Source organism: Urocampus carinirostris, chromosome 13 (assembly GCF_059441175.1).
Source record: "Urocampus carinirostris isolate Australia breed hairy pipefish chromosome 13, RoL_Ucar_1.0, whole genome shotgun sequence".
Lineage (NCBI taxonomy): Eukaryota > Metazoa > Chordata > Actinopteri > Syngnathiformes > Syngnathidae > Urocampus > Urocampus carinirostris.
In genome coordinates, this window is record NC_142361.1 from 19,093,742 (window position 1) to 19,149,996 (window position 56,255).

General features: G+C 40.6%; 4 protein-coding genes across 5 annotated transcripts; all 4 read left to right on the forward strand.

Annotated features, from left to right (window-relative positions):
• The first annotated feature begins 1,009 nt into the window (after positions 1-1,009).
• On the forward strand, positions 1,010-2,513 carry LOC148353949 (uncharacterized). Its single transcript, XM_088351816.1, has one exon. It carries the CDS (start codon positions 1,139-1,141, stop codon positions 1,931-1,933), a length of 795 nt encoding a protein of 264 aa, XP_088207942.1. The 5' UTR covers positions 1,010-1,138; the 3' UTR covers positions 1,934-2,513.
• A 4,090-nt stretch (positions 2,514-6,603) lies between these two features.
• On the forward strand, positions 6,604-22,850 carry slc22a15 (solute carrier family 22 member 15). Its single transcript, XM_088351449.1, has 13 exons — positions 6,604-6,774; positions 8,890-9,018; positions 9,095-9,227; positions 9,332-9,496; positions 12,696-12,825; positions 12,902-12,962; positions 14,250-14,407; positions 14,471-14,611; positions 16,062-16,147; positions 17,297-17,405; positions 17,480-17,552; positions 20,091-20,246; positions 21,304-22,850. Exons 1-13 carry the CDS (start codon positions 6,691-6,693, stop codon positions 21,328-21,330), a joined length of 1,452 nt encoding a protein of 483 aa, XP_088207575.1. The 5' UTR covers positions 6,604-6,690; the 3' UTR covers positions 21,331-22,850.
• On the forward strand, positions 21,305-31,582 carry LOC148353951 (F-box only protein 5-like). The gene is made up of 6 exons (XM_088351450.1): positions 21,305-21,424; positions 27,409-27,978; positions 28,116-28,286; positions 28,383-28,473; positions 29,393-29,608; positions 31,038-31,582. Exons 1-6 carry the CDS (start codon positions 21,327-21,329, stop codon positions 31,299-31,301), a joined length of 1,410 nt encoding a protein of 469 aa, XP_088207576.1. The 5' UTR covers positions 21,305-21,326; the 3' UTR covers positions 31,302-31,582.
• Positions 31,583-35,513: 3,931 nt separating this feature from the next.
• Positions 35,514-52,568, forward strand: LOC148353952 (TBC1 domain family member 12-like). 2 transcript variants are annotated; one of them, XM_088351440.1, is made up of 12 exons: positions 35,514-36,558; positions 42,862-43,000; positions 45,831-45,925; positions 46,766-46,848; positions 46,929-47,046; positions 49,279-49,472; positions 49,538-49,632; positions 49,702-49,773; positions 50,574-50,702; positions 50,765-50,874; positions 50,950-51,208; positions 52,344-52,568. In XM_088351440.1, the coding sequence occupies exons 1-12, from the start codon at positions 35,840-35,842 to the stop codon at positions 52,413-52,415; spliced, it is 2,085 nt and encodes a 694-aa protein (XP_088207566.1). In that variant the 5' UTR covers positions 35,514-35,839; the 3' UTR covers positions 52,416-52,568. The 2 variants fall into 2 exon arrangements, with proteins under 2 accessions (XP_088207566.1, XP_088207567.1); XM_088351441.1 differs by having other exon boundaries at positions 35,514-36,531.
• The last annotated feature ends 3,687 nt before the right edge of the window (positions 52,569-56,255 follow it).

Consider the following 56,255-nt stretch of genomic DNA (forward strand, 5'->3'; position numbering starts at 1 on the left):
GCTTAAACCAGCACATGTCAGAGCCCGTCTTAAGTTTTCATATGACCATTTTGATGATACAGAACAGTCATGGGAGAAGGTTTTGTGGTCAGATGAGACCGAGATAAAACTTTTTGGTCATAATTCCACTACGCGTGTTTGGAGGAAGAAGAATGAAGAGTACAATCTGTGAAGCATGGGGTTGCTTTAGGGGTGTTTTTCTTCACATGGGACAGGACGAGTCTACTGCATTAAAGAGAGGATGACTGGGGCCGTGTGGTGCGATAAATTGGGGAACAACCTCCTTCCCTCAGTCAGAGCATTGAATATGGGTCGTGGCTGGGTCTTCCAACACGACAACAACCCAAAGCACACAGCCAGGAAAACCAAGCAGTAGCTCCGTAAGAAGCATATCAACCAGGACATATCCTGGTGGCAGAGCAATAGCTGGGAAGTCTCCCTGCCAACCCCAGTGATGCCCTGGGTGTTTGGGTGTTGCTTGAAGGCCCCCAGCTCCTATAATTCCTCGCAGCCTTTTTCTGCCTCTTCTGACAGATCTAGTTGCCAGATCCTGTGCATCGAAACGGTTACACAATTAAAAGTCTTAAAAGATCCTGATTTTGAATTGGGCATTGATAGGGTTGTAGAGGCACCATCTCCTGTGGTGTTTCTTGGACAAGTACAGCCTGGTAGCGCTCATTCCTCTTCAGGCCAACATACGTTTCCACCCTGTTTCTGGCTGGGCACCTTTTGCGTGATAGGCGAATGTGCTAACCACCCCACTAAGGAAACATTGTATGATTGTTTAAGTAAATTGCGTTTTAATTTGCATTCTTTTTAATCGCCTTTTTCCGTTTTGATATAGTTTTATATAATCATCAGTCGAAACAGCACGGGTTGGCGTTGACAAAAACGTTATCTGCATGAAAATCAGTTGTAAATCGTGCAAGTTGTGAATTATTTTAAATATGCTTATATTGCCTTATTGGGGACGTTGACCCGACCAATGTGGCCGCCACGTAGATACGCTCGTTAAACGCTTGCTACAAGCGCGCTGACGTCTCTGGTCTAGTGTTCTGAACAGATCTGTGAACTCGGAAGTAGTTGTTTTTCATTTGTGAGCCCTTGCCTCTTGCCTGTCGTTCGTGAGTCAGCGAAAATGAAGTCACGGGAGTTCACTTTCTTTTGGTTTGTGTTTATGTCGTCGCTGTTTTGTTTGGCCGTTGCCGAAGTCAAGTACACCGCCTTGAGCGGGACGCTACTCTTGCGCCCTCGGCTCGTCGAACCCATCCGGAGCTTGGAGTGGAAGCGGGACCTGGACCTCATCGCCGATTGGGACGGAACAGACATCACTTACTACAACGACCGAGCCAAACTGAACGTGAACGACGGCACATTAACGATCGTGCGCATTGTTGCAACGGACGAAGGCCTGTACAGATTGTGGTTGAACGACGTCAGACTGGACGATAACTTTGCGGTCAAGATCATTCGATTTGTGCCCAAACCCGAAATATACCCCATCCCGTTGGCGTGTACCGAAAAGTTTCACAATTGCACGCTGTACTGCGACGGAAACACCGACGGTGCAGGGCCGGTTCAAATCTTTTGGAAAACCGAATCCGGTGAGGAAACGCTTGGGGAACGCAAAATGAGCATTGACTACACGTACGCCGCGAACAAGCGCTTCTCGTGCATCATGGAGAACCCATTGGGCCGGTATGAAAGCAACCCCTTCAGCAACCCCTTCAGCAACATATATTATAGATCTGGGGCGATCTTGGAACCACGCGGGATTGCAGGCGTAGTCGTTGGCGCTTTGGCCTTCGCCGTTGCCGTAGCAGCGCTGGTCTACTGTAAGAAAAAGCAAGGCAAGGGGGTCACCAACAAATCCAACGGAGTTTCTCCTGGAACCACATTGGAGGAAATGCATCACCTGCACACACCACCTTGACCCGCAAAGAGACTGGCGACACCAAGACTGTGACTTACTCTGGGCGGCAGTTGCCTAGAGACTGATTTTCACAATTTGCTTGGCATCCCTTACAGATTTTTTTTAAAAACTACTTGCGTCCAAACTCAGTTTGGCGTTTTGATGAATGTTTACGGTCAAAATGAAGACTTTGTCAAAACGAAGACTTCTCACCCCAGGAGTTGAGATGGGGCCTAAAAAATCCAACCCGACACAGGCCCGCTGGTATCAAAGCACGACCAATTAGCTTGATTTGCTGGGCTAAGCCCAAAGCAAATCAGAAATTTACCATTTTATTTTTGAGGACGAGAAGTGATTTATGATAACATTTTAAAGATAAATACTTAAAATGCAATAATAGTCATGAAGAGAATTCATTACTACTTAATAAGGAAGGATTTTTAGATGACTTCAATCGTAAAAAGGTTATTATAAACAAAAACTGATACAATGATGACTATATACACTGTGACACATTTCATTATTCCAACAGGTTCTTTCCAAAGATGTTTTGTTCAACGACAAAATAATGAAAAAGTTCCAATAAATCGTCTTTCCACCACCAGGCTTTCCTTTTTTTGTTCTTTTTTTTTTAAACAAAATTTCCCTGCAAAAATATTGTCTATGGATCAATCATGACATTTCATGTAAACTTTTTTTCCCAACATTAGTTAATCAAGAATATTATAATGGTCTCCCAGATATTTAATAAGACTGAATATCTTTACTCCTATAAAGACTTCATTGAAAGATACAATTTTACCGCGTTACCTTGTGGCCATGCAGAATTATTTGGAGCAATCTCCTGGTATTGTCGTGCTATTCAAATATCTGAATGGTGAGGGATCACAGCAAATTTGTAGGCCCTCTGTAGATGCCATTATGCTTGGGAAAATCTGCTTATCTGGCAATAGTTTTCAAAGCAAAGGACATACAGTACCTGTAATCTATAACTGTAAAAGACAAAATGTGATTGTTCCATATGTGATGGCCTTCCTGAAGAAGCACACTGGAGATCAAAATTAGGGAACAACTTATAAAACATAATAGCATCTCCACTGGGAAATGTTGTTGTGTCTACATCCTGCTACTACAACACTTTTACAAAAAATGGATATAACGCCTAAGAGATGAAGATTGGCACCTCTAAGTCCGAGACCACAGTACTCAACCGGAAAAGGGTGGCATTCTCCTTCTGGGTTTCGGGATAATATTCTGCCCCAAGTGGAGGAGTTAAAGTATCTTGGGGTCTTGTACACAAGTGAAAGTAGGATGGAACGGGAGATCGACAGATGGGTTGGTGCAGTGTCTGCCGTCATGCAGACCCAGTACCAGTCCGTCGTGGTGAAGAGGGAGCTGAGATGAAAGGCACAAGATTTACCGGTCGATCTACATTCCTACCCTCGCCTATTGTCATGAACTGTGCCTTATGACTGAAAGAACACGATCCTGGATACGAGTGGCTGAAATGAGTTTCCTCCGCAGGGTGGCTGGGCTCTCCCTTAGAAAGTAAGAAGCTCAGTCATCTGGGAAGGACTCTATGTAGTGCTACTGCTCCTCCGCATTGAGAGGAGATAGTTGAGGTCGCTTGGGCATCTGATAAGGATGCCTCCCGGAGGCCTTCCTCGGGTGGTGTTCCGGGCTTGTCCCATCAGCAGGAGGCCCTGGGGATGACCCAGGACACACTGGAGAGACTTTGTCTCTAGGCTGGCCTGGGAACGCCTCGGGACTCCATCAGATGAGCTGGAAGTAGTGGCTGGGGAAAACTACGGCTCGCAGCGTGTATACGGCTTGCCATGCTTTTTAATCAGGCCTGCCCACCAAAAGAGTAAAAATACAATCATAAAGTATATGATTTTTTTTTAAATTTTGTATTATTCTATTGACCAAGATATTTGTCAAATGTTGTGCAAAAACACATATTTTGAATTTAATTGAAGTTATGTTTTGTGCTCAAAAGAGGGGCACAATATATACCTTTTCTTTATTTTTGAATGCTTTAAAAACGATTTAATGAATCCTAATCCATTTATAAACAGATATAAAATGAAATATAACATCTCATCTCATTAGCTGCACCGCTTATCCTCAGTAGGGTCGCGGGGGTGCTGGAGCCCATCCCAGCAATCATCGGGCAGTGGGCAGGGGACACCCTGAACTGGTTGCCAGCCAATCACAGGAAATATAACATGTTTCAGAATAATTCTTTATATAAATGTATAAGCAAAAAAGGGATAGGCCTACATGAAAATGTTTTTCTCCCGGCCTGCTTCTTGTGATAAGCGGAAGATAATGGGATGAGGGATGAATATAGCATTTCAACCAAAAACCTGTATTTTGTAAAAATAAAAAAGCCCTGATCAATGTTAGAGACCGCTTTCAGGTATCTCACTGAATGGGGCTAATCCAGCACATGGTGCTAATTTTCTTGATTATCTGTTAACCCTATTTAACCTGCATTCTAACTGCCAGTTTCACTGATTTTGCAGGATGGTGGTCCGTTCTAAAGTGAATGAAAGCCTCTGGCAGGAGGTAGTCCGGATGAAAACATAAGGGATGGCCCCTATCAGCTATAGCTGGACAAGTTGATCGTTACAAATTTGTGATTTTGAGAATATTGAATCCATAGTAAACTACAAACTAATTCAAGTAGCCCAAGAAGGCTGGTTGTCCACAAAAGACAAATGCAAGAGAAGTCAAGTCACTGCAGAGGATGTCAATGGGTAATCGTTTCGACACTGCAGCTAGAATATCTACCCAGTTCAGTGCTGAACATGCTAAGCATCTGTCTCACCCTACAGTGTCTCGCTGTTTAGGAGCATTTGGACTGAAGGCCCACACTGCAGTGACCAGACCTCAATGGCAAAAAAAATAATACAAAAGCTAGGCTGAGCTTTGCTGAGGAGCATGTTGTGCGGACAGAGGAGAACTGCCCCAAAGTTCACTGCAGTGATTAGAGCAATGTAAATTATTTCGCTCTGATGAGAAGAGTTGTTTAGCGACAAATAAAAGAAAGACTAAACCCAAAATGTGTAAGAAAGTCCTTAAAAAGTGGAGGAGGAAGTATCATGGTTTGGCATATTTTCTGCAGCAGGAGTTGGGTCTCTTTTACAGTTACATGGCTGGGTAAATGCAAATGCGTATCAAAACCTTCACATGGTTCCTTATTTGCGTTCATCAGCCTGCAGTCTTCATACAGGACAATGCTCCATGTGGCACAGCAAAATGGGTGAAGAATTTCCTTGAAGGTAAACACATTGAATCAATGGCATGGGCTGCCCAGAGTCCTGATCTCAACCCAATAGAGAACTTATGGAAAATCCTTGGTGACAAACTTATGGTCAAGAAACCTACTACAATCACTGAACTGTGGAGGAGGTTGGAAGAAGAATGGACCAAAATCACACACAAGCAGTGTGAGAGACGAGTGCTTTCCCCTGGCCGCAGATGTGCTGAAGTCATTCACAGCAGAAGCTTGTAAACTTCTTACTACTGGTAATCGCTGACTGTTTTGACCATCAGATTTTTTTCTCCCCATGCCAAAGTCATTGTTGTGCTCTAATTTTGATCAGCGTGTTCTCCAATTTTGAATAGTTTGATTAGTTTTCAAAAAAAAAAAATGTGTGAAGTTCCTTTAGTCATTTTGTGAAGAACGTGTTGTAGTACCATTATAGTGTTTCCAAAGTGCAGTGGTTAGCACATTTGCCTGACACGTGAAAGGTCCCCGATTCGCGACCTGGTAGAAATATTTGTTGGCTTGGAGAAGGATGGACTCCACCATTCTGTACTTGCCCAAGATACACCACAGGAAATGGTGCACCTATGACCCTAGTGGTTGAGGGATCGCCCCACCCACCAGTGCCATGATGTGGACACAATAAAATTAAATTTAACTGTCGAGCAGTGAAGAGGGTGTTATTTCAAATGTATTTTTTTTATTTATAAATTGTTCTCCAATTTTGATCTCCATTGTATGTTCAATAGATTAACTGGGGAAAGTCTAGTTGTCACCCAACTGGTATTTGTTAAAGCCCCAGTGTGTAATATTTGACCACTAGATGGCACTGTATTGTCTAACGCAAACAAAAACCAGCGCTACAGAGCACAGCGTAACAGATAAAATCGGCGGCAACTATGGCAAAGAAATACAAATTTTGCGACCTATGACTTTTGTCTGGTAAAAAATAGCATTGGTATAATATATCAGGTATTTTTGCCTAGTACTATATTCACTTTGATGTTTTTTTTAAACCTTTTATTTACGGAATGAGTTTTTTTTATGCACGACTAGGAGGCACTACATATTACACACTATTCCTTTACTGAACAAAGTACGGGAAATTTTGTTTAAAATAATTCGTAGGATTTACTCCTCAAAAGTGCATAATTACAAAAAGTTTTCATAAAGATAGTGATTTTGAATGTACATTTTGTTCTGCTGACCCTGAAAATGTAAGACATTGGTTTTGGCACTGCCAAGAACTATTTTGAAAGGATATTGTGCTTCGAAAACATGACTTCGAGGCGTAGAAATCCAAGCACAAAGAACCCTTTATTGTAGATCTTATCATTATAGCTAAATTTTACAGGGAGAAAAAAAAATCTTTCATCGCCTTTCAATATAAAATAAAACAACGTCTCTACGTCACCTCGGAACCAATCCGGAAGTAATAGCCGTAGTTGCTCTTGTTGATTGGAGAGGTCTTCGTTGCCGTTGTCCATGGGCAACTTTGGTGGAAATGGACGTGGAAGATGCATTTCAGATCGTCGGAGAGTTTGGTGCTTACCAAAAACGAGCAGTCGCCGTTCTGGCTCTTACACAGGTGAGACTTGCCCACCTGAACTCCTTAAATGTAAAATATTTTATGCGTGTTGACACGCACGTGTGACATAAGGCGTCTCGTCTTTTTTAACACGATGCAAATATGTGTTTGCCTTGAGACGAAATTAACATGTAACTTCTATAATGGGAAGTGTTTCTTTTGCAGTGTTGACCAGGTGAATGCCGAAATTCACGTCATGCTAACTGATATACAAACGAGTTAGTGTTTTTTTGTTGAAGAAAACGCATTTCAACATATCTAGTCATTTGTTTATTTCTGTATTTTTCCCCGGAGAGGAATTTAAGCAATTGTTTTTAAATGAGTGCCTAACAAATAAAAGTACAAAACATGGCTCGGTTTGTTGACTTATGCCAATATCTCGGTTTTGCACGGATTCATGACGTAGGTGCTGGGAGGAGTCGCATCCAAATGACGTATGACGTAAACGACAAGGACGTATATTATTGTATTTTAGGGGGTCAGAATTAATCTACAGTTTGTACTACTATATGTGTGGGTGGAAGTGGCTCCATTAATCTCCAGGGTCTTAAGGGCACCGTATCCTGTGGTGTGTCTTGGGCATGTGCAGCCTGGTGGCGCCCATCCTTCTCCAGGTCAACAAATGTTTCCTCCCGGATGAAGTGAACTCTTTTTTTCAAGATTTTAAATACTGTGGCTCACAATACGAATGCAGCTTATCCATTCTCCTTTTAATGTGTGTTTTTAATTTTTTTGCGAGGCGGATGATTTCAAAGGCGTTAGGCCTTAACCGTGGATCTCCCCAGCTGCGGTGCCCGTTGGGGCCTCGCTTTGATGTGGCATGGCGTGTTCTGCGTGGGCCACCTCTGCTCCGTTTTATTACAACAAAGCATTGTGATGATATGTAGCACGAAGGTGACGCATCGTGATTTCTGCCAAGTGCTCTTTACGTCAAAGTGAGGAAATTCAATAAAGCACGGGTAAACGGCAGGAGTGACTATGACTTCCTTCGGTAGCCATAAGCTTCGTCATCTCATTGGCGACGCGGATGAACAAGATTCCCCCTGTTCATACAATCAAAACAGCCTATAAACTTGCTGTGCCATGCGTGTGACCGATAACAGATAATGAATAATGAATAACGAAGATAGATAAATAACCCTTAAAACCCCCCCCCCCTAAAGCTCTCCTATCCCTTGCACACATGAAAAAACAATAAACAGGATACTAAGTATTAGTTATACTCCATTCATTATTCATGCAGAGACTAACTAAAGGGGGGAAACACATTAATTGTTGGCCTGACAGTTATCGAACTGACGCCACAGTTTTCGGCCCGATAGGAAAAATACATCTATTTTTTTTTTACATCTATTTTTTTACATGCTGCCACACTTAAATATTAAATCAGCAGACAGTACTTGTTAAAAATATTCAAAGCATTTAATTATAAGGATACCAGCTCGGTGGATTTGGGGGTAGGGCGCCCGCCCCGAGACTGGGAGGTTGCTGGTTTGAGCCTAGGCTGGGTCATACCTAAGACTTACAACTATGGTACTCATTGCCTCCCTGCTTGGCGCTCAGCATTAGGGGTTGGAATTGGGGGTTTGGTCACTTAATGACTCCCAACGAGACGTTGCAACCCATCAGTTGGGTTGAGCAAGGAGACTGGGAATCCCCTCCTCTGTATTAATCTTAGAAAAAGTCGAAATTTTGAATGTGTTCTTGACTCTGGCCGCTTCCCACTAGGGGGATATGGCTCCGGTATATCTATTTTATTTATTTTATGTACTTCTAAGGATTTATTGTCGCAATCCCGCTTATATGTTAATGCCAATTTAATTAACATTGACTGTTGCGCAAGTCAATTGAGATATACAACTGTATACACAATCCCAATCACGGCAGAATGCATGACTTTTCCCGGCTTATTTTTTAATTGTAAGAAATGGACATGAATGATTTCCTTTTTATGCTGTTTAAACTTGTGGATAAAAATCTGGTGCGACTTGTACAAAAACAAATTTAAGTTTTCTTCCTCAAAGTGCGCTCTGTAGTCCGTGATTTATGGCATGTAAATGATATAGTGCACATTCTTGTGCAGTGTAAGTCAGTGCATGTTGCTCATGTTTTCAGGTGTACATGGCGGGTCAGTCCATGTTAGTGGTCCTGGTGGGCGCATCTCCAGAGTTCCACGTGGAGAAACATGAAGGCGTCCAGTCATCCGTCACCTTTTTTGGGGACGTGGACTCCATTGTGACCGAGGTGAGCCAATACTTGATTTGGGGGGTTGCTGCAAGCGCACGTCTTCTTTCTTCAATTTTCAATCTTGGTTCCTCAGTGGCATCTTGTCAAGCAGCAGGCATACAAGGTCAGCTTAGCTGGCTCCCTTTTCTTCGCCGGCCTCCTGCTGGGCAGCTTCATCTTTGGGCCCCTCTCCGACATCGTGGGCAGGAGACCCGTTTACCTGATGAGTGAGGGAAACACTCGTTGGCATTAAAACATGGATGCGTAACAGATAGATATTATGACGTGGTGTGAGATTTTTGACGTAAAAACTTGACTTGTTGTGGCGCAGCACTCTTCTTGGAGGTGCTCTTGGGCTACGTATCAGCAGCATCTACGAGCTACGAAGTGTTTGCCGCATCCCGTCTCTTGGTGGGTCTAATGAATGGCGCCGTTGGCCTGGTCTGCTTCATCCTTACGCAAGAGTACGTTGGGAAGTCCTACTGGGCCATGACGGGTAAGCCAAATGCATTTTAGTGCTTCTCTTTCATACCTTTGGACTCTGGAGGGAACCTTACTTGGCATCTTCAGCACAATGGCATACCGGATTATAATGCGCATCTCCCCAAAAAGTATTTTGTCATATTGTTTTCATATATAAGGCACATGGGTATATTTCGTCCCTAGCGACCGCCGTAGGCGATGCTTTAAGCACGGTATTTCACCTTCGTTCATGCGCAGTTCGAGAAATGTATACCAAAATTAGTCACTCGTTGCTCGTACTGCACTCATGGAACCGTAGTTACATTAGTAACTTTCGAATTAAAACCATAGTAAGAACTACCGAGTAATTCAAGTATAACCGTTGCACATTTTATACACATCTCTTAAAAACAACAGCGACAAGATGATGAAGATTGCTGTATCAGAGTCAGATCAGGAGGCTCTTTGTGCTACTGGTGATCATGGAAACCAATACTTTGTTTCATGCGGGGTAGCAAAACCCAAAACAACAGCCTAGAGAGGGATGGGCACCGCCAGGCTGCACACACAGGAAGTGGTGCCCCTACAACCCTGGTGGTTAAAGGGAACCATGTACTTGATTAGTGCAATGATTGATCAGTCTCGCAAAACATTGTTTGCAATGGGAACTGGACCAGAATTGCAGTAGTAAGAGTGCCAATACCTAACCTCTTGACCAGGGGTCTGGAACGTTTTTGACTCATAGAGCTGTAAAAAAAATATATAGTTGGCATTTACATATTTCTGTTGGTTTTGGCATTTTCTGTAGATTTTCATCATAAAGTGTGATTATTTAATGAGCTTCCATAATAGTGATGTACAGCCAAAACGAGTTTTTTGTCATGACACCTTGACTGTAGTTACAAATGTGCCCTATATATACTGGAGAGTACCACATACTCTCTTGACGCTAATTGGGCTTCGCGTGCACTGCACCAGGCTTTTTTCACGCTAAATTGGAGTGAGCCATGGATACTTATGAAAAGAGCCATATATGGACATATATGTCATAGGTTAGGGGGGGGGGTTAGGGGTTTTAAGGGTTATTTAGCTTGTTCATAAATCATTATCCGTTATCGGTCAGTTCATAGGGGGGGGGGGGTTTAGGGGCTTTAAGGGTTATTTAGCTTGTTCATAAATCATTATCCATTATCCGTTATCGGTCAGTTCATAATACGCTACAAAGCCTAGGAGCCGGGACACTTACTCTCAGCCAAAAGGCCAAGCTAAGGTCCTAGCCCTAAAGCCTTGCCGAAAAGGCGAAAGATTTATTCGAAATGAAGAGAAAGTGCCCGACACCTGGTCTAGACCAATAGTGAGACAAATGACTCATGAAAAGGCATAGAATATTATCTCATCATCACACAATTTTTACCTACGGTACCGAAACAAATGTTATAAAAATATATATTAATAGAAAGATATAGATCAACACAAAAAAACCCTAGCTAGAAACAGCACTTTGGTGTATCATATGATAAATCAGACTTTTAAGTTAATATCTTTTGAGATGAAATGTTTGTTTTCTGCATTCTTTAGCATTTTTTGGATCTTATTTTGTTTAGCAGTTATTTTAAAGATATTTGAAAGCAGTGGAATTTATTATCAGTGGCTTCCTAGTGGAAAACCCAATTTCGGTCCAACCTAGCTCCAGTGGCCCCCAAGTTAACTGAGTTTGAGAGTTTAAAACCTGAGATTGTAGTAGGAAGAAGAAAAGAACACATTCTGAGTCGGAAACTTTTTGATAGCCCCTTCCATCGGAGGTACGTGCTTCCGGGATTGGCTTAAGGAAGAACACCCTCCTTTTTCAAGAGGCTCATTTATTGTAAAATACAAGAAGGAAACTTCACATCTTATTGGTTTATATGAACACAGGAAATGAATCAGATTGGTTTAGACAGGAATCACATAGCCCAGAGAATCGTCGGCTGCTCTCTGCCCAGTCTGGAGGACATTGCCTGCTCTCGCTACCTCAGCAGAGCAGAAAACATCATCAAGGACTTTTCTCACCCCGGCCACCATCTCTTCGACCTGCTGCCTTCCGGCAAGCGCTACAGGTCACACAAAGCAAAAACGAACAGACTCAGAGACAATTTATTCCCCACAGCCATTACCACCCTAAACAGACACCGCACAAAAAACTGAAAACTGTTGCAAAAAAAACTACCTCACACGTATGTAAAATGGTACTCACGTACATGCTGTCTGCACTATGTTTGTTCACTGCTCATACAGACACCGCACAAAAAAACTGAAAACTCGTGCCAACACTACCTCATACGAATATAATGTTACTCATGTCTTGTTCTTGCACATGTCGACTGCACTACGTTTAATGCTCAAATTGCACAATGTCTGACCATTTCCTGTTTCATGCTGACTATTTTTGCACTATGATGACTTTGCACCAAATGCAATATTGCACAACCGTTACGATACCAACGTTATCATGACAACCCTGTATGTAACATCCCACATGCCGACATTTCTTGTGTAAATACCATGTAAATTATAACTATAGCCTTATCACCCTTGTCTTATAACATTATCTTCTCTGTTCCCTTATCTTCTTGCTCATACCTCACTATGAATGTGTAAAACTGGAGTGTCATGCCCAATTTCGTTGTCACAATATGTTAGCCCATTTGTAACAATGACAATAAAGGTATATTCTATTCTATTCTATATTTAAATGCAGTGTATAATGTTGGTCGCTAGATGGTGTGCAAGTATAATGAATGAGTAATAAGGATAGTGAAACTTTATAAACTAAAGGCGTCTCTGTGTGCCTCTTGAGCAGATTTGTAATGTGGGAGGCAAACTCTCCCAAAACCAAAACTTTGGAAACACAATGCGTTTCTGTGAGAAGAAAGGAATGTGGGAGGCTTCGGGAGGCAACCTTAATCTTGAAGGCGCTTGCCTCTGAACACCAAGTGGAATCGTAAAACCGCACACTTATTGAGAACTATAGGAATATAAACGTATAGAGATATAAGAGTATAAAAGTATTTATTTGGTATGAGAGTATATAATATAGTATAAAATGCACATTTAGACCATAATTTCCCTTACACTTTGCGTTTACAATGCTTGTGGTTTCTGTGGTCACACTAATAACAGACGAATAGAGGGGAAAGTTGTGTGTGCGGTGGCTGAGTGGTATGTCTATTTTATTTTTTTCGTGCAACCGACAGGGACGCTGGCAAGCATGACATTTGCAGTGGGCATCGCTCTTTCTGCAGCTCTCGGATTTGCAATCAGGCCGTGGAGGACCCTGGCGGCAGCCGCCAACACCTTTGGCGTCCTCTGCTTCCTGTTGTCCATGTGGGTGAAAAACTCGCTCGTTCCGTCCTTTCCGTGAGCTTGCATCTGATCTATTAAGGGTTTTTTTTGTATCTAGTACGCTTCCAGAATCTCCTCGCTGGCTGTATTGTCGCCGTCGTACCCACGAGGCTGAGGAGGTCAGTGAAGGTTCTAATTACAGGTTTGACGTCCGGGTTGGCAGTAGGGCTGCAACTAAATAACTGCTTATTTGTGTAAAGTGCATTTTTATTTACCTTAAAAAGGACTCAAAGTTTGGGTGTGAATGATACACAAGGTTTGACCTTACTGTATTTGTGAAATGATATATAAGTCGATAAACTTCGCTGACAACAATCTCAAAACATTGGATGTATGGGAATCTAACCTGTGTCACACGGGTGAGAGCGCTGGTATTAGATTTATTTTTATTATCAAACTAATTTTATACATGGTACCAGAGACAAATGTTAGAGAATGGAGGAACAGAAAGTTGTCCGAAGAAAATAGAAAAAAGCACAACGATGGAAACAACTCTTTAGTGTATCTGATAATGAATCTTTTAGGATGAGGTTTCTGTTTCCTCCATCCTCTAACATTTGGTTCTGGCACCGTGGGTAAATATAGTGTGATAATGAGATGAAATCGAATGCCTTCTCATATGACACCTGTATCACTTGTGGTCTAGTGGTTAAATGTCAATTTCCGTTGCTTACGGTGATTTGGGATTTTGATCAGCAATGTTTTTTGATTGATTTATCATCGCAAAAATACAGTAGTATGCTACTGTAAAATCTCGTGTAATAAACACATATAAATTCTGTTTGCATTTCCAATGTTATCCACCATATTTTATGGTATTTAAGGCATATATATATATATATATATATATATATATATAAACACACATGTATAAATGTACAATGCATGTAATTGAAACCGCATTGGCTTGATTGTTACTTGAATGTTACCTAGACTAGTCAGACTGTTTGGTTCAACTGTCCATATATGCTCTTTAAATGTTTGTGCATCATTAGGCAAGATCTGCTCTACAAGTAGTCTTTTTATCCTCCATATCCAAACTAAAATGGTCCCATACTTTAGAAGTTGTGTTATGCATACTTGATATCTGTATGTTAGCGCTCAAGACAGAGGCGCTATTGGGCATGAGCAACTCTCGCCAGAGATTGTAAGCATGTAAGATGCCTCACTCTGTTGAAAAAAAGATGCCTGGCAACATTGGTTGACAATGAAATTCGTTGCTGACTATTTCTATTATCGATTTTTGTCAACAACTAAATGGTGCAGCCCTAGTTGGCATTGCAAACCTGGGTTTGTTTCCGCTCTGATGTTGCGGTGGTGGTAGTTAATTTCGTTTTCATTGGAAGACAAGTTGGTTTAATGCATCATCTGTGCACTTTATTGACAAATTGTGTTTGAAAATAAAGGTGATGCGCTTCGTGGCTCTGATGAACAATCGCCCGGCGCACGACTTAACTCTGCATCCAGCCAAGAGCGATGACAGTGGTGGGGGCAGTTTGGGCATCTTGCAGTTAGCCACCCATCCTACCCTCCGCCTCCGGACGCTCCTGCTCATGTTTATCTGGTGAGCTACACCTTTTGAGCCTTGTTTCACAATGGCAACCTCCACCTGTTTATTTGTGTCCAGGTTTTCGTGCAGTTTGGTGTATTACGGGCTGACGCTGGGCGCCGGTGACATGTCCGGAAATCGTTACCTCAACGTGGCCTTGTCCGGCCTGGTCGAGCTGCCTGCCTTCCCACTTTGCGTGTACTTTATGAACCAACCATGGTGAGATACTAGTGGAGGGCCGTGCATTTCTCACCTTGACCTTCTTTAGTGCTACATATGAATCAATCCAACCCTACATAACATTTAATGGCTATAAAACATTTGCTCCATTACTCCACTTAAAGCTGCAACTCATAAAACAACATAAAACAGAATAATAACCTTTGCAAAATGCCAATATTAATAGTGAATAAAGCCACATTTTCTAACCAAAAATCCATCTCATTCGTGCACAAGATCCATCCTCCTTTCTTTCCTCAAAAAGATTTCAATTACTGTGTCGTACAGTTTTAGTTCCATCCAACAAAAATTCCATCGCCATCGTAGCTAGAGCCTGTCCTGTCATATTTCTGGCATAAGTTTTTATTCGATTTCGGGCTGCAAATGTCCATTTGACAGAAGCAGTGGATTCAGGGATATTTGTCTTTACCTATTCATTGTGATACTTCCGTTACTGCCCACTAGCCAATCACAGTTTGCGAAACTGCTGACGTTTCCCTTGGCCAGCTAGAAGGCCCTGCTCCCCCAACTCGAAATCTGATTGACTAAACCAACACACTTTATCGACACTTTTTTTATTCTTCAGGGCCTGCAAAACTTATTGTCAATGTCTGTTCGAGTAGATTTCTGACCCTGGCAACAAGCAATGGTTTTATTGTGATTAGTTAAATGTTTAAATATGAAAGCACACATCTGGAAGCAGCTGAACCAGAGGAAAACCAATAAAAAAGGATCTGATAGACGATTCAAAATTATGTAGTAAGTATTCTTTGGACAAAATATAATTGACATCGCAGGATTCAGATATTTTTAGGTCAGCAGAGAAGGCCTTAACTGTGAGATACATGCGCACAGTTTTGTTTTTCCAGCCTAAATGAGACATGACTTTTACATAGTGTATTTTCTAGCCCCCTACCCTAAACTTAACAACTCCAACCAGTATCCCTCTCCGTGCGCATGCAGCTCTTCACTACGTAACCTTCTATGTTAGTCTTTCCTGTTGTATAACTTAAAACGCTCACTGCATGACCAGCATGCACCCAGTCCGTTTAAGATTCATCAACCCAAAAATCTGCAATGGAGGATTGGAGACAGGCACGCCACTTAAGTTGATGTTGAAGGCGACATTTTTATCATCTTGTGATGAGAGCCTCACATTGCATCTGCTTCCTCCCTGCTTTATTCCTGGACCCTGGCTATTTCAGCTGAAAATGAAAATCTCCATTCTGATCCCTGAATTCAACAATGCAAGCAATCTCTCTGCTCATGCATGATACCAGCTTTCTCCCCTGGTTTAATTGGTTGTTTCTTGTGTAACCGGGTTGTCCTCCATGGTTTTGGTTGAGCATATTTCGTGCTGCAGACGCACCCTAAAAACACCAGAATATTGACAGTTGCGGCCAACGAGCATAATTGTTTTCGTAAAGACACAATGGTGACTTCGTTTCAGGTCCGGCCGGAGGAGGAGTTTGTCGAGCTTCTTGTGTTTGGCTGCATGGGCCTGCCTCGGCACCGTCTTCGTCCCGCAAGATGTCGGTAAGAATCGATTGTGGAATCCAGATTTTGTCAGGAAAGTAAGGCTTCAGCCAAAAAAGGCTTTAGAAACAAATTGGCAATTTAAAAAAAATAGATGAATTACCTGTGAGCAGTATTGGGTGTGTTTCTGAAAAACAGTCATTGGTTACAATTACTTGTTACTTCATTTAAAAATGAACTCAGTTACCCCCCAGATCTCTGACACCAAAAAGTATTGCGTTACTCCGAAAGTAACTGCCTCGTTACAAATTACCATATATAATCACAAAGAAGCCAACCCTTAAAAATGCTTTAAAATAGCCACATAATAAGAGGAATAGATAAAAAGCTCTAAACCCTAAATATTTCTTGGCTTGTGCAATCTAGAGAGATTGCAAATAAACAACTTGAGAGAATCTCCATGTCCATTTTGTTTCTGGGCTTTAACCCACTAAATGAGCTCCTCCATTTCTGGGTACTACCTTAGACGTTTTTTTTTCCTCCAGGCATTGTTGTATTGCAAAAATACTTTTACAAACAAAAAGACCAAAATTCAGCACACTTTTGCTGAAAATTCTGTGCTTATGTCGTAAATTTGGCTTAGATGTGAGTATATATGCCAGGTAGAACATCTGCATTAGAAGAAATTCAGCCTGTTTGCTCTCTGCACTTGACAGGGTGTAACAATAACTGTATTCAGTTGTTCTTTGTAGGTAGATACGTAGAGGTCTTTGCCCCGTTTACCAAAACAAGAACACCTCCACCACCACTAGTCTCGCTGCCTGCTTGAACGTCTTCTTTTCTTGATTGCGGAAGAACGACTCAGCACTTCCCTCAAGGAGGGCAGCTGCTTTCTTATCATCGGTTGTGGGTTCAGCTGGCCGATGAGACAGGCCTTCGTCGCTTTCCTCGTTGCATTCGCAGGCATTATATTTTTAGAAATAATTGCGTTCCTGGGACGTGTTCATTTGTAACGTGTTTGTCTCAACAATGCCTGAGAGTGTTTTGCATGGAGTAATCAGTAATTATTCTGTACCCCATTTTCCTAATAAGTCGTTTTTTTTTAAACTGGCAAACAGTCAATTTGTTGGGGACCAATGTTTTAGCCACTATATAAAATATCCTAGCAGCCAATCACGACTGTCATCCTTAACAGATGTGTTTGTGCAGGGACATCATTAGGTGTGATGTCGTTGGCGCTGCTGGGGAAGCTGGCGGTCAGCGCTGCCTTTAACATTGTTTACGTATATACTTCAGAGCTCTACCCCACCGTGGTCAGGTGAGCAAAGGCAGGGAGGAGTTGGCTTGCATCTATACACGCTGTGTACCTTTCATTTATTTTGACGCTTTTAGGAATGCTGGGCTGGGAGTTTGCGCTATGTCCTGCAGAGTTGGAGGAATTCTTGCTCCTTTTGTTCCTGCTCTGGTAAGGACGGATCCATCGTCCTTCTTTCCGTTGTACTCCCTCGACTAAGAATTTTGAAACTTGCTTTTGGTCACCATTGACTGTAAATATCTTAAATATGCCCTGTCAGCATTTTGAAGAGGAATTACTTCTTTTCTTCCACTTGTTCGTTTAAAATCCGGGTTGTGAGACGGGTAAAACAAGTTCTGGACTTGAGCAGCTCTGTTGTTTTTTTTTTTTAGTTAGAATACATTTATTACTCCCTGTATTGAGGTTTACTTTTTGCTGTTTTGCGGCTTTATGTAATTTCATTGTGCATTGTGTTCTGCATTTTGATTTGCTGAACAGTCTTCCCACCCTTTTTCCGCCAGCGTCTGCCTGTGCATAAATTACATTTCGGTCTAAGTCGTACACATACGTAAAACAGTTTGACCAACTTTTTCAATTTCAAGTTTCTCTTAAAACCATCATATCAACAAAAAAGCTCTGGACCGACAAAAGAATCAAAAGGCAGAGGGGGGTGCTTTCTATCCTCCACAAAGTTGAACTTCTCAACTTGCTAAAGGACGGTAAAAGCAATTTTACACTTTATTTTGTTTTCCCAATAATGTCCACATGATAGCACAAAATCATCTAAAGTAAGTATAGTGTCCTGAAAATATTTGGCTCTTCTCAATTCAACATATGGCACGGAGACAAATCTGATTCTATGGAAACATCATCCATATTGTTCCAAATTGCGTTTCACAAAGACTATTGTAGTGCAATCCAAACCAAAGCAGATGATCAATGTGGAACTGTCCAGTGTAAAATGTAGGGCACATTTTTAACTCCAGTTTACAGGCAAGTGTCACACGAAAATAACTCATTTTGGCTGTACTATAGAACAAACATTCTCTCTCTCTCGCTCTCGCTCTCTCTCTCTCATCTATTTATCTATCCCTCAGGGAGAGATTCAAAGGGAAATACAAGTACAGTACAGCGTTTGTGAGAAGCACCTGGCTTTGGCAACATCAAGTTGACATATTTTATTTTACCTGCAGATCGTTTTTCTCTTCCGCTTCTCTGAGCGTTCTCCCGCCGGCCGTATTCAATCCCTTAGCAGGCCGCCTTTTTGACGCCCCGCCTTTATATGGGCGCTCATTAAATAATCCATGTTCACTGTTGAGGCACATACTGATGACCATTCACATAAAAAAACTGGCAATAACCTAAAACACTAGAAGAGCACCCAGAGCAATTTGATTGGGTAACCATTAGGTATCTGTGGAACTATGCATAAACTGCAAGCACTGTCTCCTATATAATAATAATAATAATAATATGCCGTCTGCGCTGAAAGTAAATATGTCAAGATCCTCGTTTGCAGACTTTTTATGATGTTTTTACAAAATAACTGCTTGGAGTTAAAATGAGCCTGAACAATCTTAAATAATTGCGGGTGGGAGACAAGTTTAAAATGCTACAGGTCTATTTGTTGACATTCGGGAACAGGCTCTGACATTCTTCTCATTTCATAGATTTTATCAAATCATCGAACGTCACTCTGTGAAATAAAATGTGCTGAAGAATAAGCGTTTGTCTGGAGAGCGGCTTAGAGGTTTCAATAAATGAAGTGTCAAAATATATGGTATTGCTCTTTCCCCAAAAAGAATCCAAATATTTTGCTTTTATGGCTTTTTGAGTCAAATAGGTTCCCGACCCCTGCTATCGTGCACCACAATATAGAAGCAAGATTATATCCGATAACTAATCCATTGTGCAATAAAGTTGCAAGATTTTTTTACAAAATGTAATTTTACGATACATAAGTTGTTTGTAAAAAAAAAAAAAAGAAAGTACAGTACTCTTATTTCTTGAACAAATCCTTGAGCCTGTGAATAGAGGTTGTACTTTGGTTTTAATGTACAATAAATTATTTGATAAATTAATAAATGTTTCTACTTTGCGGGTTTTTCTTGGAACGCAACCATTGTGAAAAATGAGGGATGACAGTATTCGGAGACATGCACTACTGTACTGTTCAAAAGTTTGGGATTGCTTAGAAATTTCCACCCGTTGACTAAAGCAATTTGAAGGATTTTTCAAACAAAAATTATTTTTTCTAACCTTCTCAATTTCCCGACTATACTTTTTATTTATTTTGCAACTCGTTTGATGAATTAAAAAGAAAGTGTGAAATTTTGCGGAAAACGCACTATGGTTTAGGTGAGCCCAAAATTTTGGTAGGTAGTGTATGTATAGTACACAATCAGGCTTTTTGATTCACAAGTGCCCGGAATACTCTGAAATAAAAACTGCTCAACTCCGGTGTTTGTTTTACACATCTTTCAACCCGAGTCATTGCACTTCATTTGGTGATCCCGACATGATCCTCCTGAGCCGAGACTCTGGCCCGCAAACAGTAAAACTGGCGCTCATTAATATTCTATGGTTAAGAGGACATTCTCCTCTGGATTGATTTTGTTTTTTCAGCTGAGGTCAAGTGATGGAAGCCTGTTGATATGGCATTCTTTTCTAATTTCTAGCGATTGAAGTCTTGTCGCATGTCCTTTGCAGCGTGCATTTGCAGCGGCTATGCCGTTTGGTATCTTCTGTCTGATCGGCCTTTCCGCCGGCGCTTTGACACTGCTGTTGCCCGAAACCCTAGAAACACCGCCAGTGCACACACTGGAGCAACTCCTACCAGGCGGTAGTCGGGTTCTGGAAAACAAGGTCTTGCACAAACACCCAATGGATCCTTTACTGCAGGGGTGTCAAGAATGTGGCCCAGGGGCCGGATCAAGCCTGCCATCAGATTGAATCCGGCCTGCGACACAACGCTGAAAGAAGTGCAAGAGAAAAATGAGCTGCAGTTTTGAATATGTCCACTTGATGTCGCCAAAGCCAGGCAACATTGTAGCTGTATTCACTCTCTCATTTTTTCTCTCCTTCTATTTTCTCTTTTTATCTCTGTATTTGTCTCCCTCCATCTTTTTCTCTTTCTCTCACATGTTTCTCTCTTTGTTCCTTTCTCTTTTGTCTTTCTCTTTTTCCTTGTACATTTATTTTCCCTTTCCTTTCACTCTTTTATCTTTTTACTTTATCTCTTTTCTGTTCTCTTTTTGTAGTCTGTGTATATATATATATTTCTCTCCCTCTCTTTTGCTCACATTCTTTCCCTGTTTGCCTCTATCTTTTTCTCTCTTTCGTTCTCTGTCTCTTGTACTCTCTATTTGTTACTCTCTCTTTTAGTCTGTATGTGTGTCCCTTTCGTTATATTTCCTTCTTTAATATAGTAGTCCAACCCTCTGAATTATGTATCTACCATCTGGTCCCTGAGCTCAAATGAGTTTGACACCCCTTCTTTACTGAATTTGTAAATGTATGACATCTGGTGTTCAGGGGTTTCTTTTATCAAGTCTTTTTTTTTTAAACTTGACATTTGCTCATACCTCGGAAACCATCAACGTATACAGACCTGGGCACTCCGGTCCTGGAGGGCCGTATGTTCTGCATGATTTTTGAGGTTTCTCTGATCCAATACAGGTGATTCCAATCACCAGTATCGTTAACGAGCACTTGCTAGCTTGCTAACGAGGTTATAATTTGTATCACCTGAGTTAAAGAAGAGCAAACTTCAAAATCTGGCAGGACGTATGGCCCTCCAGGACCGGAGTGCCCAGGTCTGACATAAGCACTGGTGTCATGAAAAGTATCCCTAGAACACCAGAGGTTGGCATGTTGTTATTGTCATTGTTGCATGACGTCTATTTTCTCTTTTGGTTCTCAGCCTCTCCTCTTTGAGGACTTCAAATGAAAAACCAGCCGGAAGCCAAGAACTTGGGAGTCTATCAAGCCTCAAACTGGCTCCTGGAATTCCTTTCAACGGCGAACGGGACCAGCAGAGTACGGTATTGGCAAATATAGCAAAAGAAAAGAGGTTTTTTGCTAGGGTGGAAGATTTGTTTCACAATGAAACCTGTTTCAATGGTGACCATTTTTGTCACAAGGAGAGATGTTTACAAAGTTTTCAGCGGCAGCAGCCCAGAGAGTAACGCGTTGGTCCTGGGATCAAGAGTTCGTAGGTTTGGTTCCCGGCTCCTCCGTCTCATGTGTCAAAGTGTGCTTAGCAAGACACTGAATCTCAATGCCTCTGATAAGCAGGTAGTTGTCTTGCATGGATGATGCTGCTATAGGTTTTTGAGTGTGAACGAGTAAGTGTGAAACACATTGTAAAGCGCTTTGGGAGGTCTTCATTGATTTGAAAACCGCTATATGAATGCAGACCATTTACATTCACGGTCTATTTTGTCATGGTCACTTGATAAAAAAAAAAGAAAAAACAATAGTCCTACACCTAGGGGAAAGAAGGCCTTTGGTTAACTTCAAAAAAGGTGTAGTAATTATCAAATGCATTTGTCTGAGGTTCCATCGGGTTTGCATTAAAATTGATGCATTCTTAAATTGTTACTCTGCGTAACTGCCTGCAAATGACACTCTGATCTTATCTCTGATCATACCCCAAGATCAATTTACATGATTTTTATTTGTTGACCTGCCCACAAATTCAGGAAATTGAATTCCCAGTGGGCAGCACGGCGGAGCAGTGGTTAGCACGTGTGCGGCACAGTTCTAAGGTCGTGAGATCAAACCTTCCTGTCTGGAGTTTGCATGTTCTCCCCGTGCTTGTGTGGGTTTCCTCCAGGCACTCCGGTTTCCTCCCACATTCCAAAAACATGCATGTCCCGAGGTGTGAATGAGCGAGTGAGTTGTATGTCTCTGTATGCCCTGCAACTGGCTGGCAACCAGTTCAGGGTGTCCCCTGCCCACTGCCCGAAGATAGCTGGGATGGGCTCCAGCCCCCCCGTGACCCTACTGCGGTTAAGCTGTGTAGATGATGGATGGATGGATGGACTCCCAGTTTCTCTCTGGTGCTAAGTTTAAGGATTTTCTTATGGAGCAACATACATGGGTTCTTTTAGTTTACCAGTAGATGTCACTAACGACACCACAATAATGTACTGTTAGAAATTCCACAAGTCAGTGGTGTGGGAATGTGCGACCGAATGACATTCTCTCTGATCCCCTAAAACTGCTTTAAAATAGCCTCATTATTTTCCTAGGTTGGTAATAGTGCCATCTGTCGGACTTTAGTAGTAACAGCAGGTTAGGGGTGCGTTTTTACTAAGTGTTAAAGAATTAATTTCTTATTAAAAACGGTGATCTTAAATGCTACTAGAAAAAACAACGAAAACTATCTTATTCATTCTGGTGTATAATTGAATATGAATGGCAGTTCTGTGGTATGAATAAAGAAAATGAGTTTGTTTAGTTGTATTTAGATAGATAGATAGATAGATAGATACTTTATTCATCCCCGAAGGGAAATTCACATTTCCAGCAGCATCCCTGAGTTGAGAACAGTACAATAATAAAGCCAAAAGAATGCAATATACAAATACCCAGTGTGACGTGCAAATGCCCACTGTAGCGCGTTATATAGAGTAACTAAATAGTGCTACACAGAATACATATTGCTGTAAGATTCGGTAATATCCAATGTAGGTGGTGTGGTTTAATGTGGGCCTTTACTCTGCCGGGTGGAGTTAAAGAGCCTCATGGCATGAGGAAGAAAAGATCTCTTCAGTCTGTCCGTAGTACAAGACAGTGACAGCAGTCTGTCGCTGAAACTGCTCTTCTGTCTGGAGATAATGCTGTGTAGTGGATGCGATGGATTGTCCATCACTTTACAATAATAGACTAGAACAATTTGTAGATAAACATAAATTGATTAATGAAAGTCAATATGGTTTTAGAGCAAACAGATCAGCAACAATGGCAATTATTGATGCAGTACAAGAAATCACCCATAGTATAGAAAAGAAGAGATACGCAGTCGGGGTATTTATTGACTTAAAAAAAGCATTTGATACTATTAATCATAATATATTATTCAAAAAACTGGAAAGATATGGCATCAGGGGAGTGGCTTTGCAATGGATTCAAAGTTATTTGACGGGGAGGAAGCAATATGTAAAAATGGGAGAGTTGTCATCTGAATACTTGGACATTTGTTGTGGAGTACCACAGGTTTCTATCCTGGGACCAATGTTATTCAATTTATATATTAACGATATTTTTAATGTTTCAAAACAATTGGAAATAGTAATATTTGCAGACGACACTAACATTTTCTATTCAAATGATAACTATATTGATTTGGTAACCTGTATTAATTGTGAACTAATTAACCTAAAAGTATGGATGGATATAAGTAAATTATCTTTAAATTTAAATAAAACCAAAGTAATATTCTTTGGTAATCGTAAGGCAAATCAAGATTTAGAAGTAAAAATGGATGGTGTTGCAATAGACATTGTATCCGAAATTAAGTTTTTAGGGGTCATAATAGACAATAAATTAAGTTGGAAAACACACATCAGACACATACAAACTAAGGTATCTAAAAGCATTTCAATAATTAATAAAGCCAAATTTCTTTTAAATTATAATGCATTGTATTTATTAAATTGTTCTCTAGTTCTGCCATATTTAACATATTGTGCAGAAGTCTAGGGCAATAATTACAAAAGTTCACTACAGCCCCTTTTTATCCTTTAAAAACGTGCAATAAGAACCATACACGGGGTAGGACATCGGGATCATACCAATAATTTATTCATGCAGTCCAAATTATTAAAATTGGATGATTTAATAAAATTTTTCACTTCACAACTGTTATTTAAGGTCAACAAAAACATAGTGCCAGAAAACATACAAAAATTATTCACTCAGAGAGAGGGAAATTATAACTTGAGGGGCTGTAGTAAATTCAAAATCCCAAAGGTGAGAACAACCAGGAAAAGTATTTGTGTTTGTGTGTGGAGTCAAACTTTGGAATAATTTACAAGATGAGATCAAACGATGTCCAACTATCCATGTGTTCAAATTTAAATACAAAAAACATTACTGGCGAAATACAGGGATGAAGAAAATGGGATATGAGGGAGATTGGAAATACTGCGTTTAAATCTATGGTTAACTTGTTGTTATTGTTGCTATTATTGTATCAGAACATTATTATGAATATTATTTTTATTGTTATTATCATTGGTGCCGCAGTGACATTTGGTAACGAGGCACATTATGACGTTGAGGGATGGGTATTGCGAAGATTAGTGTATAAAATCTATGATTATTGTAATTATTTTAATTATTGATATCTGACCTATGTATTAAGTATATCCATGACATTTTGTTGTATTAGACATAAGAGGAAAGGAGATTTTGTAAAATGTATTTAATAGGGAAGACAAAGGGGTAGGAAAAACAAGCATCTGCTTCTGACTACCCCTTTTCGAACATGTTATGTGACATTATTTTGTTATTGACTCATTGTTTTTGTCCTGTTTTTATTTTAATGTTCGAAATAAAAGTTTTCATTCATTAATTCACTTTCACTGGAAAATTTGTGGCTATGCGCCCGATGGGATTCCCGTTGGTTTGCTGTTCCTCCGTTGGTCCCCGTCCCTCCTTCACACGCTGCCTACGGTTCACAACTTGTGATATACTATCAAATACGTGCATACAAGCTGAGCCCCCGATTTCAGTATTTTATCGTTCTAAATTTAGCTTGTATTAGAGTATACAAGATATAGAGTTTTTATTGTAAAATATTTTTCTCCTTTTTTTTTTTAACTTTATTTTCTCTTTATTCAAACTTCAATTGCAGTAATACATAATGGCTGAGACTTGTGAGCATTGGGTATCATTGGCTGATTACTCCACTAAGTCAAAAAATTCACCATCGGAGAACTCTCGGTTGGTGTATGCCCCTTTTCAGCCTACCTTATCACCGGATCGCCACAGGATGCGCTAGCGGTGTTAACCCAAAACAGGAGCAGCATTAGGAAGATTTGTATGTTGATTTGGGTTTTTAGAGTCACAATTTACAAAGACAACATTGCCAAGTGTTGAGTGAAGGGGTGCACAAATCGCAGTTGTAAGGAACACATTTTGCCAGAGAAAACAACAGGCCTTAAAAAAAAAAAAAAATCACCATAGAAGCCTGTGGCTGCAAGTAATTGAAAGAAATGACTGGACTGAGGAAATCATTAGGAATGTCCGTGTATGCGGTGTCCATTTCATTTCTGGTAAGTTATTGTTGTTCTGGATTGGATCTACTTGAATACCAAATGCCTTAGTAAGAGTGAGTAACCATAATAATATTAAGAACATTAGTATGGATATATATTGTATTTAATATCACATTATTATAATTTCAATAGTAATAATAAATAATGGTCATTATTATTGATCCTACCAACACTAACAACGTATTTGAGGTAGGTGCAAGCAAGGGAAAGTCAATTCTTTTAAAGTTTAAGTTAAATCTTCTATCTTGCCGCTTGCACATACCTTGTGCTTATTTGAGATGTTACTATCTGCAATCACCGACATTTTTCTGTCAGCTGGCTGGTATAACCTGGCATGAATTCCGCCGTTCTAGGTCAACAATGCGCGCGCAGTTTGGTTAAGTCACATTTTTTATCAAACACAGAAACAAGTCAAGTCAGGCCGCCATCACGCAGTTCAATGATTTAGCTTATAAAGAAAGAAGACAAAATTGAGTTAACAGCTGCTTGAATAGGTATACATTTTGGGGGACACCCAATAATTGTTTATTTTGTTTCGAACGATATATCTTACCATTTAACTTACTTATTTTCTATGTATTCAAACAAAAAGTAAAATGGCAGCAATTTGTACTGTTGAACGAAACTGTCAGTCAATATGGCCAATACGCATGCGCCCTGATTTAGCTGGCCCTGGATCGGCCACGTTTTAGTGCGCACGCGTGGAATCCCTGCTTCAAGTTCTATTTCCGCCCCCGCGCTCTGCCACCGAAGCTGATTGGCCAGAGGTTTAAAAGGTGACTTGCCCGCTTCTGTTTGAATGCTTTTGCGCCTTCTTGCCCGCAGATCCGCAACGAAGAGAGGATGGGTGACCGCTTTTAATGCGCATTGAGCTTTTTTAATAACGTTTTTATCAGTATTATTCTTAATACTTTGGGACGCTTGCTGAACAAAGAAGAAGACAAAAGGTAAATAGAAACTGGAGCAAACATTCTTGTCAGTTGCTTAATTCATGGTGAATTGCCGCTCGCTTGTCACGGAGACCTAATACTGTACAATACTTTTGACCAAATTCCACTCTATTTTTAGGAATATGTGCAGGGTTTTTGTAGTTTCTACCATTTTTAACATGTTCCTATAGGACATTCTATATTTTGACCACTTTTGGAAATGGGTCAGAAAGTTTAGCGGCGAAATAGCAGTTGCCCGCCCAAATCTATATCACAGATGTAAGCGCCCTCAATACAGGCGACATAACGTCTGACTATTTTCAAGCTTTCAGTGTCTGTTTTGACTAAAATGTGGTATGTTTTATTTGTCAATTTATTCACGTTTGTGGCAGCTAACTTTAGCTTGAATGCAACAATTACTATGGATGGATCCCTTCCAATGACAGCATACTATAGAATAAAATATTTGGTCAATCCTACCCTTTTAAAGTGACAAGCTGTGGTGTATAATTTTTACGTCTTGCAGATGTTTTCCCCCTTAAAGGAGGCAAAAAATAAGTTGTAGGGAATGTAGGCCCTTTAGTCCACATGTGCATTGAGTACTGAGCTGCGGCAGGTCCCGAGCCCGAACAAAAGCAGTCTTTAAAAACACAATTTGTAAAGCTTATCATTTGTTAGCATTGTGATTTGTTTAATAAGAGAAAGCTTAATAGAAATTGACACAAATAAATCACCATTAATCCTTTTATAAAGTGACATTTTGTGGGATTGTGAAATATTAAACAAGTTAATTTATCTTTTTATCTGCAGGGTAGCTGTGTTCGACTGCAACATGAAGTGCCCACAATATGACATAGCCAAGGCCAAGAAGATCATGGAAAGAGGCTCCCCAGAGAAACCCACTGGCTTCCATGAAAAAGATTCACCCAACAAGGACCCCCTCCCCCATAAGCCCCCCATTGATACAGTGTCTAAAGAGTTGTTCCCTCAGAACGACTCCTTGGGAGCGGCCCATGACAAAGAGAACCTGACCGTCAAGGCACACGATAGACCTTTTGACTATGCGAAAGACGATAGCGGTTACTTGTCCTTGCACAACAGCCACATTGACGAAGGCGAAGATCACAGTTATGGAAGCGTCCCGAAAACGTACCTGTTCATGCCACCGCCTACAGTGATACCAAAGAAATGTGAAGAAGGGGTGGTTTCTGACTGCACTGTGAGCATGGGGGCGACTTCCACACCTTTAGACCCTCAGAGGCGGAAACCACTCCAATCTTCCACACCTTCAGCGCAATTTGACAACCTCAACCTGCCCATCATCAAATTCCAACAAGCAGTGTGTGAAGAACTTGCCAAAAATTACAGCTTAACCAAACGGTAGGAGGATATTGGTTGTTATTTGAATGGTCCTTGTTCAGCACATTTATTGGAAAAGTAGAACTATTTTTGTTTTCCCTTACATTTCCCTGTGTCCAATTCGATTTCTCAACGATGGCTTTTGTTTTTCGTTTCAGCTACGACTTCAGCGTGGTCTCCAAGGTAGCCGAGGATCATAATCTTTACCTGGTAATTGGTCGGCGTATGGGGCTCCAGTTTGTGGATGTGTTTTCTTCTCTCCTGTTGAGAAACATGAGAAGCATTCTCGCCAACATTCTGGGCCTGCTCGGAGACATGGACCTCATAAGGTAGAGTAGCAAAGCCCAGTAGGAATTAACTGGTGCACGATAGGTGGCACATGATTCTGGCTGTGAAATTTCAATGGTGTTTGTTACTAATTGCAGTTGTAAGAAGGTGAGCAAAACGTGGAGAAAGATTATACGTGAGGACAGCGCTGCTCTGAATAGGTGCCGGCAAGCTGAGCAGAATCTTCAGGTGAGGTTATGCACTCTATTGTTTGGGTTGTACTAGCACTGCCATACCATCTGTGATTTTAACCTTTTTCAAATTAACATTTGGAGAAGGGTTACTTAAAGCATGAAATTATTTAGCTGCAATTGACTATCTTAAGTAGTTTTTAACATTTGAGTGATTTTAAATGGAAAATATTTCCTGTCCACGCACCATCAATATAAAGGTCTACATGGCCATTTGAGTAAATTTAAATGTAACTGTAAGGCCATTGCTGTCTCTCGCCACAAGAGTTAATCAGACCTTACTAAGGTACCCTTTCACTCCGGCCACCACCTCGTTTTGACCTGCTGCTCTGCGGGAGACTACAGGTCCCCTAAAACTAGGAATGACAGGCTCAGAGCCTGTTTCTTCCGAAGAGCCATCACCACCCTAAACATGCACACAAGCCTCTAAAAATGTTAAAGGGAAAAAATCTTGACTATGTAAAGTAATATCTATATATTTATTTTTGCTACATGTTCCTGATGTCATTGCACGCAGAATTTTGGCCACACTATAACGACCACCATGTTACCAACCCCATTATTCTTTTGTATCTTCATCGTGTCTTTAACTACTTTATCTTGGGGTGCCACGTCAAATATTGTTGTAAACAATGTTTTATGTTTCTAATTTATTACGAAAAGACAATTCTATTCTATTATGTAACTAAAATGGAACAAATTTGATTTTTTTAAGGCAGAAGAAAATGTCCAAATGGTAGGTGGATAAAACAATAAAATCTACCATACGCTTTAAATGTAGGAATATATTGTGTTGGGGTGATATTTGCAATGTTTTAAATACCAATATCTTCATCTAATTGTGTTTCTTACACAAATATGTTTGCATGTCAGGAAACCATAACATTACTGTATTCTGCTTTTCATTTTTTACTTAGGCCTCATTAGGCTCAGTAAAGCCAAATAGTTCTGGCCTTACGAGAGACATGGTTGCATCTCGAGTGGTCTTGTCCTGCATGCAGAACGTGGCTTCCCCACATCCTCCATCTGTGACTTCTTCATCATTGGTTGGTGGCGTTAAAAGAAGAAATGCATCATTGCAAAAAATGGGCCAGTCTACCTCTCAGTGCTCGCGCTTCGATGAATTTGTTCAGGTCAGTCTGTTGCAATTGATTTAGAAGTATGTCCATCAAAATGGGTTTGGAGGGTAGACTTGAGGTCATAAAAATGTTTTCAATGGGGGGGGAACCTTTTTGTCCCTGTAGACCAAGAACAGGATTATTAGCATCACTAGAACAGCAAATGAAACGAATGATGAGCATTTTGTGAGGTACATTTAGTGGTCGCCTGCGAAGTCTGTTACTGAAGTAGTTAAAGATTTTCAACACTTTGAAATGAAAGTTTTAACTGGCGTTTATTTTTCAGACTGCATGCATTTAATTTTAAATATTTTTGTATGGCATACCGCCATTAAGCTATCTCAAGCAAAATAAAATATACCCATATAAAACTTACAGTACATGTCACCAAAACCATATTGGCTTGAATGTTACTTGACTCTTAGAGGTAAGTCACTCCGTTTCGGTCAACCGTCTGAAGTGATTCTTAAAATGTTGGTGTTTGACTGGGCTATTCTTATGATTTGCAAACTTTGTGATAGGTTTATTCTGTTTTTAATAATGGACCTTGCAAAGGAAATTTAATAGCATGCCAGTTCCTTATTTGTGACCTGTTGTACTGAAGTAAGGCAAATACCAAATTTGGAGTTTTTTGTATCAATGGAAAGCATAAAGAAGCTTTAAAGTGATATCACAGTCAAAGCTTTCTGATGATCTATTTTTAAAATATGGCCATTTGAATTAAGGCATTCCACCCAACTTTTTCTGATTTAAAAACCTGAGGAAATTACTTTAGAAAGGAATGGCTGTATTTTGTTTATTTTTACAAAATGTTATTGATGTCATTGCACCAACAATTTAGACCAGACTTAAACAAATACCATGTAAATATTAGCATTCCCATTATTATTTTGTGTCTTTGTTGTAGTCTAATATTACATCACGTTTATAGTTTTCCTTTTTTTGGGTGTGATTTTAATAAAATGTTTTTTACTGTTAAATGGGGCTCGGAGGAGGGGTGGAATTCTCATAACTAAAAACCCTTCTCCCGGACCTCCTTGCAAGTTCAAAACCCATTGGTGTCTTAACTTAGTTTGTGTGTCTACTAAAGTTTAAACTTAACACTTTGAAAGTAATCTTTTTATTCAGTGTAGCCCAGGCTAGAATGCTCAAACTTTAGACGTTTTGATATGTGTAGTTGTTGACACTGCCATTTCTGTTTTTGCTCCAGAGTCACTATTGCGCGTGTGTGACTCTGCAGAGATAACTCATTTAGAAATGCCTCTGTTGGTAAAAAACATGTCTGCCGACTAGTTCTGTTACTGATTTCATTTATTTTTTTAACTTGACTACATTGCCTAATTGTTGCAGCCCAAATGCTCACCCATCCCAAATTGATTAAGGAGCTTTTCTGTTGGTTTACAGCTCTGAGTCTAACTTCAGGTGTTTTCTATTCTCCCCTCAGGCCGCTAGCACTCTGAAGCAGTACGAATCCCTGCGGCAGTGCAAGCATTGCGGCTCTCCCGCCAAGTACTCGCCGGAATCCCAGCGAGCCACATGCATACGGCCCTCATGCCTCTTTGACTTCTGCACAATCTGTTTGGAAACCTTCCATGGCGCCTCTCTGTGCCGGGTGGCACAATACAGGTCTCGCTTCCCCCCTTCAGGCAGCAACAGCTCCCACCTTCCTGGGAGCGCCCAGAGCAAAAGGAACATTAAGAGGTTGTGATGGGGGCTTGATGGGTCTGAAAAGTGTTTGTCACTGCCTTAGCAGCACACCTTCATGCTAGGCACAGCTGAATGTACTGAAACACTAGAAAAGAATTGTGGACTATCAACCAGTTAGCATTGTTATTCAAGCTCACGTTGTTGTTGAGCTCAAAACATCTTGATCTGCACTTTAAAGTTATGTATTTAAACGTGTTTTTAGTAGTTGTAAATATATATATATACTAGTTTTATATCTGTTGACAGTATTTTTGTTTTGAATAAACACGTGTTAATTTTGAACTGTTGGTACATACATTGTTTGATATTGACATTTTCTTGAGCCTGACATTTTGGGACAACAATTTTGTGTTAAGCGTTAAGATCATGGCAAGCGTTTGGGACTTTGTAAAATTATTTTAAGTTGCTTCATAACAGTTATGAAGTTAGATCCGACTTGTTAATGGGACACGAAATGCAAACATTCTTAGTGTTTTTATATATATATATACATATATGAATAAAGACCTAGGAATTGCTAACCTTTTTCAAGCTGAGAGGGGCACCCTATTTGAAAACAATTTTATAGTGTTCCTATATTCTTACCAGGTAATTGGACGAAGGGTTAAGCAAACGAGACCTCCAATTTTACTCGGAAATCATAATGACCCAGCACCTTAGAGGGCACCGCGTTGGAGACTCTCGATACAGACCGTATTGTGTTGCCTTTCTTATGCTCGTATCAAACTTTTTGTGTGTGTGTGTGTGGCTCCAAACACGTTTTATGGCTAACTCCTGCCTTATGAAGCTAGGCCGGGTTTCAGCAACCTGCAGCTCTAAACTACAGCTGCCAGTGTTCTGCCGAGAAATGCATCCCTGCCAAGATTTGCATCCCCTCGCTACTCTAACCACTTTTACCCGGTTTTTCTCATTTTTATCTCACTGTTCGGGAATGTAATGGCGAACATATAACCAAAACCACTTCGTCTTGCATTTGTTGGGAATGTAATACAACTTTAACCATTCCGTCTTTCTATTTCTTGTGAATGTAATCGAACGGTAATGCATACCATATACAAATCACTTTTGAGAACTGTTATGCACTCTACCGTAAAGCTTATTATGCTGAAATAAGCTTTACGGTAGAGTGCATAACAGTTTCAATACGAGCTATTTGAATGGAAAAAGGCAAAATAAACATGTTACCTGCTCAAAAGTGATTTGTATGCGGTGTGCATTACCGTTCGATTACATTCACAACAAATACAAAGACGGAATGGTTTAAGTTGTATTACATTCCCGAAAAGTGAGATAAAATGAGGTAGAAGTGGTCATAGTAGCTAGGGGATGCAAATTTCGGCAGGGATGCATTTCTCGGCATATCACCGGATGCGCTGGTTGAGGGCTTGAATGTACCTGTCCCACCAAAGATCCACATTCACGCTGGACTGGATGATGAGGTTTTTATTACAGTTGCTGCAAATGAATGAGTCACAACACGTGGTAAGCTTCTCTGTTGGCTTTGATTTCCTATCTTAAACAGCTCGCTATTAGACTGCCAACAACATATCAAAGAGCTTTCTTTTCAGTTTACATAAAATACATTTTAGAATATCAACCATCACAAAACATGTTTACATCCATTTTAACAAGATACTTTTAACAAGAGATCGTACAGTGGCTTTTTAACAATTACAATGAATTCAACATATTTTTCTTTAGTTTGAATTTTAACCAACATCATCCTTTTTATATATGTGAGAAAATAGAAATAATGAGTACAGTGGGACTTCGCGGTTCCACGTTCGCGGGTTCAGAGCTTCACGGGTCTAAAAAATAATAATTTTTAAAAAAAACACATTTTTTAAGCCTTTTTGAAGGGGCGTCGCTACTTCACAGATTTTCACTTTTCGTGGGTGGTTTTTGTCCCAATTAACCTGGTCTAAAAAATAAAATAATTATATATATATAAATATATATATATATATATATATTTTATTTTTTTTGAAGGGGCGTCGCTACTTTGTGGATTTTCACTTTTCGTGGGTGGTTTTGGTCCCCATTAACCGCAATAACCGAGGGATCACTGTATAAAGAACGGGTACAATTTACCTGCAAATGAATGAGTCACGACACGTGGTAAGCTTCTCTGCTGGCTTTGATCTCTATAAGGGGAAGCCTTTTAGCACAACATGCAACGTCCGGCAAAACTAACATAAAGGGCGACAGAAACAAAACGAAAATAAATCAAAACAGCTTGACAACATCAATCACATTACTGTGCATGTTGAGAGATTTGTCAGCTGGAGTGGAGGATGCTATAGTATACATGTTACACCAATCCCTCTCTCACCTGGATAGGGCGAAGGGGGCTGTGAGGATTACATTTTTGGACTTCTCCAGTGCCTTCAATACCATACAGCCTCTGCTACTGAGTAGGAAACTGACAGAGATGGGAGTTAGCTCACACCTTGTAGAATGGATTACTGACTACCTGACTGGCAGACTCCAATATGTGAAACAGGGGGGCTGTACATCGGACACTGTGGTTAGCAGCACAGGATCTCCGCAGGGGACCGTTCTCTCTCCGTTCCTATTCACTCTATATACATCGGACTTTAAGTACAACTCTGAGTCCTGCCGTGTGCAAAAGTTTGCCGACGACACTGCGATCGTGAGATGTATCAGAAACGGGCAGGAGGAGAAGTACAGGAAATTGATTCAGGACTTTGTCCGATGGAGCAACGCAAACCACCTGCACCTAAACACCACCAAGACCAGAGAGATGGTGGTGGACTTCAGGAGAACCAGAACTCACCCGGTTCCTGTAACCATCAAGGGAGAATGTGTAGAATTTGTCCAGACCTACAAATACCTGGGTGTGCAGCTGGACAACAAACTGGACTGGACTGCCAACACAGAAGCTCTATGTAGGAAAGGGCAAAGCCGACTTTACTTCCTCAGAAGGCTGGCCTCCTTCAACATCTGCAAAAAGCTCCTGAAAATATTCTATGAGACAGTAGTGGCAAGCGCCCTCTTCTATGCGGCAGCGTGTTGGGCAGGCAGCGTCAAGAAGAAGGATGCCTCTCGTCTCAATAAACTGGCTAGGAAAGCGAGCTCTGTTGTGGGCAAAGAGCTGGACAGCCTAACAACAGTAGCTGAGAGACGAGCACTTAAAAAGCTGAGGTCAATCATGGACAATCCATCGCATCCACTACACAGCATTATCTCCAGACAGAAGAGCAGTTTCAGCGACAGACTGCTGTCACTGTCTTGTACTACGGACAGACTGAAGAGATCTTTTCTTCCTCATGCCATGAGGCTCTTTAACTCCACCCGGCAGAGTAAAGGCCCACATTAAACCACACCACCTACATTGGATATTACCGAATCTTACTGCAATATGTATTCTGTGTAGCACTATTTAGTTACTCTATATAACACGCTACAGTGGGCATTTGCACGTCACACTGGGTATTTGTATATTGTATTCTTTTGGCTTTTTTATTGTACTGTTCTCAGCTCAGGGATGCTGCTGGAAATGTGAATTTCCCTTAGGGGATGAATAAAGTATCTATCTATCTATCTAGCTGTGGTTTTAATGTTTAAAATTAACTTTTTTTCGGAGCACCAAGAAATCGTGTCTTACCGTTGACAGCTTGCTGTTAGACTGCCAACAAACTCCGCCATCCCCTCAATTGTCAAAAGCCAAACCAAACCTTACCCCATACCAGCAGGTGGCACCTTTGGACTCATCATTGCAGAACACTTACACAAAAACTATACAACATATTTCAGCAGGAATTTCAATAAAATAAAGTTATTATTACACCTGTTACATAATTTTTTATTGTTTGAACAATTTTATTGACACTATTAACAGCAATTAAGCATATTCACAATTTCGTTATATCTGACAATATGACATGCAAAAAAAAAAAATTCCGACATTTTTAACAGCAATTAAACACATATCCTATCCCAACAACATGAGTTTTTATCGAAACTTTTAACAGCAATTAAATATATCTAAATTGAAAATCTAATGTTTGTAGTCCTACAGGCACAATTTCATTTTCCATCATCAAACATTTTTGTTAAAGCAATACTATTGAGGAAACATTAAGGGAATGGTCAAATTGTCATAAAAGACGTCATATGACGTAGCCTGCAGTTCCAGATAGTGTCCGCAATGTGTCGCTGCGACAAGGAAAAACGCCTGTAAAGGCACTCAATGACGTCATTGCCATGTTATTTTCAAGATGGCGCTGGACTGTAGCTGGAACGCTGCCGCCACCGTCTTCGTGTCAACAGTCAGGCGACATTAAAGACTATTGAGCGCCTCCTGATAATGTTGTGTTGCCGTAAATGAGTGTGTCTCGCTCGGATAGTGGCAGCTAGCCCTCCCGCTCCCTAGCGCTCGGACCTCACACTGGTTGCGTGCGGCTATGATGCTGCTAAAGATGCTGCTAAGATGCTAAGCCGCTCCCGCTGCGCTGCTCGGGCGACGGGACGGGCCGGGCGGTTCGAGGCTGGAGCCGTCCGGCAGGCCTGAGTTTGATGGCGGTGACGAGGGAGCTAGCGGCCTCGGTGCTCGTCGACCTGAACGACAACGAGGAGAGAGGCGGTGGTAGACGAGCGCTTCCAGCGGCTCTCAAATGTGCCGAAGTCGGCGGGATGCCTGACTTGGCGAATTGTTTCCTCCGGGACCGCTGCGGCCTTAACGGAAGCACCGAGTCGCCATGTGATGGCAAAAACGAGGAGGAGTCGGCGGCTGGAGAGGGAGGAACCGGTCTCCCCGCTAGCCAGACTCTTGATTCAGGGACGCGAATGTCATGGCCTCCCTCCGAACCGCAGGCGGCGGAACGGGACGTCATGGCCAACGGACGTGTTGAGGTTAACGGGGTCTGCGGCGCCTCCACCGACGAGGCTGGAGACAAGTGTGGCGACCGCCACTTCTCCGCGGACTTTCCCGAACGGCCCTCCCCGGAACCTTCGGCGTCTCCTGAGCTAAGCGAGGACAGTTACAACGACGAGGACGACGGCACCAACCCAGCTTGGGTCGCCAGGCCTCACATTTTGCGGACCGAACCGAACCTCACCACGTCGCTCAGCTGCGATGCCACCCCCGTCGAAGGAGGGTTTTCTCTCGGGGAGGTCGGTGTTTTCCAGGCGGCCAGACGCCAGAGCGCCCCCGAACCGGACTTCCGAGCGCAAGCTGAATGCGACGAGACGGCTCTCAATACCAAGAGGTTCGGAATTGTTCACTTCTTCACCAGGTACAAGTTATTTTCAAAGCAACCAGTGTTGAAAAGTATGCGTTCTAGGTTACCACTACTGAGCTACTTTTTCAAAAGTAGTGAATTGTAATGTCTACTATCCTCCCTTGCTCACGACGTAGTTTACAACCGTAATCCACTGGCAGCACAACACTGATTGCAACATTCAAAAAGGATGGCCATGTTTATTTGTACCTACAATATATATATCTATCCATCTACCTTGGTCATATCCCTCAAGAGGGGGGGGGGCAACAGCAAGACAAACATACAAAAAAATAAAGGGTAAAATAGCAACAACAAAAAAAACCACACAAACATGTTTGGACCATGGCCAACCCAAATGCCCAAACACCCAAACAAGTTAGGCACCTCGGCACCCAAGTTGGTCATGCTTTCGTCCCTCCAGATGAAACGGGACACAAGAAAGTGGCCGTGTCACTCGAGTCAGGGTGACAACACACTCTTCTGTTCAACAGCAGGGCCCGACAGCTTTCACTGGTTTATCCCTGCCGCATCATAAGGGTGCCCAGCCCATTCTTTAGAATGAGTCCACAATATATATATATATATATATATATATATATATATATATATATATATATATATATATATATGTTTAGTTATATATACTTATATATAGTTATACTGGACCCATATCCCTCTAGTGGGAGGTGGCTAGAGTCAATAACACATTAACATTTCTGACTCTTTCTGGGAGATTTATACAGAGGAGGGGATTCCCAGCCCCCTTGCTCAACCCAACTCATGTGTTGGGAGTCATTAGTTGACCAAACCCCCCAATTCCAACCCCTAATGCCGAACGCCAAGCAGGGAGGCAATGAGTACCAATGTTGTAAGTCTTCGGTATGACTCAGCCGAGGCTTGAACCAGCAACCTCCAAGTCTCGGGGCGGGCAGAGGTTTGTGTACCTATTAAATACAGTAACGATGTGACCATCTCAACACGGAGTTCGAGGGTGTGTAATTTCCCCCTACTGATATTCTCCCTACCGTACATACATCTAAGCCAAATTTATTACTATAACATAAAATACTAAAATCAAGGGGTCAGTTTATATGCGCATATTGCGTTGTCCTCCCAATAGCGTATGATAGGCAGCCCCTTGGGAAAAGGCGGTGCCTTTTCAAGAAACAACAAAGTCAAGTCATGTTTTTTTTGTATAGCTCTTAGTAACAAGTCTCAAAGGGCTGTACCGACTACAGAGTATTGGACAAAACAGACATTTTCAGCACATAGGACATTTCTTGAAAGGATACTGTGAATTTCTTCTTTTTGTTTCAATAACACGTTTACTGTCAAAAAACGAAAACAAAAAGATCATTTAAATTCAAAAACAAAGGCTGATGGGAAAAGATCCAATTTAGCTTGGGTCCCCTTAACAACTTACACACAATGATTACATGTTAAAAACAAAATAAGTGAACTCATGACAATTAGATTATTAGTCATATGCAAATGTGTGAAGTTGTAAAATCGTGTTTGGTTAAAAATAAATTAAAATCTTAAAAGAGGGTACAAACTCCGAATACATACCATTTAAGATTTTGACATTAAAGGTCATCATGCTTTGATCACACGTCATGAAAAAAGGACAATATTGGTTCATTTCCTCACAGATTTAAAAAAACATCTTGTAAAGAGATCATGTCGGACAATTGTGAGCACAGAATTTACGGTAATGTGCTGAATTTTTGTTGTTGTTCTTTTTATGTATTACTTTTTTTTTTTCAGTACACCATGTCTGGAGAATTTTTTCTCCTTGAAATCGAGAAGGAACTCTTTGAGTACCGTATTTTCCGCACAATAAGGCGCACCGGGTTATAGGGCACACCCCGAAAAAATAGTTTTTGGTCCTATATTTGACATACATAAGACGCACCGGATTATAAGGCGCTACAATGGGAACGTTGACAAAACAGTCAGATAGTTCAGTCAAACTTATTACCCCCTTAACATTCCGAAAGCCTGCAAAGACGCAAATACGTTTCGAGAACACGTGCGGATGCGGTGTCTGTACGATGTCACTCAAATGCATCGTTCCATCATTCGGAAGGTTAAAGTCTTGGGATTCAAGAAATGCCAACCATTCCTTAGTTTCTATTTACTTTTTCGCTCGCAACTTTACTGTGCATATGACAATAAACACTTGGAATTGAGTTTAATTTAAAAATAGACACTCCATTTCATCCATTATCTGCACCGCTTATCACAGAAACATCGAGTTCAGTCTGAAACAAGATACAAGGAAAATATACTGGACTGTCTCAGAAAATTAGAATATTGTGATAAAGTTCTTTATTTTCTGTAATGCAATTAAAAAAACAAAAATGTCATACATTCTGGATTCATTACACATCAACTGAACTATTTCAAGCCTTTTATTATTTGAATATTGCTGATTTTGGCTTACAGCTGAAAAAAACTCAAAAATCCTATCTCAAAATATTAGAATACTTCCTCATACCAAGTAAAAAAATAATTTTATAACAGCAAAACTAAATCAAACATTTGAAAATGTCCATTGATGCACTCGGTACTTGGTTGGGAATCCTTTTGCACGGATTACTGCATCAATCCGGCGTGGCATGGAGGCAATCAGCCTGTGGCATTGCCGAGGTGTTATTGATGCCCAGGATGCTTCGATGGCGGCCTTCAGCTCATTTGCATTTGCAGGTCTGGTGTCTTTCATCTTCTTCTTAACTATACCCCACAAATTCTCAATGGGGTTCAGGTCAGGGGAATTAGCAGGCCAATCAAGGACAGTGATGCCATGGTCAGTGCACCAGTTACTGGTGGTTTTGGCACTGTGGGCAGGTGCCAGATCATGCTGGAAAATGAAATCCTCATCTCCATAGAGCTTTTCAGCAGATGGAAGCATGTAGTGCTCTAAAATCTCTTGGTACACAGTTGCATTTACTCTGGACTTGATGAAACACAATGGACCAACACCAGCAGCTGACATGGCTCCCCAAACCATTGCTGACTGTGGGAACTTCACACTGGATTTCAAGCAACTTGGATTTTGCTCCTCTCCAGCCTTTCTCCAGACTCTGGCGCCTTGACTTCCAAATGAAATGCAAAACTTGCTTTCGTCTGAAAAGAGGACTTTGGACCACTCTGCAACTGTCCAGTGCTTCTTCTCCATAGCCCAAGTCAGACGCTTCTTCCGTTGTCTTGAGTTCAGAAGTGGCTTGACCATGGGAATACGGCTATTGTAGCCCATTTCCCGGACACGTCTGTGAACTGTGGCTTTTGATACCTGGACTCCAGCTTCAGCCCACTGTCTTTGAAGCTCCCCCAAATTCTGGAAGCGGCTCTTCTTCACAATTTTGTTAAGGCTGCGGTCATCTCTCTTGGTTGTGCAGCGTTTCCGGCCACATTTTTCCCTTCCAACAGACTTTTTGTGGATATGCTTTGAAACTGCACTCTGTGAACAGCCTGCTCTTTGAGAAATTTCTTTTTGTGTCTTACCCTCCTCATGGAGGGTATCAATGATGGTCCTCTGGACAGCAGTCAGATCAGCAGTCTTCCCCATACTTGTGATTTAGTTTACTGAACCAAGCTGAGTGTTTTTAAGGCTCAGGAAACCTCGCAAGGTGTTTCGAGTTAATTAGATGATTCAGGTGATTAGTTGAATAGCCTACTTGTATACTTTTTCATGATATTCTAATATTTTGAGATGGGATTTTTGAGTTTTCTTAAGCTGTAAGCCAAATTCAGCGATATTAAAATAATAAAAGGCTTGAAATAGTTCAGTTGATGTGTAATGAATCCAGAATGTATGACATTTTTGTTTTTTTAATTGCATTACAGAAAATAAAGAACTTTATCACAATATTCTAATTTTCTGAGACAGTCCAGTATACCCGGAGTAGCTCACCGAAGTCGCTGTGTTCAATAATAATGTGCAGCCATGGTCCTCTTATATCCGTGAGTGTAGTAAATCCAGGAGAATAAAATATTTACAAATACAGAATGGTAAAAAAAATGCTTTCTGTATGCCGTCGACCACGTGCTATACACATTCATCTTTTTCGGCCAATTGCAGGCTTTGTTTTGCCGCTTAAGCCTATGCCAGCCTGTAAATGATAAAAAGGATCCGCCCCTTGACCTCCGAATAACTTTAGCCAATAGTGATCGATTCAACTGATGATTGACACATCTTTTTCGGCCAATTGCAGGCTTTGTTTTGCCGCTTAAGCCTATGCAAGCCTGTAAATGATAAAAAGGATCTGCCCCTTGACCTCCGAATAACTTTAGCCAATAGTGATCGATTCAAATGATGATTGACACATTGGTTAGCCAATGAAACGCCGGTAAATAAATCCCAGCATACACCGCGGACTACTTGGCGTTTGGGGGAAAATCTAGTCGGCGGCTGCAAGTTAGTTGGAAGACTTTGCGACCTAATATTGATCTATAAATAAAGCGCACTGTATTATAAGGCGCATGGTCAGCTTTTGAAAAAAATAAAGGCTTTTAGGTGCGCCTTATAGTGTGGAAAATACGGTAGATATGAAGTGTGATAGCTGTGCTACTTCTCAAAGATGCACATGACACCAGGTCTTTTATTATGTGGCTATTTTTAAGCAGTTTTAGGGGGTCAGCTTTAATGTAACTATATATGGTAATCTGTAACTAGTTACTTTTAGTGTGACGTGCTACATTTAGGTGTCAGTTGTCTGGAGGTAACGCAATTACTTTAAAAATAATGATGTAACAGTAACAAATTACTTTTTCCAGTAACATGCTCAACATAGTAAGCAACAGAGAGCTGGATTTCTTGTTAGCAAACACTGCGACAGCTTCGTCTTGAGCTTCACAAGAGTTGCAACCGTCTTGAAGTAATCATGAATTGAACAACAAAAGAAAGTTTGTAGCGATGGATGAGATATTATGCATTTTTCAACTTCTGTCCACTTATTCTAGAAACAAGCCCATCCGTCCATTTTTCTAGTTCTCGTCTGCTCCCGTTAACGTTTACCATAGATCGTGTAACACAATATCCCAGGTTTGAGTAGAGTACATGGATAATGACAAACTTTAACCCTCCCGTGGTCTTCAGGTCCAAATGAACCCACCACTATGTTGTTAAAAACTCAAAAAAGATCCCCAAAATGATATTTTATTTAACTTTTTAAATGTTGTGACTTTTCCTAGATCAGTTATAACCGTAGAAAAAATGAAATGTTGTTTTTATTCACAAACCCATGTAAGCTGTATGCATAAGTACAAAGATGGTCCTTAAAATGAGGACAATATGAGGGTTAAGTAGACATGCCAAGCCCCTTCATGTGTTTGATACATTTTAGAATCGATTGTTGATTACATTATTCAAGATGATCCCTCAGGGCGACCTCTGCGTCAACGCCAGAAGGCTTTCACCGATCTTTTAATCAACTAATGAATTGGCAAAAATGACAACCACTATTTTAAAAATTTGAAATGTTCTGCATGACGTTCAGCGTTTCAGTTAAGTTCCTACTTGGTGTTGTGCAATGTCATATTTGCCAACATCCGCTTTCACTTGAGACACGGGCGCTGATTTTCTGACCTGGATCGCCCATCGGGTTGCTTAATCAGTTTGTTGCTCAATCTCTTGTTTGTTTTTGCACTTGTGATGTGAGAGTAAATGATGGAAATGCAGTTTTTGTATCCAGTTCTTTTATTGTTTAGCCAGTTAAAACGCATTGAGAACAACATTTGATTTCAAACAGTGGCAAGACCAGAGGCAACACCTCAGGAAATAAAACCTCAAGCAAATACATTTGCAATGTTCGGTCTGAACTTTAGCTCGGTTCTTTTATCTTAAATGCTTGCTACACTAGAAGTAAGAACCAGGAGACTGCATATTTTTGTTTAAGTATTTACTGGATGCCAGAAAGCGTGTATAGATGGCTGTGAAGCACTTTTCAGCTTCACTTGAGAAAAATATCTTCAAAGATAGTTTTTGGTCTTACAGTATACTATCTACCCCGCCCACCCGCGAGGGACTCAGCCTCACCATCGTGTCGATGTGAGACTCAATGGTTTTAACTGGTTTAAACTGGATAATATGTGTGAGAGTGCTTTTAGATAGTAATACGGCAAGCAAGGATAGGTCAAAGCAACCTAGCGGATCAGCTCAAGTCTTCCAGCTATCATTTGAGAGGCCTAGCCAAAGATAAAACGACAATCTCCAAACTAATTTAATAGTTCAAAAGAGAGCACTTCCTGTTGCCTCCGTCATGAACTTTCTTTTTCTCCTAAAAGTGACTTTGTGTCTCCTCTGGCCCCCAGGAGCCTGCTCCCTCGGAAAGCCAAAGAGCCTGCAGCGCCGTCCCACAATGCACCTGGGTGGCGACTGTTTGGCAAACCCAGAGACGCTGCGACCTCTGCAGCTGCCGGAGAAGAACCTGCCTCTTGGTCCACAGAGCAGGTTGGTGTGATTTTTGCATCATGTGCTAATCACACAGATTGCCTTGTGCCAATCATGTGACTTTAAGATCAGCCGCCACCTTCTCTGAAGTTTTGCTGTCACATGACGCTCGAAAATGTGTACGCTCTCGTCTCGGGCCCAAAATGTATTGCAAGATAAAATGAACTTGTGAATTGGAGCTGCGCGATTAACCGAAATCTAATTGACATTGCGATGTGATGGGAGTGCGTTGTGTAATCTTAAGACACTGTAGGTTTTTTTAAGGATTTATAGTTTGTTATTTGATTGATGGAGTATTTGGCCAACTCGAACGATGTATATAGTAGATCAAACGCATTGGTGTTTTTGCTTGCTGGCCTTTTTCGCCCTCTCGCTCGCTCTTTGGGTTAATTAGTTTATTAGTTAATTAACATGTTTATGTTTAGTTGATTGGATGATAACGTTCTCTGGAGGGGTGTGTGTGTATTGGTTGAGGTGTCTGTGGGAGGAGTTAAATTAATCCTCATGGCATTATCTTTCAATCTAAAGACAACTTTTACCCATTGGGGTAACCAGCCTGTTTTGGGGCTGCTTGACCCCAAAATTCAACTCATGCACTCCCAAAAAATATGGCATTTTGAAAACTTTTTTCCTTAATAACAAACACGATAAGCTGAAATATGATGAAAAACTAGATTTGAAAACAAAGCAGAAAAAGGTGAACGCAGCGTCGGAAATACTCTACTGCCTTGAAATAGTTCAATCCATTTAATTCTTAGCACTGCTATGGAACTTTTTCTACCTCTAGGAGGTGCTTAATAATACAACTGTCCCTTTAATCACCCCGCGGGCCGCAATGGGCCCCTGCCCTAGAATGTCCACCCACCGGGATCTCACAAAATTTTATTGGAAACACTGGTCACTGTGATTAACTAACCACCTGAGTGTTTCTTTTCCCCAATTTTTAAAAACATTTTTGCACTGATTTGGTAATAAACAAAATACAAACTCAAGGCTTCCTATAGTACAACACACAAGTAAGGAAAAAAAAAAGGTACAAACAAAAGGCTTCTTATGGCACTTAACACACTGGGCCTGCACAGGCCTAATTCTTGGTAACAAATCAGTGCATTACTATACTAATGTCTTTTTAAAAATACACTTTTGGGGGGCATTTTAAATTTAGCTTAGAGTGAGAAAAAACACAGAGAATGACCAGCAGGAACAATTGCCTTGCCGGTGCCTAACTCTTATCATTCTCTCTCTCCAATATTTGTTTTGGGAAATTTCCAATATAACAATAATTGTGATAAAGTACCATATTTTCCCCACTGTAAGCCTCTTCGGATTATAAGGCACAGCCTCAAAATAGTCTTTTGTGATATATTTTACAGGGCGCACTGGTCTACAAGGCATGACGAATTAGAACTACAGTAAGAGCTAGGGTTGCATGAAAAGTAAATACATTTTTGGAAGAAATTATTTAACATCTGGTTTCACCACTAAAATTTGTGTTAGAAACATTTAACATGTTAACCACAAGAGGGCACTCGAGGATATGACAATGTTTTTCATAGGTAGAACAGCTACCCTATGCTGTATCATTTAACAATATTTCAAACTAGAGTATGTTATTTTGTACAAAAATCTTCATTCAAGTAATCATAATACATTTCCTTCTTTCGGACAAATATTGTCCAAAGCAAGAACAACAGGGTATTTGCAATTAGTGTTCAAAAGTTGGCATTTTAGCTGCGGCTTAAGTTATGCGCTTCTCTTTTGCCCTCTTTTAGCAAACAATTAACATATTAACCACTAAAGGGCACTCAAAGACCACTATATGTTTCTCAAAGGCAGAACAGTTACTGTATTCAGTATCATTTAATTGTAACCATGAGTTTCCAATTTTATCCACCGTATTTATATAATGTGCATGGCCAATATGAGGTTTTTAGGTGCGCTTTATAATCCGCAAAACATTGTAATGATCATGAGGAATTTTCTCTGCTCTTTGCCCAGTGACAGCCAATCAATTTTGGAGTCAAACTGACTGAATTTTACAAACAATGTAAGTGTTAATGTAAGTGAACGTAAAGTGTAAATTAGCTCGGTAGTGTTGGCATGTAAACATTCGTAAAAGTCCGACAAGCGTCTATCACTAAAGTATATGCAACAATGAAGAGAAACAAGCAGATACATTCATCACTGTATCTATTTTTCAGCAGACTTTCAGGGGGTTTACTTCTTTTTCTTCCAAATCAAAATACACTTTGTCAACTTTAGCCCTTAATTTTCCATTCTTAGAATTCTGTGGATCCCTTGTTTTCATTCATTTTTTTGTTGTTTTGCTTTCATTTCTTGGCCTCATGCAATATTTGCGTCACACACACACACACACATACACCAAGAAATGGGATATGGCAATCAGAGCTTTTGTATTTTTTCCTCTGTAAAAAAAAAAACCCTTTTTGATGTTTTTCACAAGTAATTTGGAATGGGTGTTTGATCACTTGGTGTTATCAATGAAGTGAAGATTCCCCCGACACTGTTCCTAATTTCGTTTAGCTGCACCTAAAATTGACTGCCAGATAACCAAACAAAATCTTCCCTTATGGTACTTGAGACATTTCAGCGCTATCATCATCTCGACAAAAGTTACATAATGATAATGTTAGCGGTCGAATAGCGCATCACTGACTTGTGGGGGAAATGGCATATGCAAACTGGAAGGGATCGACAAATTTTCAAGAATGTGCAAAAAAAGTGTGCCAGTAATGCAGACACAACTGAAATGCCGAGTGTGGTTTCCGCTACTAGACTACGATGGCCTGACTGCTGTGTTTTTGGGCAGTTTTCACCTCAGCGCCCCCCGGTGGCGGGAAGGAGGAAGAATCTGGACTTTGAACCGCTCTCCACCACAGCACTCATCTTGGAAGACCGTCCACCGTCAGTACTTCTTGTCAAAGTCATAGTTGGGCCTGTTGATAGCTTTGTTGCAAGTGGTAGCGGCAGGAATTTAAACCCCGCACACCCCTAAAAAATACATATATAAGTAGAAAACCTGTAAGACCGGGATTTTACTTCTACAATTCAAATTGTCTTTTTTTTCTCATTCATAACAACATAGTGAACATTGCTTATAACAAGATTGAATGTGGCACTCCAGGTAATAAATATGTGAAAGAGAGAATTAAGATAAAATGTCATGATAAATAAGCAGAAATATTTACAAATTAACTACTACTATTTAATAGCTAGTCCAAGTACAAATAACCAATCGTGTTATGTAAAAGAAATCAATGTATAAAGAAATCAATACCTACAAATATAAGCTACACATGAACACACAATTCACATAATACCTCATTATATTATATAAATGTATTCATTTATCTACACATTTTTCCATTGGTTTTATCATTTATCTATTTCAGTATAGATTTTGTCGTGTATTTTGTCACAACAAGATGTTATGAGGAGGAGGCCCATTTGCCTGAGGATTTTATCTGTTGGTTGAACAGTGATGAACAATCAGTTCACTCATAGATCAACCAATAGGTCAAAAGCCCAGCTCCTTGACCCGCCCTCTCATTTGAAGAACATTTTCTTTTTTACAAAATACTCAACAAAATAAATAAATAACCAAATGCATGAATACATGATTAAATCTCATCACAAATATTTAGGTAGGTAGGTAAGTTATATTTATGTGTTTATTTATGTCATTGGGCATATATTTATATGTCTTAATCTTGTTACCAGTGTCACCTAACATATGCTCCTCAGGAACCTTCCTGCCAAATCTGAGGAGGAGACGCAAAGACACAAACTGGAGTACGAAGAGATGGTGGCTGGGGCCAAGAAGAGAGGTGATTACACGCGGTATGAAAAGGAAGACAAACTGTTCCTTGCAAGCAACAAATGCGGATGGCCTTTTCTTGTGTGTCAGAGTTGAAGGACGCGCAGAAGAAGAAGCGTCAGATGAAGGAGCGCCATCGCTATGAGGACAGTATCTCCAACGCCGTGGTGGTGTGGAACACTCACATTTTGCCGCGCTGGGACGCCGTGTGAGTGTTTCGTCGCATGTGTTTGTGGAGGCTGGCATCTGTTAAATTTTCCGAAGTTTTGCATTTTTCCGCATTTACTTTTTTTTTGTTTTCCTTTGAACATGTTTAGACATGTTCTAAGGGATGGGCAGGGCACCTGTATGATGCGGCAGGGGTAAACCAGTGAAAATGACACTGAACGTTATATATAATTACAATATAATTTATAATACCCCCCAGTTTTTACAGCACAGACACTTGACATTGACATAATATTTGCAGAAAATGATTCATAAATGTTTCATAACATTTTTAATTTTAAAAAATCACATTGGATAATTTCTTACGGCACACCTGACTATCTCTCACGGCACACTAGAGTGTCGCAGCACAGTGGGTGAAAATCACTGCTGTAGATAATTGGATTCTATGCATTGTCCTTGATGTGAAGAAGCCATTTTCGCAGACATTCAAATAAGTTGAAGACGGCCCAGGGGACGTACTGTAGAGTAACGCTGGCTTTCTAGTTTTCGGGTATCTTGTTTTAGACTGATTGTGACGTTCCTCTGATGAGTATATTTTGAAATGATCATCAAATCATGAACCTCAAGGGTTTAAGCTTTCCAATGATATGTGGCATGATGTATTTCAGTGACTGGTGACACGTATGTTATTTCTTTTTAAATGTCTCATGTTTCAATGTTGGCACATGCAGCTTTAGTATGTACAAAATGTTTTCTTTTAAAAATGTACTAGGCCGCTTGACTTTTGATAAACAAATACTTGTCTGTACAATGTCACCTTCACTAAAATATGTCATGTCTTGTATGGTGGAAACTCTCTTAAACTATTTCAAAATATATTCGTAAGAGAGAACTTTCACGACCAGTCTGAAACGAGGTACTAGAAAACTATTAAACAGGCGTAACTCATCATTACGTCCATTGGCCACCTTCAACTTCTTTGAATGTCCGCCAAAATGACTTCTTTACATCAAGGACAGTCCATAGAATCCAATGGTGTAAAATGGTTACTCCAAAACACACGATATTGCTAACAGATAAATAGAAATGATAAGGGTCTGTTCGTGCTAGTTTTATTCATGCACCAAGCGCAAAGTTATGTTAAACTTGCGTCTTCCTCGACACATTTATTCAACCTGTCTCACTCTTACCTTTACTGCTCGGGCGCCCCATTATTACATAAGCCGCAGGGTTGAAAGCTTGTGACAAAAGTCGCATCTTATAGTCCGAATTTTACAGTACAGACGCTCCCCTGCTTACGACCATTCGACTTGGGTAGATACTATCACTCTTTTCGGATTGCTGGAAGTCAGATTTTGTATTGTGTACACCTTTTCCGAGGACAGGAAAGTACTGTGATGCTTTTTTCCGCCGCTACCGACGTATGACGCTGTGAGAGGTCACCCAGGATCCACCCGGAAGAAAATAAATCCGCCTTCTCTTCCAAGTTCATGTGTAAACATTCTATACTGTCTATGTCCATACTATCTCCAGCGCGCTAAGAACTTTGACATTTGTATTGTTTAATATCTCTTGCATCCATTCAATACGGTTAGTGTAAAGTGTAAAGAAGAGGCGAGCCGTTTCTTTTGAAACGAAAATGGAATAAGAAAGCTTGATGCGGTTGAGAAAATCATCTGAATGCTTTTTTTCGGACCCCTTTTTACTACGAGGAGCATCTTCCAAAAGTAAGTTAAACACAACTTTATTTATCTTTATAGAGCATACTATTTTATGAAATATTTTTTAGTACAGAACAATACAGATTACTTATACAAGCCTTAAACATACTATATAAACAGTAAACATACAAAATATAGCACTAAAGCAACTTACGAACGATCGTCCAGAACTTAATTCGTAAGTAGAGCAGCGTCTGTACTTAAAATGTGTCTAGTGAAGAGTTTGGTGTAAAGCCTAACAATCTGTTGGGAAGGCAAATTCAATTTTAATTTCAAATGGCTGATAATGTACATAGGTAAATATATTTTCATCTACATCAAAATCCTAATATAATCTTCCTTTAAATCAAAATGGTAGTGTTTTCTGTGAACTTATCTACATATACCTGAATTTCTTCCGTCCCAAAAATATGCATTATAGGACCTTGCTGCTGTTCCATACATTGAAATTCCTCCTCCATAGCTAAATGGTCTGGCTTTAGGCAGAAAACTCCCGGGCTAAAAAAGGGGGCCCACTTGCTAATGTTGCTCAGTGTGTGCACATGCAGGAAGGGAACGCGGCGCGTGCGGGAGTTGTGGTGGCAAGGCCTCCCCCCCAGCGTCAGGGGACGTGTTTGGAGTCTGGCCATCGGGAATGAGCTCAACATCACGGCGGAGCTCTACCACATCTTTCTGTGCCGCGCCAAAGAAAAGTGGAGGAGTTACAGTGAGACCAGCTCGGTCAGCAACGACTGTGAAATTGGTGCGTCTTGTCTTGTCCTGCCGCCCATGCCTCAGCCATCCTCACCCCTTTGCTTGCTTTGGCAGACGGGAACGCCTCGTTGGCGGACAGGGAGTCCAGTCTGGACCTGATCAAATTGGACATCTCCAGGACCTTTCCCTCACTCTTCATTTTCCAGAAGGTATTGATGCATTGCATCCGCTACCTGGTGGTCACTGCTGACCCAAACTCCTTGCTTTTCATCATGCAGGGCGGTCCCTACCACGATGTCCTCCACAGTGTGTTGGGTGCATACACGTGCTATCGACCTGACATTGGATATGTAAGTCACACATATCTGTTAATAGTGATTTTGCCTGTGTTTTCGTCCATTTTGGAGGCAACTTAAAATTGTTCCCTAAAACAAAAAGTGCAAGTGAAAAACTATAAGGACAAAAAGTAGAAAAAATTCGACAAAAACTGGGAGCACTTGTGAAACTCTTACGGATAGATGACTAATAAAAATGAAGGCCTGTGGACACGTGCCTTTCAATTTTGTCTCAAGCGTTGACAGGCTGCTACGCACTGCTATCCCAAACATTAAACTTAACAAAAAAAGAGCATCTGCTGGGGAAAAAACGAGCACCTGCCCCTGAGACGATGTGGTTAGTGTACTGGGTGTAGTAATAGATTGCTGTGCCAGCTGGCTAACAAATATGTAGCAAGCGTCGACTGGCTGCTACTCATTGCGGCGCCGGACATCGAATTAAAAAAATGTGCATCTGCGTCCAGGATAGTATTAAGTTACTGTACTGAGTGTAGTGGTAGATTGCTGTGCCGGCTGGCTGGCTTATTTCTCGTATGCGTTACCAGGCTGCTACGCGCTGGAATGCCAGAAAGAAATGCGCATCTGCTGGCTGTGGTTGTAAGTATGGGTGGGTGTAAGACGGATGGTACCCACGCTTTATGAAAAATGCAACATGTTCCTACAAAGATGTCCATCTGCCATTATAGTTTGAAGAAATTCTTGGTGTTATAAATTCCTTCGAAGGTTTTGAGGTCCTTACCATCTCAGCTTTGACCTTGTGGATTATTTTTTGCTGACAAATTGAAGATGAGACTGTGGTTTGCTTGTGCGTGCAGGTACAGGGAATGTCCTTCATCGCTGCCGTTCTCATCCTCAACCTCGAGGAAGCCGACGCCTTCGTCACTTTCGCCAACCTGCTCAACAAGCCATGCCAAATGGCCTTCTTCCGTGTGGACCACGAGCTGGTACGGGTCCGCCCACCTACCTGCCCGCCTGTAAACAGGCCAACTGACGCACGTCATTTCAGATGCTGAAATATTTTGCCGCGTTCGAGGTGTTCTTCGAGGAGAACCTCCCTCGCCTCTTCAGCCATTTCAGGACCAACAATCTGACGCCAGACCTCTACCTGATTGACTGGTGACTGGGCAAAGAGCAGAACATTCTGGTGAGCCATAACCCTATCTGTGTTAACGTGTTGATTTTCCACTTCAGGATCTTCACGTTGTACAGCAAGTCTCTGCCGTTGGACGTGGCGTGCCGCGTGTGGGACGTCTTCTGCCGTGACGGAGAGGAGAGCTTGTTCCGGACCGGCCTGGGCATCTTGCGCCTCTTTCAGGACGTCCTGCTGCAGATGGACTTCATCCGCATGGCACAGTTTCTGGGCCGGCTGCCCGAGGACCTGCAGGCGCATACGCTCTTCGCCGCCATGGCCGCCACGCACATGATCACCGGCAACCGGCGTTGGGCACAGGTCAGGAGTCTAGTCAGGCGGCGGCCAATTTGTGTTTTCCTTTGGGGGGGTTGGCATGGGCAGTGTTTCTTTTACATAGGTTGATTCTGGTGGGTTGCTAGGGTGTAAATGATCCCTCCAGAATCTTATAGACTTGTATTATTAGACAATATAATTTTTAAATATATATGAATGCAAAGTTAACTTTAACATTTCTCAACATAGAAATGATAACAAAGGTCATGTTCCGATTTGTGCTACATATCTGCCAGTCAGAAGGAATCTCGGTCAGGCAGCACCTTACCCTGTGGTAATGTACGCACTCTCACTGACACGTGCTGCACACTTGCAAAGATTGGTTGTTGCGGTGTTTGTCCCGCCCAGCTCGCACTGTGGTTAGACAACTGGGTAAAAATGTGATATTGACGAAAATTGCATTTTTCCCGTACCAATGATAGTTTTGTTTTTTTTAAACACTGATTAGGCCAGAGAGTTCCGCGCATATCTGCCTAGCGCCTTGTCGCACTGCCGGGGTTTTCAACAGAGCGTAAAACACAGGGTTGCCCTTGAAAGCAACTGGAAGAATTCGCTCAGAGCAGCTTTAATGGACACGGACTCTAGCTGTAGCTCATAAGTTGCAATAACCTCCTGTGAACCATTGAAGAAGAACCAGCATCCTGTCATAGCAGTAATCACAATAGCAGCGTTACTGATATTTAATACTGTAATTTACCAAACAGGCAATATAAGTACTGGGGATTTGGTGTGTTAACTTTCTGATACAATACCTTAAAAATGTACGACATCAGAAAAATGCTGGGTATTTTTAGTTTGATTAAGTGACTAGAAGATTTGCATTAAACCCCTGTCTCGTTCACTATGCTTTGTGGGTGTGACTAACTAGTGTATTTATGTTTCATCAGTTTTAAAGAGCATACGGTCATCAAAGAGCTAGCTTCTTGGTTTTTCTCTAAAATTGCCCCAAATCGATGCATTTGAATTCAAAACATACAAAAGGATCTTCTGGGGTAGCCTGTCCGCGGACACCCCTCTAAACTGTCCACCCACCAATTCTATAGGAAATGGGGTTGTAATGCGATCTGATCGGAGGAAACCTTGTGTGCTGGAGTAACTCATGTCCTGCTTTTCCTTTCAGGTGTTCGCGTCGTTGCTAAAAAACAAAGAATTGGACAAGGGCTCAAGCCCCGCCCTTGCCACCCAGCACTAGTTCACCGTTTGGGATCAAATTGAAAGATGACTCCTCATTATTGCGGCTGTATTTTGGCGACATTTTGTTTGATAAGCAACTTAGACTGAAGCCCATTCAAGGTTTTGGTGGGTAATTGCCAAGGATGCTGCTACCGCCAACCGAGTGGCGCATATGAGATGCCCCAACGAGAAGGGCGTCACATCTTAGCGTGGAAAAAACGTTCCCGTCAGCACCTCAGTGCAGTCTTTCTCGTCTCCTAGGCCACAAACAAAACACTGTAGGCATAAAATGTTGCCTAGATAGGAACATTTTCACAGACCAATCCTGATACTCAATTCTTGAGTAGCTTACGATGCTACTTGACAAATTTTGATAGCACTAAAATATAAAATCCCCTCCTCAAAATAATGCCTTATAAAGACAAATACATTTCAAATACTGAAATTGATTCCATAACGTCATATTGACTTTATTGTCCCCGATTGTGAAATGGCCGCCAGACGGCAGCCGATATTTGTATTAGCCACGGTGGCAACCAGCAATAACTGCAAAAGGCTCGGTACAATACAAATATAGTACTTGATTGTCTAGTTCGAAGTATGTTTTTTGTATTTTACTATATTTTAAACATTTCTGGTTAATCATAAGATAATAGGTCACACGTGGCAAGAAGATATCATTATAAACAATAATTTTCTAATCTTAATATAAAATTAAAATGAGCATAATTATTATCCATCCAATACATTCGATTACAATACTTTATTTTAATGGATTTTTAAATTTTTTTTTTGTTAAAAATCAATATTTTCTGCCAAAGAGGTAAGAATGTATTCTTTTGTCCTCCTCCAGGCAAACTTAGGAAAGCAGATGTCCCGTGGCTGCAGATGCCACTGAGATTAAACAAACACTCCCCGTCGGTCCGAAAGTGTGCTTGTAATTGATTTTGTTGTTACACTCCCTTACCTGCAGGGGCAGCATTCCAACAAGAAAAGATGAGATTGTTTGTCCCTCGTTTCAATGAAGGATCGAAATGACTTGAGCGACTCTGGCTTTGTGTTACAATTATGAATTTTATTTAAATGAGCTTTTTTTCTACACGGTGAAGTGGATATTGAGCTTATTTTTTATTGTAAAACTAAATGTACAGTGTTTTTCTTATCGCCTTATAGGTGATGTAAATAAAGCATTAATGAAAAAAAGCTTTTCATTCACAAGCACCAGTTAAACGTGTAAATAAAACAATGCAAAGTACAAAAAATGGTGTCCGTCGTGTCTTTGATTAAATACAATTGAGAGACGAGTCTACCAATAGATGATACATTTTTTGCGTACTTGTGCGCTAGCGCTTTGCCACAACTAGAGGTCAACCAAGTCTTGCTATAAAACCTTAGGATACCCTGTCTCTTAACAATTTTTACATTTTAATTCATATCATGGCTTTTGGGACGCTTCTTTGAATACCAATTATATATATCCGGACAATTTTTGATTGTGTAATTAAATATTTCCCAAAATTGACACTACGGCTGCCAAATGAATATAAAGAAAAAAAGTCACAGGGTTTTATTTCCATTACGGTCTCTTCAATTTGTGAATGCAGAGCAGGCCCAAGGTATGAGTGAACTAAGCGCCTGCTTAGGGCCCCTTGACCACCAGGGGGCCCGAAAGAGCAGACAACATCTCATCTCATTAGCCGTACCGCTTCTCCTCATTAGGGTCGCGGGTGGGGCTGGAGCCCATCCCAGCCATCTCCGGGCAGTGGGCAGGGGACACCCTGAACTGGTTGCCAGCCAGTCGCAGGGCACACAGGGACAGACAGCTCATTCGCTCATTCACACCTAGGGACAATTTGGACCGGCCAATTCACCTGAAATGCATGTTTTTTTGGAATGTGGGAGGAAACTGGAGTGCCCGGAGGAAACCCACGCAAGCACGGGGAGAACATACAAACTCCGCACAGGAAGTCTGGAGCTGGATTTGAAAACGTCTCCGGAAATACTACATAAGCAATACAAAACTATACAGTATATAAAATATAGTGCTTAAAACCGGGACCTCATATACTGTATTATTTTGCTTTAATTCGGGCAAAACTAGTATAGAAATACTACAAAAATACTATGATACAAATTACTACAGGAATATTACCCCATAAATACTACAAAAACAACTATAGTAATATTACAAAAATACAAAAGAAATGACAAAAACAATACTAGGCAATACTACAAAAAAATAAAAAAGATTACTAAAATACTGCTTTGGAAATGCATCAAAAATACCACTTCATAATACTATAATACAAACCACTAACAGACACGCATTACAACAAATACTGCAAAATACAACTAGAGCGATACTAAAAAAAAGTACTATGGAAATACTACAAAATTCAACAGGAATGGTACAAAAATACGAAAAAATGTTAATAGAGTATTCTACAAAAACATCAAAACCATTCAAGTACTGCAATGCTAAAAAAATACTACAGACATACAACATGCAATCTACTATTGTAATACAACAAGAAATACTACAGAAATATTAAAACTTTACTACCATGGAGAAACTACAAAAAAAACTGCAGAAATAGCACAAAAATAAAAATAGACTAATACTACAAAAATCTACTGAACTTCAACAAAAATCTCACGACAGAAATACTAAATAAATACTTTGAAAAGATTTCAACGACTAAGTTTGAAAACTAAATATCAACTGAATTGCTTAAAACAGGGACCTTGTTTATTATTTTGCTTTAATTGTGATCGTTTCAAAACTAATTGATGAAACCAATCTAGTTCAAAAGAACTATACCATGTAAATGTATGTACGGTATATATATATTTATTAACAAAATAAAAAATTGGATCTTTTTCCAATTTCTAGCCCCTTGGCCCAAAAATTTAGACCCAATGCGGTCCCCGACTCAAAATAGTTCCCCATCCCTGGATGAGAACATGGAATGTTTTCTAGTAGGTATGCAATTTTCAAGCAATGGGGGGCCCAAATATATTTTTTCTTGTGGCCCCGTGAAGGCTTGGTCCGGCCCTGTGTGAATGTGTTGGTGAGCCTCGACATAAATATACGATATACCGCAATTATTAATGGGCGTTCGAAATTTGGGCATATTGTGCAAAAGGAAACTCAGATTATTAACCTGTCAATCTCAGTTATCGACTCTCCTCATTAACGATTGCAATTTCCATTAACAAGCAATAATAAACCTTACAAACAATGCGGCACCGATTTACTCACGGCAAGACAAACTATATAGAACGCACCCGAATATAATTTGTGTAAAGAAGTTTAGTGTATTAACTTTATTTTTATTGTTTTATATTTTTAAATTCTTAATTATACTGTTGATATTCTTAGCTGTTATCCATTGTCTTACCGCTGTAACGAAATACATTTCTCCATTGTGGGACGAATAAAGGATTATCTTATTTTAAATAACACAATACTTTTAGCATCTTTCTTGGTTCGTTTCCCACTTAAATAATTTTGTATTGCTTATTACACAGTGCAATATTTCACCTTTTCTAGAAATAAATGATCGAGGACATCACTTGTTACTCTACCACGACTATATTAGTAATCTACGATGACGTTATCGTCCGCTACTCGTGACCGAGACGATCTGGATAAGAGGCAAAAAATGGCAAAACGAAATCTGTCAAACGACGAGTTTTCAATTTTATTTGTTATTTTTTCCGATTACAAAAATTGTATACGACCGGGCGTGCGCAATTCAAAATGATAAAAAGGCGTATAAAATACGGGAAAATTTATAATTTGTGCGATCATCACAATTAAATTAAAAAAAAGTTTTTGTTAAATTTCGGTTTTAAA

Excerpts from the sequence above, each read along its gene's own strand:
- LOC148353949 (XM_088351816.1), top strand. The coding sequence starts at position 1,139 with ATGAAGTCACGGGAGTTCACTTTCTTTTGGTTTGTGTTTATGTCGTCG.
- slc22a15 (XM_088351449.1), top strand. The coding sequence starts at position 6,691 with ATGGACGTGGAAGATGCATTTCAGATCGTCGGAGAGTTTGGTGCTTAC. Across the intron at positions 9,019-9,094 it reads TGGACTCCATTGTGACCGAG|TGGCATCTTGTCAAGCAGCA; the intron begins GTGAGCCAATAC and ends TTGGTTCCTCAG. Across the intron at positions 17,406-17,479 it reads CTCTACCCCACCGTGGTCAG|GAATGCTGGGCTGGGAGTTT; the intron begins GTGAGCAAAGGC and ends TGACGCTTTTAG.
- LOC148353951 (XM_088351450.1), top strand. The coding sequence starts at position 21,327 with ATGAAAAACCAGCCGGAAGCCAAGAACTTGGGAGTCTATCAAGCCTCA. Across the intron at positions 27,979-28,115 it reads AATTACAGCTTAACCAAACG|CTACGACTTCAGCGTGGTCT; the intron begins GTAGGAGGATAT and ends TTTTCGTTTCAG. Across the intron at positions 28,474-29,392 it reads AAGCTGAGCAGAATCTTCAG|GCCTCATTAGGCTCAGTAAA; the intron begins GTGAGGTTATGC and ends TTTTTTACTTAG.
- LOC148353952 (XM_088351440.1), top strand. The coding sequence starts at position 35,840 with ATGGCGGTGACGAGGGAGCTAGCGGCCTCGGTGCTCGTCGACCTGAAC. Across the intron at positions 36,559-42,861 it reads ATTGTTCACTTCTTCACCAG|GAGCCTGCTCCCTCGGAAAG; the intron begins GTACAAGTTATT and ends TCTGGCCCCCAG. Across the intron at positions 50,703-50,764 it reads TCCGTGTGGACCACGAGCTG|ATGCTGAAATATTTTGCCGC; the intron begins GTACGGGTCCGC and ends ACGTCATTTCAG.